This window comes from Garra rufa, chromosome 5 (assembly GCF_049309525.1).
Source record: "Garra rufa chromosome 5, GarRuf1.0, whole genome shotgun sequence".
NCBI lineage: Eukaryota > Metazoa > Chordata > Actinopteri > Cypriniformes > Cyprinidae > Garra > Garra rufa.
The window spans coordinates 25,903,853-25,964,800 of NC_133365.1; the positions used below are offsets into that span (position 1 = coordinate 25,903,853).

The window sequence follows — 60,948 nt, forward strand, 5'->3', positions numbered from 1 at the left end:
TTTTAAGTTCATTTAGATCTATTTTGTCATGTTTTATTGCATCTAGCCAAAATTCAGTCCTTGAACAGTATCAATGTTTTTACGCTGTCTTCCTAATGAGTTACACAGATTCCCAAACAAAGCCCTAACTTAAAAACCAACAGAAGGTGATTGTGACTTTTAGTTGAGTTGCTAATAATTGCTTTTTTGTACCATAATTATAAATTGAAGAAGTGATTAAAACTCATAAAGCCCTGGCTCAGCATGTTTGTTACTGAGTATATCAGTGCTTTGCAGGATGACCTCTTGGCAACAGGACTGACTGTGACAGAGCTGCTAGTGGGCGGTAATTAAGAATCATGTGAGCGAGAGACGGCTGTGAACATGAGTGTGCGACACACACACACACACACACACACATACATACAGATGCAGTCCACTGAAGGCACAGATGCCAAATGGATTCTTAATGATCAGACTACGACGTCATCCCTATTTACCACCAAACTGTTAAGTGACCAGTAATGATCCTAGAGTTCTTTAACGAGCAGACAGTCTATGGTTTCAAAGAGAGAGTAACTCTAAATGCTTTATGATATGGAAATATTGAAAATGTTGTTCTATTGTTTTTTAAACTGATGGTCACAGTTCTACATTAGTAGGAAGCAACCATCAGTTGCATCAACAATTTAATGATAACCAATGGATTTATCATTTATCATATTTTTCACATTTTTACAGGACTGAGGCTAAAAATACACAAATTGTGTGTCTATGGTCTCTTTATTTTTGTAAAAAATATTTTTTAATTTAGAAGTTAGAAGACCTAAAACCACAATTTTATTGTTTTAGTCCTTAACATGTCAGATAGAAGTTAGAAATAAATGCTTTCATTTTTAATTGTCTTCCCTATATTGTTCCAAAAATATTAACGTGACAAGGTGTGATGGAGTTGAAGTCTGGAATACATTTGAGGGGCTACATTACTTTCAATTTTAATATTTGGTTTTGTTTCTCTCTCATATTGTCCCCTTATTTCTGTGTCAACATATCTGCATGCCCAAAACAGTCTTCCTGCTGCAAATCTAGGTGCATTTTCTGATGTATGATGCTTGTCAAAGTTTAAGTGGACATATTACATTAAAAAAATCTATTTATAACAAAAAATATGAGTAGTCATGATTTTGGTAAGTATATTTTTGCTAAAACCAAAACTTTTTTTTTCATTAAAATTTATTATAAATTAAGTAAATAACTCAACCCCTTCACAAGTTTACAACCCCGTAACAATTAGAAATACATTTATTTGTGACGGGGTTGAGGTTTTTTAATATAATGGCCACTGCTCCTCATGTAGTTAGGAGAGTAGACCATATATGGTAGCAATCTAATAAGTACACTGTATATACTCATGGATTAAAATAAAATGTTAAAAAATAATAATTTTTCATCTTAATTTTATGTGACAGGGTTGAGTTGTTAAGCTTGACAGTACCCTCCCTGACCATAATGTCCTTAAAAATATGAATAAAAAGTATGATACTACTAATCATTTTCTGCACTATTAAAGTGACCTGAATGATGTCACTTCTGGTAAATTATGTCACATATGAGCAAAGTTTAAAATATTATAGCCGTAGAATAATTACTGTGATGGGGTTGAGTTCAAACTGAGGGACATAACTTTAAAGTCTGTTTTTTATCAAATATCTTGCAGCTTTAAAGAAAAATATTGTTCACAAGAAAGGAACACAAATAAATGCTTAATGTATTGCCAAAAATCTTAGACACTATGTGCATTTTAGAAACTCTGGAGGACTGAAATATTATAGAATCCTAGCAATGATATATATATTCTTCCAACTTTGGACCATATATATATTATTTATTCTTTGGAGTACTTCTCAATAGTATGTTTAGGTTGTGATCAATAAGAGGACTGTATCCTATTTAAAGTCTGGATAATTTGTAAAGCTGACCTGTATGAGATGAAATACAATGATGATGAAAAAACTATAGTATTTAGCCTGAGAGTTTAGTCAATGGAGCTCTTAAAATAAGTGAGATATTCAAGTGTGCAATTTTCTCTTTTTCTATTGTGCTAATACGCTGCAAAGCCCTTTGGGAAGATGTGTTAAATGGAAAAGAGCCCTTCAGGATGGATTCATTAATATTCACAATTCTTTAGAACTGTCAAGACTGTATTTACAAGAGCTTCTGCTAATAAGAACAACATGAAAACCTGTTTTTAATTCAGTTTATTGAACAAAATATCTTACAATGTCTTGGATATACATATATACAAATATTACATTATGATAAAACTTCACTCTGTCCTCAGTCTTGACAACCATCATTCAATGCACTTGAATGTGTTAAGAAAATGTCAAATACACATCACCAGTTTCCAAAAATCTGAATATAGAAAGCACAAAAAATAAGAATTTCACCTGGAAAGACATACTTAACTGTCAACACAAGAAAACATATCTGTAAAAAAAAAAAAAAAAAAAAAAAAAACCATCAAAAATACAATTTTTGCAGTTTTAAAGCAGGTATGAAATATACCTGAATTGACCTCCCTCAAAAGGTTTTATAATGTATTGTTCCATGCAAGAGCGAGAAACCCTTACAGACACAGAACAAATATATGAAACAGTGGCTCTGATCCTGGTGACTTCCTGTCATCAACAGTGCTCTCAGATAACATAGACATCTGTCTTCTCTCCCAGAAGCCAATACGTTCTCATTTTGCCTTTACCCTAAAAGAGAGGAACGGCACAGATCAATAACATGCATCAATGAGCACTCAAGACAGCTTGCTGAAGGAACTAATCAACAATGACCATATGCTCTTTCCTAATGAAAATACTAAAGAATATAAAGAATCCTGCTAAGACGGACAATGGAAATTGGTGACCTAGGCATTTACTCAGTTTGGTAAGAAAGGCCAATATCAACACAAATATTTTTAGATTTCACTGGACTTAGGTTGTACTGCGTGTAGATTTTTATTTATTTATTTTTAAATCTGAACGTGATAGGAACAGATTATTTTCATTTTGGTGGAAAAATTTTATACAGAATTTTTGTTGAAAGCATATTGTGAAGACAATCCTCAAGGAATCAAGGATTTAAATAGAATCAATCAGAAATCTTCTAAAGAACTGAACAAAATTCTACTGGATGAACTAAAATACTGCATTTTGAAGAGTTGGATATTGTTTAATCTTATGGAAATTCTGTTTTTTAAAAAAGCATTTAATATTGTACTATGAAATATTCTAAAAACACTCTAAATTATGTGTGTTATATTGGAAAAAGAAAATTACCACTGATTTTTTAGGAACTCATACAAAATAGCTGACACAAACAAACAAATATAATTTTAAAATAATTTCATGAAAAATATTTATTCTCTCACGTATATATGTACATGGTTTATTACTTCAGAAAGCAAGCACAACTAAAACTTCATACCTTCATCTCCACGTCTCCTCGCAACTGGAGTTCGAAATAGCCGAACTCATCCAGCACCTCTTTGGTGGCTGAAGACATATGTATCCTCAGAGCTGTGGAGGAAATGATAACCATAAATAGTCAATAGTCAACAGGGAGATGAAAACTGTCTTCATTTACTCAAACGCATGTTTTTTTTTTTTTTGTACAACGTAAAAGCTGCTCATTTCCATACAACAAAATCATACAGTGACTAGGGGCTGTTGAGTTCCAAAAAGGACATTAAAAATTTGGTATTCATTATTTGCTAAACCTTTCCTTCTGTGCTAGTTTAAAAATGTGAAAGTTTAATGAGATTTGAGGGAATATTTTTTAATGAATAATAGCTTAAATTGCAACACAAACTATTGTATGATTTCAAAAGACTGTATGGATTACTTTTACAGTATGATACTGTTATGTCTTGGTCACTGTATGCTGTCGCTGTACAGGAAAATCTCCCTGTTTACTAGTAGAAAGGCTCTGTGTTTGAAATGAAATGAGGGTGAGCAAATGAAGACAGAATTTAATTTCAGAGTGAACTATCCCTTTAAGAACCACAGCCAATCAGTATAAGTGCACAGCTGTGAGTGAGATGACACCTTGATAAAAGATGATTCACCATATTTAAGAATAACGACCGACATACTCAGAGGTCGCATTAACCGAAAATTGTTAGTCATTAACAGAATTTTTTTAGAAATGACGGAAAAATCTGAAGGCCGTCCATCTCTTTGACAGATTACAATGAGGATGATCTATTGTTTGTAGCTGTAATTCCCACTCCTGTCTAGTTGGTGGCGAGTGCGCTCCAGTGTGGCAGCAGAGCACTGGAGCCAGAACATAAACGAAACTGTCACGAATCTTTTGCTATGAGTTTGATTCAGGCCCGTCGCCAAGGGGGGGCATTGGGGGGCAGTGCCCCCCCAAGTGACTCGACGTGCCCCCCTGCCCATGACCGCGATTTAACTTACTTTTGAGAACGAAAAACATTGATCTAGCATTAAATACTGCCAAACAAATCATCTAGCTCTAAAGGAGCACTAATCTCTACAACGGTAAACTAATATGAAGCTAATAACTAATCGTTTCTGTAACCTTTTTTTATGCACATTTTGGGATATTGCATAAAAACGCTGGATGGAAACGCCAAGATGCGCATGAATTCTAAAAATGCGCGTAAAAACCTATTTATTAAGTAGGATAAAATTCTTATCCGGTAAGAAAACGTGCATAAACTCGATGGAAACACTTTTACCTAATACATTACTTGATGCGCATCAAAAATTTGACATGTGACTTTGCGATCTGATAGCATAACTGGACCAACCAACTGACCGATCTCATTGAACAGCACCTTCTAGTTCCGTCATTTTAAAATGAAATGGAAAGTCTCAAAGTGCTTCATCATAATAAACTCCCAGAACTGTTTTCCCAAACAGCAGGCTCTGAAAATAAGATAACACGACTGCATTTTGTCTGCACGCTCTGAAGCTCGTAATTTATTGTATACAAGAATGATCATAGGCTATAGCCTACAGTGCCTTCTCCCATACTACAGAAAATTTATTTTTTATTCGTGATATTTAGCGCAAGTTAATCAGGAAGTGACAATTTTGTTCTCTTCAACTCACTGGATGGTAACAGTGCTTTATTCGCAAATTTTTATGCGATATTCTAATTTTGCGCATAAGTTTAATTAACTTGGAAACACTGGCGTAGCAAGCAGGCGGGCACACACTGCGCATGGGATTCTGTGTAGGAAGAAAAACTAAATAAAAAAGGTAAAAAAGAATAAAATAAATAGTCCTAAACGAAATTTGTTTCACTTAAATAATTAACATATTATCAAACCAAAAAAAAAAAAAACTGTGCGACATGTCTACACTGAGTTCTGGTTCATTTAGTGACCGCGCAGCAAGCTCAAGGAAACAGAGAAGGCTGAAAGCCCACACTTTTCTTTATTTTACGAAAGCTGTTTTTATAGTGAGTGCAAATATAAGTTAACCTTTTACAGTTCGGAATAATGTCTTATTCTTATCAGTGTAACCAAAAATGACATATTTTAAGTTGGTTCCGCTGTAAGGAAAAAAATCTAAGCGATTGCGCCGAAGCCTCTAGATGTGGAAAATATTTGTAGCTATTCTTGCCGAAAGATGCACATGTGCGTTTCAGTTTCTCTTTAAATTCGTATGTTTAGACTTTTGTATGGTGTTTATAACGAATGCCATTATAATTTGCGATTTATTTCATAATGTTTATTTATAAATTTGTACTATAATTTTGTAGCTGCTCATATTTTCAGATTTTTATGTTCGTCTGTCTGAATAGGCTAATTTAAAGGATTTGTCGACAACAACAGTTTTTTTTCTCTCAACACAATTTTGTCTGATATGTGTATAGCAGTTTTTTTTAAATTCATGCAGCAAATGTTTTAAAACTAGTAAGTACGTAAATACGTTTTTTAACATTACATGCTTTGAAGGAACTTTTAACTGTAACTTTTCGGGTAGTTTAAATGTAAAACATTGTCATGAATTCGTTGTAAATTACAAAATTTATTGTTATAGGCCTATATAGATGGAAGAATATTGTTTTAGCATATAGTTGCATGTAACATTATAGTGATGTATCGATAAATATTAGACAGTGCATATGTTAACAGCCTACACGATTCTTTAAAAAATTCTCCTTTTGCTCAGCTGCGCATACAATCTTAGCAGACATGTCTGTGATCGGCTATTGTTCAGCGCTGCAAAAACATGCATTAAAATATGTTTTAATATAGAACTTTATTCAAGTTAATGTTTTATGTATAATTATATATAAATTATTATATATAAAAAGTGTGCCCCCCTATGAAAACGAAATGCCCCCCCAATGAAAATTTTCTGGCGACGGCCCTGGTTTGATTATGGTTTGATTACATACAGGCGACTACACAGAAGCTACAACGATCTATCATGCCACATTAAATAGCGCCAAAACGGTATTTATTGCTTGAATTTCCTAATGAAATCGACATAATTTGAAATTTGAGACTTGAGACAAGGTGTGGTGTTGAACATGAAAAGTTAAGCAGTCTCATCTGTTTATCTGTTCTCTTCAAAATAAATGCCTATATTGTAAAACTACATTGTCCTGAAAATGTGAACAAACATAAATGCAATTAAACGTGGTATTAAAATTAAAATATTAAAATTAAAATGACGGGTAATAATGGATTATGACAGAATTTTTAGGACCCTGTCCGTCAAAATGACAGGCAATGTTAAAGTCTAACGCAACCTCTGGACATACTGCACATATGGAGCAATGAGCAAACTGTCCTGTCTATAGTAGGAATAGCATACTGCTCTTAATCTGAAACATGCTCTATAAGGTATAGGCTCCTTACGGCTAAGTGTGCATTAAGCTCCACCAAGCTGTAAACATATTATTACATGCTATAAATCAAACCGGATATTGGATCCTGGGTCCTTGTCACTAATTATTAAATATTAATAAACTCGACCTCAGGAAGTGGATTGTGAGTCAATACTTGTGGTAAGACCCATGAGCAACAGCTGTTGCTTGTGAATTGGTGAAACACATATTTAAGTACAAGCACACAAGTATACAACACTACTGAGCCAATTTGTTCCAAACCCTAGTGAGCTGCCTCACTGTATAGTGTCCAAAGAGGCAGCTGCCATCTAAGGCATCATCCTAACCATCAAAGAAGTGACTGATTTAAAAAAAAAAAAAAAAACATTATAGGCAGCGACTCTCTCGTAGATCACTTACATGCAGTGTGTGAGAATATCAACACTTCAGGGTGATTACACTGGAGTTTGCTGTTAACAAGTTTCTAAACTAACAATGTGATACTTTAATAAGCACAAAAGTTTAAAACTCACAACAAACTCAGAGCTGGGTATTAATTGATTACATATAATTACATTACACATTACATCGTTATTGTAGAAGATTATCCTGTTTAAATCAATGTGTATGTGTGTGTGTGCAGTTTGGGAAACCTTGATGTAATATAATGTTTAATGCACTTCATGTTGTTAATTACAATGAAAGGTATATATTTTCTCACTCTTTGTATTTTTACATTATTGTACAAGATTATCCTGTTTAAATTAATGTGATAAAGGAGGTCAAAAGTAATCAAAAAGTAATCTGATTATATTACCTAAAATCTATCATGTAATGGATTACATTACTGACTACAATTTTTGTCATGTAATTTGGAATCAGTACCTGATTACAATTTGTAAGTAATCTACCCACCTCTGCTTACAAATAAGTTGCAACTTTTGCTTATACTACTGTTCAAAAGTTTGTTAAAGAATTTATATACTTTTTAACCTCAAATGATCATTTTGTCTCGTTTCTGCAATGCGCATGCGTAATCTGTGTGATCCCATTAAATACAGTTAGGGTATGCCCTTTGAAGCTGCATGTAAACTGCATTTTGGAAGTTTAAACTGAAGAAGTTTAAACTCTTTCTTTACGACTGAAGAAAGAAAGACATGAACATCTTGGATGACAAGGGGGTGAGTACATTATCTGTACATTTTTGTTCTAGAAGTGAACTAATCCTTTAAACTCACCAAATCTTATTGAACAGTAATATTGTGTAACATTATTTAAACTAAAAAAACAACTGTTTTCTATTTCAATATATTTTAAAGTGTACTGCAATTTTTCCTGTAATGGCAGAATTTTTTTGCAGCCATTACTTCAGTCTTCGGTGTCACAAGATACCTCAGAATATGCTGATGCTCAAGAAACATTTCTTATTATAATCAATGATGAAAACAGGTGTGGCGTTTAATATTTTTTTGGAAGCCATGATACATTTTTTCAGGATTCTTTGATGAATAGAAAGTAATTATTTACATTTTTGTGAAAAGGTAAAAGTCTTCCATGTCACTTTTGATCAATTTAATGCATCCTTGCTGAACAGAAGTATGTAGTTAATTTAGGGCCAGATTTACTAACAAAGCATCTTTTGGTGTTAAAACAGTACTGTCAGGATTTATTAAAGATGCGCAATGAAGAATTAGTGCTGAAAAGATTTGGACAGTTATTTTTGCACCTGACCTTATTGAATATTTAAAATTAACTATGCAATGTCATAGGGCTGGACGATAAATCGAACGATATTGTGAGGTGCGTTTAGTCAATGAAGCCGGTACTTTGATTAGTAGTAAATCTCCATCACGTGCGTTCCGCTCAGGTTCCGCTGGAGCGGCAATTAATACACAGAGATGTGAATCTCTGACAAGCTACGCCAAATCGCGCTCAAAATCGAATGCGAATCGAATGCGATTTTGAGCGCGATTTGGCGTAGCTTGTCAGAGATTTACGTCTCTGTGTATTAATTGCCGCTCCAGCGGAACCTGAGCGGAACGCACGTGATGGAGATTTACTACTAATCAAAGTACCGGCTTCATTGACTAAACGCGCCTCACAATATCGTTTGATTTATTGTCCAGCCCTACAATGTCATCTACTAATGTTTGTGCTCATCAAATTACTGGTATTTGTGCCATTAACACCCAAAAAAGCATGTCCGCAGTAGGCGGTTTTCATTTTGGAAATAATCTGGCTGCGTCTGTGTTGAATTGTGCTTTAACACATTTGCCCTGTTTAGTAAATCTGGCCCTTAGTCTAATGCTGCATTTTCATAGTGTGGAAAAATCTGCATTCTGAATAAAGATCAAAAATGAATTTGTGTCACAAACCCTCTCCTGCAGACTCCATGCGGGATGCCGTGTTGACAGTATCTCCAAATAAACAGTACCGGGGCATCTTAAGACCCACTACACCAGCACAGACAGGGCCTGCTCAACACACACACACACATGCAGAAAAGAGGGAGATTAATTCACTGCAGGAATCCAGAAACTGCTTATACACAGCCCTAATGCTTCCTGACAGGTTGAAAAAATCAACTGAAGAAAAGCAACAGGCTGCAATGATCACATATACTGCATATGACATGAGCACCTTACATCTCAACTGCACATCTGCTTATCTAAGAGATGCATACATATACTCCGGTTGAATCAGAAAAAATATCAATGTTAAAAATAACCTTACATAAATAGGCAACCTCTTATGGGTTACTGTACAAATATTCATGTGCATTTGTTATCCACAGTGATTACTTGGCCTGAACTTGCTATGGTTTTCTCAACACTAATAAACACTTCAAAGACTTTCAGCCTAAAATGAATGAATATTATTAATGCAATCTGTGAAACAGTCACAATACCTGTGTGGATTCCTATTCGCAGCCGTAGCTGATCGTTGGGTCTATGTCTGATTTTGAAGGTTTTAACCTGTTCCAGTAAAGCCAGTGACATGCTGGCTATCTCACGTGCATGTAGCTTCCCATTCCTCACAGGCAGACCTGAGACCACCATGTATGCATCACCGATTGTCTCCACCTGCACATCAGGCACACAATTGTAAGCTTTCAAAAAAGCTGATTAAAGTTATGATGAAAGATGAAAGTAATAATAACAAATTACAATACAATATTTTATGGAAAAAATACAATGATTGCACTGCCTAATAAAAGACACTTACCTTATATACATCAAAATTATCAATGATGGCATCAAAGCATGTGTACAGATCATTTAACAGTGTCACCACCTGAACAAAGTAATAGGAAACAAATTGTCAAATTCTAAAGAATTTACAGAACTTATGAAAAGTACAGTGGAATGTTGTGCCCATCTGCCAATTGCTTATGTATATATTTGTATTTAAACCAATAAACCAGAAAAAAAGAATGCTCAGAAAAGTTGCATGCTCCTTTAAATTATAAGACATTTGAGGCAATACACTTGACAATAACCCCACTAACCTCCTATCTATAATTAAAATCCAAAGTACTCTGAAAGTGTTGGAGGATTGGAGGAATAGAGGATTTCTTTGAAATCGGCCAAGATACAAAACATAATTGCTCTTCATTTTCTTCAAAATTCATTACTTTCACTATTCAGACGAGACTTCTTCCGATTCCAGAACCTTTTTCTATTTACTTTTTTTTCCACCTTTTTTTTAGGTATGATGAGAACTTAACAGAAAAAGTTCTACATCTGTCTACATCAGTTCAAACAGAATGTATAATGAAAGTCTATTGTGTCTGCAGCTCTGCCACGTCTCATAGAGGTTAAGCTAGAAATGACTGCTGTGATGTTTTTCTGCTTGAACTCCCAATGGTTCCCTCAAATTAAAATACTTTCTCCCCCCAGCCCCATCCTCTTCCCCATCCCATCCCTGGATGTACGCCCAGAAAGAGTCCTTACAGAGAAACATACTTGCATACATAGAGCAAAAAATATGATAAATTAACCATGTAGGCCAACTTCATTAGTGAAGTTGTCAGGCTATATCCTTAATCACTGAAACATTGATGGATTTTATTTTAAATATATTTGAACAGCTGTTAAACTGCCTTGTGATCCAAACACCATGATGGTTCAGTTTAGTTGTCTGCATTTGGTCTAATTTCTGAGTAACTTTCCAAACTCAGTTGGTCTGAGTTCAGATGAGAAAGCTAAATAAATCTGCAACAATATCCTCAAATGTCTCATAATTTAAAGGAGCAAACAACTTTTTCAACTGTAAAAAGGGAATGTTTTAGGCCTTAATTTAACCTCTCACACTGATTCCAGAAACCATGTTTTAGGCAAAATAGTATACTGCAGTTTAAGATTTATTACATGGAAAATGAAGGTTGTGACTGTTGTTATTTTTGCAAATTAATTTAAAATCTCTTCTTTGCAAAACATTATGGATGTCTGGCACAAAATTTATACTTATATACATTATACATCAAGTAAGAATATATGACCATCTTGGGGCAAAACTTCAAAAAGTGATCGTCATGTCAAAATACATTGGAATGAAAGGAAAGAAATGTCTTTTCTGTGGCTCAGAGAAAACAAGAATGCTGCAGTCTATATCTCTGACATTATGAAGTTTGAAATGATGCATAGTGCTTGAATAATCATAAAATATTGTAGGACAGTTGCATACTAAATATGGTTATGTTCGATCCAACCACAGACAAACAGATCAGGCAAAAAATAAAGTATTTGCATTTATCATTGATTTAGTTGTTTTTGCTGAACCAAACATTCCCAGTGAAATATGCTAGATCATGGTAGTGTACTGCATCATCCACAACCTAATCATAACCAACTTAACTTGCAGTGAATTGCCTCTAATATTTTTTTTAATAATATATATAATATATATTTTAAAAATATACAGTGCCTTGTAAAAAAGTATTAACACCCCTTCATCTTTTTCACATTTTATGTTGCTGCCTTGTGTTAAACTGCTTTAAATTACTTTTTCCACATCTGTCTTCACTCTATACACCATAATGGCAAAGCAAAAAACAGGTTTTTAACATCTTTGCAAATTTATTAAAAATTAAAAACTTGAATGATTCCATTGCATAAGTATTCATACCTTATCTGGGACAGTTGAAATTTAACTCAGGGGCATTCATATTGCTTGTATTGTAGAGTGAAGGTAACCTATGGCAAATTCAACTGAATGGATATGATTTGGAAAGGTACACACATCTTAATAAAACGTCTAACAGCTGAAAACGCATATCAGAGCAAAAACCAAGCCCTGAGGTTAAAAAAAAAAAAAGAAAAAAAATTGCCTGTAGAGCTTTTAGTGTGCTGGTAGCAGCCTCATGCTGTGGGGCTGTTTTTCATTGGCAGGGACTGAGGGACTCGTAAGAGTAGAAGTAAAGCTCAGTGCACCAAAATATTGAGAATGGTCTGGCTGCAGATATGCACTTGCAATTTCAGACTTGCACTCTAAATGTTTTCCTTCCATAGAAAATCATTAGGTCTATAAATAAAACACATAATGGAGCTTAATGGATGAAGACAATGATATAAAAGGGCTGTACAGATATTTTTATATGGGAAAATGCGAATAAGTGTAAATGGTTTTCTACGGGAAGAAAGCACTTTCTCCAACAGATGAGTTGCAGGACCCTGTATTTTATGGTATTAAATTAGTTTTAATCGTTTAACCACCACAGCGTCTTGTCTCCATTGGCAACACGCATGATTTGTGTGATTGCAAGTGACATTGCGGGTAACAGAGAGTGCAATTGGCGATTACGAGTGACACTGTAATTTAGTTACTTTTGTCTTGTCTTCACCACCTGGCTACTGTTGTAAAATGTTAAAGATTCAATTTAAAAAAAAAAGACTGCAAGTGACGCCACTTGCGGAAGTGCAGGTGTCTGAGAGTGTCTAAAAATGCAAGTGCAAGTTTGCAGCCAGACCCTATTGAAAATATTGATATATTCAGACTGGGCAGAAGGTTAACCTTTCAACAGGACAATGATCCTAAGCACACAGCAAGAGTGGCTTATAGTCAGCTTTCTGAATATCCTCGAATGGCCTAGCCAGAGCCGGGCTTGAACCCAATCAAACATTTCTGGAGAAACCTGAAAATGTCTGCCAGACCCCATGCAAGCTGACAGAGCTTGAGAGGTGAAGAGTTGAGGCAAAGAATGGCAGATCATTGCCAAATGTTGATGTGCAAATCTTGCACCAACCCAAGTCTGTAAAGGTGTAAAGGCTTCAACTAAGTACTGAGTTAAGGGTATGACTTATGTACTTTTGAATTTCAGGGTGGTTTTTTTATACACATTTATGAAGTTGTGACAATTCGGTTTTTGCTTTGTTATTATGGTGCATGAAGTGTAGATTGATGTGAATTTTAAACAGTTTAACAAAAGGGCACCAACATGAAATTTGGAAAAAATTAGGGGTATGAATACTTTTGCAAGGCACTGTATGTCAGAATTTTTTCAATTGTTGTAAGCGCTGATTTTAATATATTATTTGTAATTATTAACCAACCAACATATTTCTGCTTTATTTGATGTTTATCAAATTTAAATATGTTCATGTATTTTACATCATTATTAGTATTATTATAATATAACAAAGCAGAAAGTTTATTTGTATAGTGCATTTCCCACACTACAGTATAAGTTTTGCTTTAAATAAATTTGTTTTGGTTTGCCGTTTATAATAAATGTGTTCGTAATGAATGCCACTATAAAATATATTTGTTTTATACTATACATCTTTTTATTCCTGTTTAAGTGAAAGAAAATATAATGATAAAAATGTTTCATAAAAATATAATATATAAACACATATAATATAATGCACTGTAAAATAAAAACTAAAAAAAGGGGGGGCATAGAAAACAGATATTTATTTTATTAGGTGTCATTCGGGGAATGTTAATTTATGTTTTTTCACTGTAAGTTATAAAATAAAAATTGTAAAAAAATTTCAAGTGTGTAATATATAACTTTTTTATTAGTTTCACATTGAAGATACATTGAAAATCAAGGATTCAAAATCTAATTTAAACCTAGAAATAATCACAAAGTTTTAGAACAATTAAAAATGAATATGCAGACCTGTAATGGTGTACTCTCAGCAGACATTGACGTGAAGCCCACTATGTCACTGAAATAGATGGTGACACTGTCAAAGGCTTCTGCCTGTACAGTCTCTCCACGCTTGAGCTGCTCTGCCACTGAACTGTGAGAACAATTAGGTTATGATGTGAACCATGAAATTATTTTCCATACACAAGTCCAAACACAATAGCAGACATGCAGCAGCAAACTATCAGTTATTTTAACAATTCATAGTTGAAAACAGAAAATAATTCCATTTAATAAAACCTTATCTAAAAACTAAACAAAGGTATAAACAAGTCCAAAATGATTTACAGCATGTTAAAATATGGGAGCTGTGTAGAGCAGTTTTTTCTTAATAAGACTCAAGATCACTTCTGAGATCAATTAGTATGATAATTCGTTTAATTAAAGAATGAATGAGCTTGGTTAATTCCTAGCTATTCCCTTAGAATGTTAGTACTCTATAATTAGTCAGCTTGTCTGCTTCATCTTAAGCCGATCCTAAAAGTTCTTACCGCTTACATAATTATCTGAAAAACAGACTATTATCAAAGAACAATAAGCCATTTTTAGAAAAGACAAAAAATATGGTAGAAGTTACGTCATTTGCAATTTATCTAGTACTAAGAGAACTCTTGAAATAATAGATATCCCTTCTTCAATCTCCAATTAAAAGTTTGGAAACTGCATAGGAAATATTACACAACACATTTCTTACTGTGGAAGGATTTGGTAAAGAAGATTTTCAGCTTTCCGTTTCTCCTCGAGGTAGGCCTGTGTTCGCTCCTCTACAAGGTTCTCCAGGTTATTGGCATATTGTTCCATTCTGGACAGCAGATTATTGAGAATACTGGTGCTGCCTTCTCTGTTGAGGAAAAAAACATTAGACACCTGCTTCCACACATGATTTGTAATTACAGCAAATATATATGATTATAATTACAGCAGAAGATTATAATTATGTGGAATCACTGGTAACCCATTAAAAATTCAACACGATAAACTGGGGAGATTGCAGCATCTGACTGGTTATAAAATAAACATGAGAATAGCACTGAAAACAAGAATCAGAGCTATAATGCTTCATGTACTTCACAATGAGTATAACATAGCTGCATCTTATGAGGCGGTAAAATGCAGCGCTTATGATGAAGTGTGGTCGATTCTGGTTGAATCATGCACTGCTGGTGTGTGGTTTGCTGAATCATATTGTTCTATTTAGGGGTCAGAGAGCTCACTCCTACATACATGCAGCACACCCATACAGACCTGCAGGGCTGCATTCATCTAATGAACCACACTTCTCAATGCTTAATTTTTGAAGATTAATCTTTGGCAATCGAAAATAGAATATATTAATAATAACAGTTATATTAATTTAATATATGGATATTTCAAATGATATGAATACATTTAGTAATAATAATAATAATAATAAAACACAGTAATAATAACAGGCAATAATATATTGCTCATACTTAGTTTTTTGCTAATAATATAAGAAAATATTATTTCCATTGTGGTCCGCTATAAACTTAAAAGATAAAACTATAACATACATAAACAATACAAATAACATGTTTTAAACAATGTTTTAAAACTTCAGTCTGTGTGTGTTTATATTTTAGTGACAACGAATTCAAACAATTGTACTAGTTGTGTATAAAAAACTTTTTTTTTTCAGTTGCACTCTTATATCCGTATGGATAATATGATTGTGTTGCTACCCCTTGAAGCATGGTTATGAAACTAACATGATCAACCAATGTACGATACATTTATTACACGATTTATTAATCTTTGTTAACGCGCGTTAATAAAAATACAGTTGTTCATTGTTAATTCATGTTAGTTCACAGTCCATTAACTATTATTAACAAACACAACTTTTGATTCTAATAATGCATTAGTAAATGTTTAAATAATATTAATATTAACTAGGATTAATAAATGCTGTGGAAGTATTGTTCATTCTTAGGTAATGTTAACTAAAGTTGTTAACTAATGGTAACTAATGAAACCTTATTGTAAAGTGTTACCAACATTTCTTACCAAACTAAACTATTTAACCAAACCAAATTTGTATTACCAAAAAACAAATCTCTTCTCCACTGGCAAGATACATGTGTCCAGATGAGTACAAAGATGAGCTTATAATATTACCCTGAGCAATTTATGTTGACCTCTCTGTACCTTTAGTATGCTGAAAGATACTGCCTTTTTTCTTGTGATACTAATATTACTGCTGCACCTGGAAAATACACCCGGGCTATTGATTTAAATAAAGGTAAAATAATATGAATACAAGCCTCCTAATATTACATTCATATTATTGCTACAGTGCATAGAGCAGGGGTGCCCAACCCTGTTCCTGGAGATCTACCATCCAACAAAGTTCAGCAAAGTTCACAGACAACTGTGTTGGAGCAGGGTTTGAACTAAAGTCTGCAGACAGGTAGATCTCCAAGAACAGGGTTGGGCATCCCTGCCATATAGTGTAAGCATCGGTGATGATTATGTTCTGTTATATGGACTTTAATTTCTTTGACCTGGTTTTCCTGTGTTTTTTTCCTGTTTTCTATTGTCCCCTTGATGCCGCTTTCCATTTGATGAATGGACACTGATAATGTTTTGCACCTGCTCTTTGTTATGTTCCTCGTCATCATGTGTACATAAGTCCTCAGTTTGGCTTAATATTTGTTTGGTGTTGACTTTGTTTTATAGATTTATAGATGTCTGTTACAGTTTCCAGACATCTATGGAGTAGCTTCTTTGTTTTAATAAAAGTCTAGCTGCAATTAGATCCTCTCGTTCTCGTTTCCCTGTCCCACCATGACAACATTGGGATGGTATTGAGTTTAAATGTAATTTATAGCAGTTCTCCTGCAGATGACTACACAAGTCTGTCTCCTTACAATGCACTTTAGTAATTTACGATTACTCCAGGGCACTTGATCTACAACGATTTTCAGGTACTCCTTAAATTACTATGCTTTTGTGAAGCCTATCATTTTAAGTTGGCCTATATATCAGTTCTGGGATCTACTTATAGCTTACGATAAGAAATGCTGCCCTGGTTTATACTTAGATATTTGATATATTTAAACTTTGTCCAATCACTAACAAGTCTAAAAACGTCAACGAGATGCATTTATATAATGAAGACTGGGCTTAAGGTCTTCTTTTACATGAAACATACCAGGCATTTTAGTGGAACTTTGTCAATGTCTGTCAAGTGCCCCTTTGGGGAATTAACCATAAAGCTTTCACTTACATCAATAAGGACTGTTTATCAATGAGCTGTCAGCTCTAGGACAGATGCTGCATTCTGTTTAAGATATACAATGCTGCTGCTACTTCATGTAAATATAACAAATCTAAGTGCTGCGCGGCAGTATGCAGGGCTTACTTGTTAAATTTTGCAATAAAGATCTTAATGTGGCTGAAGTCAGGCCTTTCTGCAGGGTCTTCAGCCCAACAGCCTTCCATTAAGATAGTCAGCTCCTCACAGTGCAGGCTGTTATCTGTGGTGGGCCTGAAGTATGGTTTCTGGCCATTCCGCACCTTCTGGATTATTTCTGTAACAAAACCAAACCAAACACTTGTTAGTGGTGTGCAACAAATTAGTTTAAATGTACTTGATCTTCAGGGCTGTTACCTTTGGGACTGAGATCCATGCCCTCAACATAAAATGGGCCGTTCCTTAGAGCTATCTCCTGTAGTATGATCCCAAAACTGTACACATCTCCTTTCTGGGTTCCTTGAGGCGGATGCCTATCATATATCAGCAACTCTGGAGCTGTCCATAGCTTTTCTGAAAAATCCGTTAGGTAAGCAGTCACTAAATCTGGTCACATTAGGGATTTCATCAGCACTGGGCAGATGTCAATTGATGTTTCATGCATCAAAACAGAAAAACTTAGATTCTTACTTGCGTACAGTGAATGTGAGTCTTCATTTTCACAAGACGAACGGAAGCTTGCCAGACCATAATCTGTGATTTTCAAAACGAAGCGGCTATCCACCACACAATTAGATGATTTCAGATTGCCGTGGGAGCCAATGTAACTGTTATGCAGATAATTCATTCCCTGGCAGGACGAGCATTAAACAGAACATTACGTCTTTACCCACAGTTTATGGGGCAAATAAAGCAGAATTTACATTGAATGTTAACCATGTGTATTCCATATTATACTTTTCAATAATACTTTCTTTAACATTTAAAGCTTTAAGAAAAATACTGGGTTAACAGAAGCAGAGAACATATTTCATGATTACCTTTTGAAGACATAATACAGAAATAAAGATTAAAGGTTATTGTCTTTCCAATACATATATTACATACAGTCAAATTAAAATGTATACAGACACCTTTAACATTTCTCACATTATCACAGTTTATTTACTTTAGAAAATGGTAATAAAATATGACAAGAACTCAGAGTTAAACTGTGTCAGAATAAATTCATATTGATAATGTTAGATAACTTTAATAGAAAGGTATGTAATGGATTACAATCAACCAAAAAAATCAACAGTTAGTATGACAATATTTACACAACTATCAATACTTTGTTGACCAATTACCAAGAAATGCTTCATTTTGTTCAGTCTGTGGTGTAAAAGTTGGCATTAGCAATTAAAGAAAAAATAGCAAAACATGGTCAGGTCAAAATGTCTGAAAAATTTTTGATCCAAAATTTGTATAAATTTAACTTACAGTCCACTGTATGAATAATTTTTGGGTATAATATGTCACAGTTTTATTTTACATTATTTTGCTTTCCTCACTTACATAAATGAACTATAGTGCCCTGCACACACTATTAAAAAAACATAATATCTGGTGTCTGAATACTTTTTGGTTTGTATTACTAAATATGTAATGCTCAGGATCAACAACTCTAAGAGTAAGAGTAATTATGTCTGTCAGACAAATTCAGGTGGCCTTGGCCTACTAAACTCAAGTGCTATTTTTAAACAATGCTTTTAAAGTATTTTTCCACCGTAAAAGCAAAAATATATTTTGTACATTTAAGCGACAGTTTACTTTGTTGCAGTTGGGGGCCAATTTTCCAGCGAAAGCCAAATGCTTTTATGTGTCTAGGCTCTCAAGTACCCTTGACACTGAACAGAAGATTGGTTTACTTTAATGGAGGGAGAATTTAGAGATTATTTTCAAACATCTTTTCCAAAAACAATGCCATGCCATCTTTGATGCCAGGCCATTTTCTTTTACTAATGGGGCTCCTCTCAGAAAAGCAAACAATCAAACCAACACTGCTTTATGATTCTGTTTCCCATCCGGGTTTTTCAACAATACATTGCACATTTTAAAAAGCAACCCATATTTACTGGATTTTAAAAGCCATTACAATATGGCTAGTGTTGTTTTTAATGTATGATGTTTTTAATACCAGAACTGAAAAGACATTTGACTAAACTATATATTAAAATAATTGTGAATGAATACTGTATGCACATTTATAAAAGTTTTCAGTTGTCTTACAAACCTTCACAATGTCATTGATCAGTGAGTATCGAAACATCCAGTCCAGATTGATGCTCTCATTTTCAAGGATGTCCTATGAAAGAACAAACTGGAATTCAACACTGAAAAACATCTAAATATACAGACATTATTTTGTACAAGCAAATGATATGTAACCGAATAAATTGTGATAAAACATTCGAACATGTCATGCACAAATACAGTATGATCGTTAACATAAACAAGATCATTAACATGGAAATTAAGGAATTACAATAACATTGTAATAGAGACAAATGTACAGTTGCCAATGTCTTGCCAGAAAATTGAAAGAACAAAATGCATCATAATATTAGCAATAAAATGTCATCCTTTTTATAAACAATTCACATAATAACCAAATAATATTAATAAATAATGAACAATAATGTTATTGGTCATTAATGTTAATGGTTACTTTAAGCAGATTAACTTGAGAGTGTTTACCTGTAGACTTCCCCTCGGGCAATACTCTGTCACTATGCAGATGTTTGGTGGATCAATACAAGCACCAATAAACCTCGTCAAATGGTTGAACTGCACATCTCTCATCTATTAGTAGCAACAAAAATGAGTTTTGAATTATAACCTGCATGATGCTCACAGTTAGTATGATTTCCACTTATTCTGAAAATCACAATGATAAAACAAAACAAAACATTAAAAAATCTAAGAGTTGTTTTTCTGGTTTCCCCAACTGCTTTTTGTCTTCAAAGCATGTCTATGACAGAGTGCCAAAATATTTACATCATGGAGCTACAGAGAGTGGCAAAATCTGTATGAGGTTGTGTAAACTTTACTCAGCATAACCTTTGACCTCTACAACACTAAGGGCAAATGTCAGTGGGAACGAAGCAAGTTTCCACTGCCCCATCCTTATCTTCTACCCAGTTAATCAGTTAATCAGTGACAGTTAATCAGACTGCCAGGGCCACGGTCTGCAAGGATGACACTTCAGGGACGACTGCTGTTTTACCACACATGCATCAAGCTATGCAGCCCCTTACATTTCCAGATTAGAACTGGCCATGAATCAACTAGTCTTGTCAGCTTTCTCTCAGAATAAGGCTATCATAATACATTGAGGCTTCAAATAAGCCTGTTATTGGAAGCCTGGACTCACTGCATGTTTAAGGGTTTTTAGGCTCACACCTAATCACGGTGGCCTCAGACAGACAGAGAGAACAGATTTGGCATTCTACAAAATCATTCTTACTATTTTTGCTTTGTACAAACTGTGCATAGCATGTGAATTTTCTGCACACACAGAATACCCTAGATATACAAAAAGTATACAACAGAGCACTATTACAGAGTATTGAGAACAAAGTACTGCATCCCACAATCCACTGTACTCGACTTTGTATTGACCTTACATATCCAGTGTGAGAAAAGAACTGTAGCCAATTTCAACCGTGATTTGGTTTGTGATGGTTTGTGGTGGGCTGTGTGGTTTTTATCAGAAAATAGTTTTAAATTGGAAAATTGCATATCATTTATACTTCTTTTAATATTAATACATTTTTAAATCTTACCCCGATTTGGATGTTTTTCTTGGAGGGGTGTTCACATAATATGCATTCTTGCATTCAGAAATAGAACACATGATTCCCAAGAGTTTTGTTGTTTAACTTGACATGGCATCTTTAAAAGCGGTGATGATTTAAAGATAAATTTAAAAAACATAAACTTAAAAACATAAAACTGCTAATGCCATTTAAAAATGTGGGGGGAAAATAGCTTAAAGGGGTCATATTATGCTTTTTCACTTTTTGAATTTTAGCCAGTGTGTGGTGTGTATGTTTGGGCATAAAAAACATCTACAAAAGTACAAATCTCAAACTCCACTCCAAAGGGAGATATTTACTTTTTAAAAATCCCTTTAAAGTCCATTAGAATGCCATTCAAATAAATCCCGCCTACAGAAATTCGAATCATTGGCAGGTGGGGAGGGACGAGGTGAGGGATTCGCCTAACTTTAGCGATGTAGCGTGGACACAGGGCGGCTCGTATAAATGCAAGCATTAACTAAAGTGTCCACGAATTGCTCCGGTAGCTGTGCTGGAGCTGCGCCGTTGACTTGTGCAGTAGAGGGTCGAAACACATACTGATGTAAACACAAGCATTGACTAAAGTGACGATCATCAGTGGTCACGTCGGAGACGCGCCGTAGATGTGCAGTGTGTGGTAAGAGATTTATTCATCATGCAGTGTAGATAGCTTCACTAGCCTTATGTTGGAGCTGGTTTAGGGTATGTAAATAATTAAATAAATTAGCACAATAATGATAATATCATGTATCGCGATCTCGCAGGCTGATGATAGGACCAACACTACTGTAGTGTATTATTTTCTCACCCTCCATGCATCCTTCGTGTGTATGACTTCCTTCTTTTAGACGAATGCAATTGGAGTTATATTAAAAATAATCCTTGCACTCCCAAGCTTTAAAACGGCATAGACTGGTGTTTCTCTCCATCAGTCCAAAACAGGTCGATCAACAATAAGAAGTGCCTGAAATGGCTTGGGGGGGGGGGGGGGTTGGTAGACAGTAAAAGCCTCCTTTGGCGATCCGATGTGTTTTTGTAAAAAAAATATCCATATTTAAAACGTAAGAATCACTTTAATCTAGCTTGCACAGTTGTACACGGAACTTGCTGCTTTGGGAAGGACTGTGGCAGTACTGAAATGCCGTCTAAGTTGTTCCCTAATCGCAACGCAGTGGGACTGCTAACCAATCACAACACATTTCGTTTTTCGGAAGGTGGGCCTTCATCAAACCCAGAACTAATTGAGCCATTTGTGCCAACCTGGGGAGAAAGCTATTGTAATAATGTAAACTATGTGAAAAATAATGCATTTTTCGAACCAAGCATGAGTGCATGTTCTAGTGCACCCCAAAACAAAATAAAGACTTCATCTTTAATAGGACCCCTTTAAAATCAATATCACAAAAACAGACTAATTGGCTGTTGGACTAGTTGATGATTGTGAACAATCCCCAAGTAAAAAAAAAAAAAACTATCTCCTAAATTTACTTTATTTCTTTAACATCCATTACATGACAATGTTCCATGTCTAAAATCAGTGTATCCTTTCCAAAACACCTTGTAAAAATCCAAAAATTCCCTTCTGCATGTGTGTAGAAAAGGGGGAGGTTAGGTATGTGTTTTAACCACCTTGGTCAACAAGGCTGTCAAGTGGGGTCATAAACGATAGTCTAAACATTTAACGTGCACACCTTGTCTTCTTTTCCCAAATACAGACATATGGATGCAACACAAATGTAACAAAAAGGCACACATAGAACCTCTCTTGTGATTAAATTATTTCACTTACATGCTTTAGTTCAAACAGCACTTGTCTGGTGAGCTCAATCCTCTTCTTGTTCACATGTTTAATAGCCACTAGGTTTCCCTGTTGTGAAAGGAAAAAAGTGTTAAAGATAATCAGATCTAAAAGGTAACAACCGACTGCCATGATGGAAAATTGATATCATATTTATCTTTATCATCTTATGGCTGGATAACTAACATCTTAAAAACATTATTGTTAAGAGGTGCTTTTTCATAGCTCATGAGACAAAATTAATTTAAGTCATTTAAGTAATTATGTAATCCAATTATTTTTGAACATCTGAGGCAAAGCTACTTGACTGAAACATCAATGAAACTGAGTACTCCATTACAGCTCCTGAGTTATAAAATAACCTTGGAGCAATAAAAGTTCTGTAACACTTTACAATAAGGAGTCATTTGTTAACATTAGATAATGTATTAACTAAAGTGAATTAACAAATAATAAAAATACAGTTGTTCATTGTTTGTTCATGTTAGTTAACAGTGCAAATAACTAATGTTAACAAACAACTTTTAATACACAAATTTTAATAATGTGTTAGTAAATGCTGAAATTAACATTAACTAAGATTATTAAATGCTGTAGTATTGTAGTGTAGTATTGTTCATTCTTAGTTCATGTTAACTAATGTTAACTAATGAACTAGGTGTAAATTTCCACTGTGTATCTGAACAAAGTTAATGGGATGCAAAATAATGAATTTGATCATTTGCTTTGTCCTTGGCCACAGTGACAGCAGAAATATTCAGCTGGCTCAGTGGACATTTGATGCCTCAGTGTCCTTTTTAGCTTACACTGTGGGACAAAAGAGGTGAGAGTGACTTCTTAGCTTATTCAGTGTACATAAATATTTTACAGTTCCCCATAATTAAAACTTTCAGAGAAGTCCTCTAATAGTTCTTGGTGGGTGACCCAACAAATATATTTATTTTGCTTTAGACATGAGCTACGTACCAAAACCTAGTGGGCTGCCTACCTAGACAACAGTTTAAGACATGACACACTCCAAACAAGCAGGTAGCAAAATTATGCTGCCATATTACATTGCTCTCTGGAATACTTTGGAGTATAGGAACACTTATTACACAGCTTTTTACCACATAAATAATTATGGGGATAAGAAACATTTATTGTCAGTCGCAATATTCCGAAGTGTGTTCAACCATCATGATTAGCAATGCCAAATAACACACTGCTCATCTGGACATTTGAGGCATGTTTGTCATATTACATCTCTTGTTTTATTCAAACGCAACTGCTATCATCTTTCGCCTCAGTTATCACCTTACTTACTGTAAAATTAAACCTAAGGACTTCAGTATTAATAGCAGGTCTGCAGAACTATTGTTGAAGTCTTTGTCTTGTTGCCAGAACGGTTGTTTTGTACACTGAATGGATCTAAGATATAAACAGGTAGGATTTTAAAACATTTTCTTCTCAAATAACATTTTATGTCCTCATCATTTTTTATGTAGAGAAAAGCTGTGTATTTAGTGATACCACTGTGCATTATGCCTTCAATGTTCATCTTGTCTGAAATTTCGTCTAAGCCCATAGTCATTTGTCAGAGCTGATTTACAGCAGAATACAGCACTATTGACACACTATTCTTCTGTATTGTAATAAATCTGTAATCTGTATTGTATAAAGCGTTATATAAACAAAGGTGACTTTACTTTGCAAACTCTTTGCATTTAAAGAGCTATTAAAAAGTCATTTTTTAAATATGTAGTCACGTAATAAGAGAGAAAATGCACATCCAGTTGGTTGTTATCACAGAATAAAGCGCTTCATGTTCAGGGTGTATTCTGCGGTAACAACCAGCTGGATGTACATTATCTCTTTTACTTATATTACTATATGATTATATATATTATATTAGTAACACTTTACAAAAAGGTGTCGTTTGTTACAAAATTCTATAAATAATACACCTGCACACTGCAGTCTTACATTATTTGCGTAACTTACGTTATTGCCATTTTAACATTTGTGATCCAATCATTCTGGCAGAGCACACCTAGAATTGTGGATTGACTTCAGGAGCTGCAAAGCTGCATTAAAGTGTGATCTTAAAGCAACACATTGAGTTGGTAGTGCACCCACTCTCCATTTCTCCAGTGAATACACATGTGTGTGGGTGTGCAGCAGAGGGAGGATGTCAGAAGAACTCAGCCGCACCTTAAAATAGCCTGTTTTTGCAAATAGCTGATATTTTCCATGAGCTGTTATCAAGGAGCCATAGCTGGAACCTCTCTGGAAAGAAAATAAAGAGAGAATGCAATATTACCAGCATTTAAGACAAAGTAGTTTCATTATGCATATTACAAAAGAAAACGTATATAGTGGGGTCCAAAAGTCTAAGACAACCTTTTCTGTTATTTAGATTTGATACAATATTGTTTGTTGCAAATTATGTTCTCAGCATAGCATTTGGAGTGAAATGTTTAAGGGGAGACCCTGCAGGCAAAAACACAGTTTTTTCAGGCATCTGTCAAATTTGAGATTTTGGGCTTTTTGGTTTTTCATAAAGTGTTTTTTCAGACTAATGGAAAGAAAACATCCAAAAGTCACTGTTAAGTGTTTCTTTTATAGCACTTTATCTACTTGTGCCAATAGATTTCAATTACAATTAATTCATTTTTAAATCCTGTTTTCTCAACATTAGTTTTTTTCTCCTATATTGAGCCATACATCTTCACTTCAGTAGCACTCACACACACCAAACTTTACATTTTATATCTGTCTATATTCTGAAGGTTTTTACAGAGGGATTTGTTCATATATAATTAGCTGGATTATATACAACATTTTATTCCCCCCAAAATTGTGAAGATATAGTGCTTTCTGTCTTTTCTAAGTATTTTCTGAATTATGGAGAGACAAAAATTCCCTCTGTAAAAACTTTTGATTCTAATGTCAAAAACATTAAACAAGAATTTTGACTTCATCCAGTGATTTTTTAAACTAGAAATGTATGCAAATTAGTGCATATTTCTTTACATAATCTCATTTGCATATTTAAACCCAACATTTCAGAAAACTTTGGGTAAGCAAGGCGATAACTATTAGTCAATTTTTTTTACCCTATTCACAAACGCCGCCAGCGGGAACCCTCACCGGAGTTCTAATCACTACATTTCCCAGCATTCTCGTACCTGGCGCCCGGACTTCCGGTTCTGGGACTTCTGGTTCACTTCCTTCCGTCGGCCATTTTAGGCGTGCCGCGTCAGCGTGTTCCCCGCAAAGTTTTGAATAGTTATGCTGTCAATCCTGAGCGCTCTTTTCTCGGACTGCCCGTTGCCAACCGGACTGTTTATTGTGTGTGTGAACGTTTGCTGCCTGCCTATTGCCGACCCCCGCTTGTTACACGGATTACTCCTATTGATCGCCGCCTGCCCGACCTATTGCCTGGACTCGGATTAACCCTTTAGGTCTGTCTTCACCACACCAGTCTGTTGTTGCCGACCCCAGCCTGTTTACACTGTGTGTTTCAATAAAGCTGTTGCATATGGATCCAACGCCTCCGGATCATTCCATAACTGCGTCACAGAAAACTTCGCCTAACCCGGATCCAGCGACAGTACAGCAAATCACCACGGAGCTGTCAGCTCAAGCTTCGGTGTTGTTGGTTCATCAAACCCAACTGGATCAGCTGACCAAGGTGACACAACAGCTCGTCCAGATATTAAAAGGCCTCCAAGTTTCTACCTCCCCGACTCCGCCTCCTGTGGCCACGCCTCCTCCGACTGCTCAAGCTATGGCTGCCAGTCCACGACTTGCCTTCCCGGAAAAGTTCGACGGAACACAGAGTAAGTGCAAGGGCTTCCTCCTCCAATGTTCGTTGTTCCTTAGTCAGCAGCCACATCTGTATCCAAACGATGAGGGGAAGATCGCTTTTGTTTGTTCACTCCTTTCCGGGAGAGCACTTGACTGGGCCACCGCGGTCTGGAGGTTGGATCAACCTACCTTTCCCTCCTTCGCCGCCTTCATACAGCGTTTTAAGGAGGTCTTCCAACCAAGTTCCGAGAGCAGCGAGGCGGGGGAACAGATCATGATGTTACGTCAGGACAAGAGAACGGCCGCGGACTACGCCCTTTCATTCAGGACCCTCACAGCTCAGAGTGGATGGAATGATGAACCCCTCAAGCTACACTACTGCAAGGGACTCCGCCCAGACTTCCAGGTGGAGCTGGCTTGCAGAGATGAGGGGCTTTCTCCGGACCAGTATATCGACCTCTCCATCCGGGTCGACAACGTCCTGCGAGCTCGTAAGCCAAGTCGACCTTTCACTTCCCTGCCATTTGCCACCCCCAGTGTCGAAGCTACACCAGAGCCCATGCAGCTAGGAGCCACGAAGCTATCTACCGAGAAGAGGGAGAGACGGCTTAAGGGCAACTTGTGCTTATACTGCCGAAAGGCCGGACACATCAGATCTACCTGTCCCACACGGCCACCTCGTCCACCCACATCGGTGAGTAGGAGTCGTTCTCGTCTTAACCGGTGTGAGGTCCCTGTAACATTAATCACTGAGGGCGTTACCATCACTACTACGGCCTTGATTGATTCTGGCGCTGCCGGAAATTTTATCGATTCAGACTTCGTTAGCACTAACCATCTTCCCATTCTCTTTTGTATCCCTCCTGTGGCAGTGGCCGCCCTCGACGGACAACCATTAGGAACCGGACGGATCGAACGCACCACCAATGACTTCACCTTGTGCATAACACCCTCACACCAAGAAACCATCAGGTTTTTCATCATCTCCTCGCCACAGTCGCCACTTATCCTGGGGTACTCATGGCTCAACCAACACGAACCCGTCATCTCCTGGACACAAGGTACCATCACACAATGGTCTCCCCACTGCCGGAAATCCTGTCTCCAACCCATCGCCAGGCCACCCAGCTCTCCTTCACCCCAATCTCCATGGAATCCATACCTGCTGAATACCAGGACTTGCTCGAGGCCTTCAGCCATTCCAAGGCCACCAGACTACCACCCCACCGTCCTGGAGACTGTGCCATTGATCTCATCCCTGGATCTACACCACCCAGAGGACGCATCTTCCCTCTCTCGCAACCAGAATCTGAGGCCATGAACACATACATCCAGGAGGAACTGGCTAAGGGTTTCATCTGCAAGTCCACCTCTCCTGCTTCAGCCGGATTCTTCTTCGTCAAGAAGAAGGATGGAGGGCTCCGCCCCTGCATTGATTATCGCGTCCTCAACGAAATAACAATCAAGTACCGTTATCCTCTCCCACTCGTCCCGTCAGCCCTGGAACAGTTGCGTTCTGCCAAGATTTTTACCAAGCTGGACTTACGCTCTGCATACAACCTCGTCCGAATTCGGGAAGGAGACGAATGGAAAACCGCCTTCTTTACCACTTTATGACATTATGAGTACCGGGTAATGCCCTTCGGTCTGGCCAACAGCCCATCCTTCTTTCAGGCCTTAATCAATGAGATTTTCCGTGATATGCTCAATCACTGGGTGATCATCTACAATCAACGACATCCTCATTTATTCTAACTCCTACGCCAAACATGTCCAACACGTCCGAGCAGTACTCCAGCACCTGATCGAGCATCAACTATACGCCAAGCAGGAGAAGTGTGAGTTCCATCAGACCAAGATCACTTTCCTAGGGTACATTATTAGCCCGGAAGGTGTGGCCATGGATGAGGGGAAGGTCAATGCTGTTCTCAACTGGCCCCGTCCAAAAACACTCAAGGAGCTCCAACGATTTCTGGACTTCTTCAATTTTTACTGCCGCTTCATCTGCCACTTCAACACCCTAGCCGCTCCACTTACTTCTATGATCAAGAAGGGCTGTACTCGTCTCACCTGGTCTCAACCAGCCATTCAGGCATTCAACGATCTCCGCCAGAGATTCACTACGGCACCCATCCTCCACCACCCTGATCCCAAGGAACCCTTCCTCGTAGAGGTAGACGCTTCCAGCACCGGCGTTGGGGCAGTTCTTTCCCAGCGGCACGGAGAACCCCCTAAGACTTACCCTTGCGCGTACTTCTACCGCAAACTGAATTCAGCGGAGAGAAACTACGACGTGGGCAATCGAGAGTTGTTGGCTATCAAACTGGCTCTCGAAGAATGGCGGCATTGGCTTGAGGGTGCCCAACATCCATTTACCGTACTCACGGACCACAGAAACTTGGAATACCTTCGATCAGCTAAGGTTCTCAATTACCGCCAGGCACTCTTCTTCACCCGTTTCCAATTTCAGGGTCACCTACCGTCCCGGATCCCAGAACAGCAAAGCTGATGCTCTCTCACGCATTCACAAACCCGATCTCCCCACCAACTTCTCGGAAACCATAATACCCAACTCCATGATTGTGGCTCCTGTCAAGTGGGACATCATGACCGAGATCGCGGAGGCACATGCTCAAGATCCCACACCCAACAACTGTCCGGAAACACTCACCTACGTCCCAGCCAGTCTACGTTCACGAGTCCTGTCGGAGGTTCACTCCTCACCGAGCTCCGGTCATCCAGGCATAGAAGCTACACTCCACATTCTTCGCAACCGCTTCTGGTGGCCCACTCAACGTTCCGACACTATTACCTTCATCAAGAACTGCTCTGTATGCAACACAACCAAGGTACCTCGCCAGCTTCCCGCCGGCCTCTTACAACCCTTGCCCGTGCCACAACGTCCCTGGTCCCATATTGCCATCGATTTCCTTACCGATCTCCCCTCCTCCAACGGACATACTACCATCCTCACTGTGGTGGATCGCTTCTCTAAGGGCTGCCGTTTCATCCCTCTCCCTAAGTTTCCCTCTGCCATGGAGACGGCTGTGCAACACAGTCTTTAGATTTTATGGTCTACCTGAGGACACTGTATCGGACTGCGGGCCCCAGTTTTCCTCTCGTCTCTGGTCTAGCTTCTTCCACCTCCTCTGAGTCAATGTCAGCCTAACCTCCGGCTACCACCCTGAATCCATCGGCCAGGCTGAGAGATTAAACCAGGAGTTGACCCGCTTCCTACGCTCCTATTGTCAAAATCACCAGGAGGACTGGAGCCGATAACTCTTCTGGGCTGAATACGCTCAGAATTCTTTGCGTAAACCTGCTACTAACCTAACACCCTTCCAATGTACTCTAGGGTTCCAGCCACCACTGTTTCCCTGGTCAGGGGAGCCTTCCAACCTGCCCGTGGTCAACTCCTGGATTCAACACAGTGAGGATGTCTGGAACCAGGCCCATGTCCACCTGCAGAGGGCGGTCCAACGTACCCAGACTCAGGCCGATCGCCAGCGCCGGCCCAACCCTCCATACCAACCGGGCCAATGGGTGTGGCTGTCGACCCGGGACCTTCGTCTGCGCCAACCATGCAGAAAGTTAAGCCCCAGGTATGTGGGTCCTTTTAAAATTATAAAACAAATCACTCCCGTCTCATTTCGTCTGGAACTCCCCGCAGAATACCGTATCTCACCCACTTTCCATGTCTCTCTGTTTAAGCCCGCTGGTGACCCGGAAGGAGTGGAGAACCTAGACGAGACCACCACGCAGGGACCCTCCCCCATCATCATTGATGGCGAGGAGGCCTACCGTGTCAGCTCTCTCCTGGACTCCCGATGCCGGAATGGTCGCATACAATACTTGGTCGACTGGGAGGGTTTCGGTCCCGAAGAAAGGTCTTGGGTGCCTCCTGAAGACATCCTCGACCCCACCCTAACCTCTGACTTCCACTCCACACACCCAGATCGACCAGCCCCCCATGGGAGAGGCCGGCCCCGGCGTCGGGCTCCTCCTCGCGCCAGGAGTCGCTCGCAGGGGGGGGGCTCTGTCACAAACGCGGTCTCTGTGGCTCCCTCCAACCACCGCCAGCGGGAACCCTCACCAGAGTTCTAATCACTACATTTCCCAGCATCCCCGTACCTGGCGCCCGGACTGCCGGTTCTGGGTCTTCCGGTTCACTTCTTTCCGTCTGCCATTTTAGGCACGCCACATCGGTGTGTTCCCCGCAAAGTTTTGAATCGTTATGCTGTCAATCCTGAGCGCTCTTTTCTCGGACTGCCTACCCGTTGCCAACCGGACTGTTTATTGTGTGTGTGAACGTTTGCTGCCTGCCTATTGTCGACCCCCGCTTGTTACACGGATTACTCCTATTGATCGCCGCCTGCCCCGACCTATTGCCTGGACTCGGATTAACCCTTTAAGTCTGTCTTCACCACACCAGTCTGTTGTTGTCGACCCCAGCCTGTTTACACTGTGTGTTTCAATAAAGCTGTTGCATTTGGATCCAACGCCTCCAGATCATTCCATAACTGCGTCACACCTGCAGTGTCTTGCCTTAATTTTGTTAAAATGTAATTGTAAAAATGAACAATGACCTCCTTTTGTAAACAGCTTACATGGTCAAAGTCACAGCTGTCACAAATTTGATTAACCTAAAAATAGTTAATAATTGTAATAACTTTCATATTAATTTATTAACACTAATAAATAATATTTTTCCTTCATTTTACACTAAAACATTAAATTAAAATTTTACTTCCAGGTTTAATGGAAATAAATCCGCTTTTGGACTACTATAGTTTTAATTGAATAAAAGTGCAAAGGTACATTTTAATGCTTCACACCAAATGTTTTTTCCAAAGACTAAAAAATGACATTAGTCAAAGTGGCACTTATAAAGAATAAAGAAACATTGAACATTTTAGAATTAAAAATGATTGCATGAAGAGAAGAAAAGCATTAAAAGCTTCATTTAAATAACATCAGGGGAGTAGAATGAATCATACATTCAGTCCAGTGATGTGGAACAAATTGGAAAGGGACTCCAAAATGTGTAATACTGTATACTGTGGTCTGGAAAATGCATTGGCCTTCAAAACGCATGTTCCAAGTAAGAGGCCAAAAGAACCTAATAAAAACCACTGTATATGTGTTCCTGTGTGCATGTGTGTGGGTTTACTAGGACAACAATAAGTCTGCTAATAATCCACAGCAGATCATGATACATGATGTGTTTTGAATAGGAGACCAGGCAGTCAAACTGAGGCTTATTTAAACAGTTGTTTAATATGAGTCTGTTACTGTAAAACTGAAGAATGTGTAATGTGTCATGAATGTGTAAACTATAAAGATTTTGATCCTTTCTTTTCTGTGTCTAGTTTATTCCATTTATCTTACATGAATTGAAATATTACAGGGCATTAATCCCATTTTGAACTGTTTTGGTATTCGAACAGACTCAGATTTGTAAATAGGAGCAAACCTGTGTGCTTGTTATAAATTTGTTTCTTCTCAATTTTAAAAAGAAAGAAAATTCAGATGAACTAAATCAGGCTACCTTTTGCGACCAGCAAACTGACTAAGCCATTATTGTAATTCCCAAGGAATGCCGTTTTAAATGGACATGGCAAAACAGTGCCAGGAATTACAGCCAAGTCCAAAAAGGCATTTTTATGAGATAAATTAAAACCATATGGACATGGGCTGAAACAGGAGGAAACCTCTTTTATTCGACGTTGTTTATACAAAAACAGAAACTCAAAGACATTTCATCTCTTTTAAATATAGATTTGATCCTTGCACTTTTAAAATGAATTTTAGATCTGGTTTAGAGGTGGCCAACTGGAAAACACATCAGTATTATGCAGCTCTATCCAAAATACGAGAATACCAGAGAGCACTTGTACCTGGGAAAGAGTGAGACGGCTGCCTGCGCGTTTGTGATATTTGTTAGGACTTTCAAACTGCAGTTCCTCCCACCGTATCCTCCAAAGCATCCCAGCTAACTCCTTTTCCAACTTCAGTTTTCTAGAAAAGAGCAGATTGGATTAAAGCAATGGAAGACCTGTGCAAACAGAAAACTGTTTTGGCAACATTAGATGCTGAACTAGATTTTTACATTTTCCAGTGTGTTGTTATGCGGGTGCAACGGTTTTCTGACTGGTTTTTATGTTATTATGTGGTTGCTAAAGTGTTCCGAGCAGTTGCTAAGGCATTGCTAGGGTGTTCGTGATGGTTGCTTAAGTTTGATGGTTTTGCCCCATGCCAAAAGATCCCACTCTCAGGTCTCTATGATATTATGATCTCTAGATGTGTTTCAAATCCTTCCCTTAATATCTATGGGATTTGTGTAATAAAATAATTTAAAAAAGAATAAAATGTGTGTGTTTTATTATAAACTGCTGGATTTAAGATTTTGGATCTTGTCTGTATCTCATAAACGGTGCAGGATGAGTGACAGGCTGAAGTTTAATACTTTGGGTTAGTGGTTTTGAAATAGTATAGTAAGAGTGATATGTGCCTTTGTAAGCACCGTGAAAATGTTTTGGAAATACCATTTCATTTCACACAATTAGTTTAAATAACCCTTACACTAAAAGTCCATGTAAGATAAAACTTAAGGTGGAAACAATTTTTGCAGCAGACTGAGTTGAAGTTTGATGGGGCGATAAAATGTGAGCCAATCTTAGGGTCACTGATGCCGTGCCCTTTCCAACATATTATTTTTAAACGCAAGTAAACCAAGCAGTCCAGCCAGCCATGTGGATAAATACACGGGCAACTTCCAAGTGAATCAACACATCTGGAGGAGCTCTCTGAGGACCTGCTATTTCTCAACAGCTTCTATTCACAGCAAAGATTGCTTTTTTTTTTTATTACAAATCAATCTCTGAATGTTTCACGGATGTGGTCTGAGAGTTGTGAAAGGAGGATATCAATGAAGAGAATCGTAATTAAGTTTCAGAACACTCAAAACAACGTACAAGAAAATAAAGCAACCCCCAAACATTCCACTACAATCTAAAAGGTGTAAAACACTTCCAGATGGCAGAGTGTAAGTACTGCAGCGTCTGCATTTCAACAGGGTTTTACTCGATTTAAGAGCCACCCTGGTAAGCCCCAAAACAAGCACCTTTATTTGTTTTTGTAGACCAGATTTTGGAGGCAGAGAGGTGGAAAAAACCTCTGCAGGATCTTTATATTAAAGAGCCAGGTTCAAAAATTTATGCTCAGCTGTTTGCCAAAGGGAAAATCCTTGTTCTAAAATGCTGAAATTCTATGAAGCATCGACTGAAGGGAACATCGTAGATTGGAAACTGTTTGGATGAGTGGCAAGAAATAGTTGGTTTTGCAGCAGAGCAGTAGAAATAAAATATCCTGAATAAACCATACAATAAAGTATAGGAAAGTGGATGCAAATGGCATATTTGAATTTAGATTTTTGTTGCTGAGAGTGTTTGTAGCTCTTATGAATATTACATTTTCACATTTGCAGAGATGGGCATAAATACATTGAAATGTATTTAAAATAAAAATACAAAATACTGAGTGGAAAAATGTATTTAAATACAAATACAAAATACTGTGTAAAAAATGTATTTAAAATACAAATACAGTATTTTGTATTTTTAAAATACACAAAATACATTCGAAATTGGCCATCATCCCTTTAAGGGATAGTTCACCCCTCAGTAGAACACAAACAAAGATTTTTAACAAAAACCGGCACAGTCTACCAGCCAAAAAACATGCACAGACAAATCCAAATTACACCCTGCGGCTCGTGACAATACATTAATGTCCTAAGACACGAAACGATCGGTTCTTGCGAGAAACTGAACAGTATTTATAGCCTGGAAAAATCCAGAACCTAATCTATTAAGATTAAGGGTCTGGCATCGAGGAATGAAAAGGGCCTAACTCGATGGGCGGCACCAAGCGTGAATTTGAAACTCTCACTGCACGCAATTGGATAACGTCACGACCAATCACAACAATACACGATGTGACATATCCTGAGCTAGTGGATTTCAATGTTATAACATAAACAATGTGACAAGATTAATAACTATTAATTATGACAGCCAAATCAACCTCATAAAACAATTAGGGCCCATCAAACTATTCATTAACTATCAACTAATATGTGGATGGATGCTAGCTTTTCATTCAGCAGCGAGACATATCATCCTGTTCAAGTTAGGCTACTGTTTTACTATTGAATAGTTCCGTTTTTTGTTACAGTAAGTTTACCAAGTGCCTCTTACCATTTGTAAATGAGATGGACCTCATCCACCACAATCCCGATCAGGTTGTCCCGGTAGACCTTGTTCGATCCAATTTATCGCCACTTCTTTTTTAACAGCCAGGACTGGGGACTGCCGAATGCTATCTGGCATTGTCTGCTTCAGATCTGTTCCTCTTTGTGGTCGCACAATACGTTTAACTACCAGCGGAGCTAACTGATAGATTAAACTCTTGCCGTATCCAGTTGGCAAAACAGCAAAAACATCCTTCTTGCAAAGGAACGATTCGAGCGTGGTTTTCTGTTCCTCTGTTATATGAAAAGCCAAGTCTAACTCGTTCACTGTAGCAGCCAAAGCCGTTTCAAACAACTGGTGTTCATCTGTAGCCATCATTCAATGTTTACTAAATTATGTTTTATTAACAACGATTAACGATGATCATGAGGAGCGCAATTAGTAATCAACCTAATTAACAGACTTGTATTTATACCACAACCTCACCTCTGTTCTTTGACAGATTTTTAGCATCCCTCCACCCCTTCTCCACACTAACAACTGTTTTCTGTCCTAACGGAGGTATTCTGTGTTCGAGCCAAAATTCCGAGCTCGGAGCCCTTCCATCGGACAGCTCACCAAATACGCATAACCCATTCCCAGTTTATTATATGTAAGTGTGAACTCGTGAAATGATTTTGGACGTCGCAGCGCTGTCGTCATCAGCTTAGCTCGCCTCTGGCCCGCCTACATCAGATATACCGATTTGATTGGTTCCCAGAACTGCTTACGTATTGCAGTAACATGCATCATTGCTCGATCCCAGAGTGTTTTGCAGAGACAATTCAAATTGTGCTCTCGCAAGACCTCTGGATTTCCAGGGTACAGTTTTTATATCATTTTTTACCTTTGATACACAGCCATGTCCATCTGTCATGAGCACAAGCTTTTCATCTGGCACGTTAGATGTGTATACGCAAACGCCAGAAGGGAAAATCTGTAAAAGTTCCGGATGAGTTTGCGCAATCTTTTAGCTTTCAATCGGTTTGAATCAGGATATAGCAAGTAATTACCGTTTTGATTAACCGCTATACACACTATCTCTGTGCACTGTGTGAACAAATGAGTGTCGTATACACACGCGACAGATCGCTTCTGGCGTTTGCGTAAAATACACCAGAGCGCGTACACATGTAACTTGCCGGATGAAAAGCTTGTTCTCAGGACAGTTGGATGTGGCTGTGTATCAAGGGTAAAAAATTATATAAATACTGTTCAGTTTCGTCTCTTAGGACATCAGTGTATCGTCACAAGCCGCAGGGTGCAATTTGGCTTTGTCTGTGCATGTTTTTTTTTTTTACTTTTAAAGGTCTGGTCCCCATCCATTGCCATTATATGGCTGGCAGACTGCACTGTTTTTTGTTAAAAATTTTCGTTTGTGTTCTGCTGAAGAAATAAAGTCACCTACATCTTGGATGCCCTGGGGATAAGCAGATAAACATCAAATTTTCATTTTTGGATGAACTATCCCTAGGCTGAAATATATCTAGACATATTCTGAATGTAAAAATAAATGTAAACGATTTTGAAAAGTTGAATAGATTCACACTTTATAGCATCGCTGCCAAAAATATATATAGTTCTGTCATATCACCCAGCCCTAACATGCAATAATGTTTTAAACACATTTGACTAGCTAGTTGATAAAACAAACAAAAAAAACAACCATCCAAACGCATTGGCTAACAGGCAGCTAACGCTATTTTTCTCCTAGACGTGTCGGTGCTTGTTTATTATTTCATGTTTACTGAAGGCAAATCTGAATGATGCACCAATTTAACTTTAATCAACGAAGAATTGATTATGATGACACCCTTGCCTTAATGCAGAAAACTGAGAAAAGTGGCTGATCCAATGCTGACTCTGCTGCAGGCAGCTCACGTGCATGAGTGTTAAGGTTGAGGGAGGGGTGTGTCTGAACCATAGGTCTGAACTAAATCAGCACCCTGATAAAGAGGTTGATTGGCAAAAAGTATTTTATGAATTTTGAAAATACAAAATACTCGTCTTAAATGTATTTAAATACAAATTACATTAGATTTTTCCCAAAGGCTTTAAAATACAAAATACAAAATAGTATTTTGTATTTCAAATACGTATTTTAAATACATTTATTTAAAATACTGCCCATCCCTGCACATTTGAGTTGTTTTTCTACCAACATTTCTCACTGCAAGTGTATTTGTGGCAGTATTTTTGGTTTTTAAGTAAATGAGGCCCAAGGGCAGTATTACAGTGAATAATGACCTAAATTCTGCTCTGTTCCTTACGTAAAAGACTCTTCGTAATGTTAAACCACAAGATTTATTTTGACATTGTGAGTTACAAAGGTTTTGCCAAATATATAATAAATATAAACTGAAGCACCCTGTGGTTAATATTTACCTAAAATAATTAATTGTAGTAATTAATAGAACAAATATGTTACATCAAAATGTTTTCAGGTTAAGGCAATATGACATATTAATTACGAGACTCCACACAAGTCCTGTTTGGTCATGATTTCCATGTAAAAAACCATCAATGGTTCCTCTTATTTGCACCAGCATGGCGCCATTCCTGCTAAATGTCACGTTCGTAGTTATATCCATACCCTTGCCAACAGTTACTACTGTAGCACCAATATCACCCAATGTTTTATTAATAATCAACAATACATTCTTGGTAAAACATGGTGGGAGTACCATGACTGTAATTTCCAAAAAAATGCCATTCTATGTATATTACTTCTGATAAAATAATCTGCCAAATGTATTAATAAAAGGTTACCATCTTTGGTGTTGCCTTAAAAGAATTAAGTGCAAAAGCTTACAAAGCTTAATCAAAGCAGAATGATGTCCATCGGCTTATATTCTTACTTGATACATTTCTGCTGTGTGCTGCATGTGTGAGCGGGTGTCTTTAAACATAATTTCCATTTTAGAGACATTTTTTAAACCAAGTTCAGATGAGAGAATGACAAGTCCAAGAATAAGTCTACCTCTGCTGCAACTGCAATATTTATTCTAGTAGCCATGAGGAGCTAACATCAATATTTGTCTCATAGTGTTGACTATACTGGACATGAGCCCATTTATATAACCCATGAGTCAGCTTCTACAATTCCCTTTTCCACAAGATGTCGTTCCAGACTATTCAGTAGTATCCTCTCTGATTTTAGAAAAAAAGGAAATACGCTAAAATTCTAGACTATTTTAACAGACCTTAAAGAGTGAACTAAATAGAAAAAAATGGAAAATTATATATATAGTATATATCTACATGCACAAGACTTTGGAAAAATTTCGTTTTTTTCTTATATCAGTTTTGACAGGTGTAGGTGTCAGTGCACACCTAAAGAGGGTTACTTAAATAAAAAATAACTTTCTGCTTGAAACACGTTTGCGAAATTGACATACTACATGATGAACACAATTACAAAATTACAAAACCAACCCACCCCCTATTTACTTTAAAGATGCTTTAATCCATAGTGACTGCAGATGGAAATCATTCGAAAATTATCATACGTGCTAATGATTCATAATACAATAGTAGACTATAATCAGGGCTTTCTATTAATTATATTCTATTTATTTGCCTCTGTCAGTATATTATAGACCACCCTTAAGACTATATACTAAAGACGTCAAAGCATATAAAGCCTTTATCAATTAAATTCTAAGTGCCAGTTTGTAGAAGATGCAGCAGATTAATTATTATTCATTTTTAATTAATTTTAATTAATAATTGACTATTATTATTATTATTATTATATAGGGATTCATCAATATAACTGCAGATATTTATGATCTACTTCACTAAAAAATTGCATTTTAAATACTACAGTGATCTTGTTTCAGTCATAATCCAATAATTTTTTTAAACTATTACAGAATTGGAGAGCCTATCATTTATAAATAGTACAAATCCTTTGTTGCTAATGTTTTGCCTAAAAAATGCCTATAGTAATTTCATTAGGATTTCAGGTAAGGGCTCAGCCAGAACTCTCAGCACCATTTAACACATTTTCAAAACCCATTCCACACAATACCACAGATTTTCTCTCAAAATCAGTTCCACAGACTTAATGTCCACAGATTTCATCTGGGTCTAGTCATAATTGAGGCAATAGCCGCTTTTCCACTGTCGGGCCAGTGCGAGCCAGTGCTAAGAGCGTGCCGGGCGGGGCCAATGGCCTCGAGTCGCAAGCACTAAGAGAAGCCCATGTCTGCAGCCTGCAGATCGAGGCGGGGCTGAATCTGGGGCAGGGCTGCACGTGTCGCCCCGCCCACATGCCTTCTCATTGGTTGTAGGTAAATTAATAATGCCGAGATAACGTAACTCCCACAACTCATCTCATTGGTGGCAAAGTAATGACGTTGAAAACATTATGGAGTTAAGGGAAATGAAATAGCAGATAAAATAACAAAGGAAGTTACTAAAAATAATCAAATTGATTTTACAGTTAGTATTAGTAGAACAGAAATTAAGAGTATTATTAAAAATAAATTAAAGAAACAATGGCAACAACAATGGGAAGAAAATAGGAAAGGACGATGGTTTCATAAGATTCAAAGGATAGTGGGAGAAATAAGGTGTACAGGGAGGAATAGGCGAGAAGAGACAATAATATCAAGGCTTCGGTTTGGACACACGGGATTAAATGGAACATTACTGAAAATAGGTAAACATGGCACAGGGAAATTGCGGGCATGAAGAAACAGTGGAACATGTCATATTAGAGTGCAGGAAATATGAAACTGAAGACAATTGACCTTATGCGTGGAGCGTAATATGGAATTACCCATATAACCAAAAGATGGCAGCAGAGGATTATTTATTATGCAGCTGCCTTTTAAACTCCCTATATTTTTCAAGACGTCTTGCTTTTCGATTTATTATAAAATTACTAGTATAATAAATTGTAGTACTTTTACCGTCCTTAAGTGCAGAAAATCATTAAACTCACACACAAACAGCCTATAAGGGTGAATTATTTAAATACTAATATATAGTTCACTACAAATGCATTAAATAATTGTGGTATAATAATTAAATAATGCACTCAATACGAATCGATAGGAATATGAAATATTTAATAAAATTTAATAACTACATCTTTTAAGTTTTATCTTGAACTGTAAAATCTATTGAATAGCCTATATTTAACCAATACTTGTCAGATGTTTGTCCGGTTATTACTGCCAATCATAGCAATGAATCTAGCATATTTAGCCGATTTACTCGCCTATTTTTTTAACTGGCATTTGTCATTCTTGAAACGGTATACATGGACGTTTGGTCCTCTTAGACAAACAACATTTTTCTTCGATTGTGAGTGGATTATGTAGAGAAAACGAACAAAGTACGCTCATATTACAGCACAGTACAGTTGACCAGAACTGACTTAGCTGGCTTGACTAAACAAGGAAGTAATCCGTGCATATGGTCAATTAATAGCGAAATCAGAAGAAATGAAAATATGTTTCAATTTAGTAGATATACTTCGGGAAGTGTCAACAGATTGTTATAGGGTGTTATATCAATTTCTTAGAGAAATTATTGTATTTGAGCACAGAGGACCCAGACTGCTGTTTCGCGTGTCACTATTAGATTGGGAGGGAGAATCAGAAATAACCGTGAACATTATTATCTGAAATAAATAACAGTGAAATTCATTCATGTGTCATAAATGTTTGTATTTATAAACAACTCTGATGTTTAACAACCCTTTTCTATTTATTAATTTAATAACATAAGGATAGTGGATACTCTTGCTGAGAATTTTCCACATTTATGTATCTTATTAACAATTAAGACAATAATCAAAAAAACTGTAAATAAACATCACTGGTTAACATTTTGATTTATAGTCACGGATTGCCAGAAATGGGATAACTAAACAGCGGAAAGATGTCTTGCTTGTAAATGTATGTAACCTTGGACCACAATCTTAATTGAGATTTGTACACATCTGAAAGCTGAATAAATCTAAAGCCCGCCCTTTACACACCTCATTGGATCAAACGTCACGAAACCCCTCCCCTTTCAGCGGGGAGATTGAAAGTTAGTCAGGTAGGCCACCATAGTGTGATTATCGAACGAACTAAATGGAGAGAGCCGAAGCGGCTGTTTGTTTGCTCCTTTCGGTGTTTTCTTGGTGGAAGATGAGGCAGCGAAACCCAGATGCGAAGATGGAAGCTTATGTTAGCTGCAAGGCGAAAAAAAGAACAATACAGCGACGTAGAAATCGGATACAGCGAATGCAGAAACGCCTTGTAATGTTGGCGATGTCTGTTCTGATGCAAGAAATGCTCTGCAACAGTTGTTAATACAGCAGCAATATTTGTAATATATTACATTAATAAATCACGTGAAAAGATGCTTTGTTTTTAAGACCTACACACAATTCTTTCGTCTAACTTTGTATCACATAAAACAAAACGTTGCATAGCCTACTATCTACACCCTACTGCAAAAAAATAACGACACCTTTGTACTTCTAGTATAATCTTTTATGCCTTTATTTAGGTACAGATACAGTGTATGTTAACATGTTATCAAGGTGTGTTGGTGAGTTTTTGGGGGGTTTCTTTGGACGATGTAAATCAACTTATACATCAGATCTCATTTTTATAGGATCTTACTTGCATTTATCCAAATTTAAATAAGAGTATACTCATCAGACATGCGTTTAAATGTTTTCATCACATAGTTGTCTGTAACAACAGTTAATGGTGCAACTATTAATATAGGACCTGATTTACACAGGACACAAAAGGTGCCCCATCAGATAACCATTTAAGTAATGTGCCCATCAAAACGGCATAGATTTCCATATCAATATCTGCCTAATGTAAGTGTCTTTTCTGCATGGGCACCGCTTTGTCCATTGTGCGGTTTTTATGGCTTTGTACTGCGCCCGCAATTTGTTCAACTTGTCTCTAACTTAACTGGATAAGCTTTGCGAGTTCAGCAACGATGTATTTTATCACGTCTTCGTATCTGCAGACGCCGTCAAACTGGCATTGTACATTGTCCTCGGCCCAAATACTCAGAAGAGCCCTGGTATCTTCCACAGACTAGTACTGACGATTCTCCATTTTAAGTTTTTGAGTTCTTTGCACGACGTAATACAGCGAAATGCGCATCTTACCGCAGACACACTTTTACCTGACTGCACGCTTATTGAAACATTGCATAAACTCCGCCTTTCACTTTGACCACGCCTCAAGCCCCAGCTGGCCTGCTTTGGCCCAAGGTTTTCGTCGGGCCGAAAAACCCGGGCCATTGGCCCTGAGGAAGCACCGACGAGGCACGATCAGGCCCCGGAAGTGACAGTGGAAACGCGACTGGCCGTGGCACGCACTAGCACGCCCGCTTCTGGCCCGACAGTGGAAACGCGGCTAATGAGGTCAATAGGACAACCTAATATTTGTTGAAAATATTGGCTGACCAAGTGAAACAAGCACTGAAATATTTAGACTATCCGCATTTGCCTCAATGTTTTCACTCAAACCACTGCTGAGCGGTTGCTCTGGCAACAATCATGTAAATTCCACTCTGGCACCTATAGAAACCTTTCCCGTAAATCCTTTGAAAAAAGAAACAGCTGCAGGTTTCAGCAAGTCTTCTTCCTCTGAACTCTTAAAATACACCACCTTCAGGTATTCAATGTATTGTCATTAATATAAAAAACTAAAATAATTACAGTAAAGCTTGTAGTAAAAAAAGGAACGTACCTGTAGATGAGAAAACTAGAGATTCCAAAAATGATGAGGGCCAGTCCAGACCCAACTGCCACTATTCCAAGGACAGGAAGATGATCTGGGGAATTGAAATAACAATTACATAAAACTTTTAATTCAGTAACTGACTTGTTGGGTACACTACGGAGGATTTCACAAAGACTAAATCAGGCTTGCTGATAGCATTTTTTTTGCACTTGATTTACTTTAGAAATTATGCAAATCGTTGAACGATGAAAACATGCCCACAAAATGCAGTTGAATGCAGCTTGCACTGTTCAATTCCCGATTTTGCGGGTCTGATCTAAGTGCCAGTTTGTGGAGGATGCAGCAGATTAAACCCATCAGGCATTACTTTACTAGGACTGCAAAGCATCACTCCACGACTGTGATCCAGGCATTTGAGTCGGCTCTTTAAACTGCTGAATGTGAGCTCATCGACATTGCGCATCTGGATATATGCCAAGTTATACCACTCTTCTCCACCACTTGATGAATCACTGCTGCTGATACTATGAATAGAAAAGGTACCCAAACATAAAAAGCAATACAGTTTTGTGATGTAATCTACAGTGAGTACAGTAGTGCTTGCCCACTGAAATCTGAAAACTGCACCATTTAGAAAGTCCACAGGTGACAAGTTTTGAGTCAGTCAAAAATAAGGGTCATAGCAATTGCCAAAAGTGCCAATAAAAAGGATCCTTACCTTCTTTGCATGGTGCGAAACCACACGGTGGGTTGTCCAGGGGTGGGCAACCCTTTGGCCACTGAATTCTCTCTGTTGGGGACCAAATGATTTCCTTACTGGTCCCATTGTAGTGACCAACAATCTGAGTAACAAATAATACTCATAAGAATATACACAGTAAGTGGTAAAATATTTCAGAGCAACACTTCATTTTCCATGTCTTTGTTACATGTTACATATACAGTCATGTGAAAAAGTTAGGACATCCTACTGAATTCCATGGTTTTCTGTATGGGGACATAATAAAACATTATCTTGTCCTTGGCAGGTCATAAAATTTGAAAAATAAAACCTCAGATGAACAATAACACAAGGCATATTGCACCGTTTTATCAATTTAACAAAAATAAAGAAAAATGTAAAAGCCATGTGTGACAATGTTAGGACACCCTTACTGCTAACGCAGAAGTTAAGAGTGTAAGTAACAGTCAGTCACTGCTAATCAAATGCCTTTTATTAACTGATCATCGGCAAGTGTGAGGACCTCCATAAAAGAAGAAGTTTTGGCAGTTTGGCTGGTCTGGAGCCTTTGCGTGTGTGTTAACACAATGCCAAGGTGGTAAGACATTAGTGATGATCTTAGAGAAGCAATTGTTGTTGTCATCAATCAAGGAAGAGTAATACAGCCATTTCCAAACAATTTGAAGTCCATCATTCCACAGTGAGGACATTTATTCACAAGTGGAAGGAATGGATGTCCCAGCAAATTCTCCCCAAGATCGGACCGTGTAACGCTCAGAGAAATGGTAGACAACCCAAGAACTTCACCCATAATACACAGCGCCATATTTGGTGAAAATCTAAAGAACATAACAGCAAAAACACCTCATACCAAAAGTCACACATGCTGTTGAAGGGCTAATGGTTTTGGGCTTGTCTTTTTAGCCAGGACCTGGGCACCTCACAGTCAATAAGTCGACCGTGAACTCTTCTGTATACCAAAATATTCTAGAGCCAAATATGAAGACGTCCATCCGACAGCTAAAGCTTTGCCAACATTGGGTCATGCGACAGGACAATGATCACAAGCACACCAGCAAATCTACAACAGAACGGCTGGAAAAGAAAAGAATCAAGGTGTTGCAATAGCCCAGTCAAAGTCCAGACCTCATCCTGACTCAAATGCTATGGTGAGAGTGTGCTTAAAAATGCCTACAAACCTCAATAACATTAGAAGAGTGGGGCAAAATTCCTCTAGAACGATGTGAGAGACTAATAAAGTCATATAGAAAATGATTAATTCAAGTTATTGCTGCTAAAAGTGGATCTACAGGCAACTGAAATTAGGGTGTCCTAACTTTCTCACACATGACTTTTCCATCTTGGCTTTATTTTTGTTAAATAAATAATGACACGGTGTGATATGTTATGTGATGTTGTTCATCTGAGGTTTTATTTTCCAAATTTTAAGGCCTAGATATTTTTTATTAGGTCCTGATACAGAAAATCATGGAATTGAGTAGGGTGCCCTAACTTTTTCACATGACTGTACCTACTATAGTAATAACAGTAAATTGTTTGTAATTACAAGCAATTAACCATAAACCAAACCCTATTTCTTAACCCTAAATGCATTGCAGTACTTTTTATTAGTACTTCTATGTAAAATAATTACACTGCAACAAGGACATTATAAAATAAAGTGTAACATGTTTTAAATAAGAATACAACATATTTTATTGCAAAAGAAAAAGAAAAGATACCAAAAAGAAAATAAAAAGAAAGATACCAAAAACTGCCAATCAGGCAGGTCTATGGTTTGTGATGGAAAATATTGAAACTACATAATTATGGTATATGATGTTTTTCTGCACATGATTCACAATGTGTATTTAACATTGTCTAGTGAATAGATGAAAAGAAAGTCTGAATATGTTGGTGACATAAGGAGTAACTATAGCAACAATGAACGGATAACTCTTTGTTACCAGCTAGATCACCATTAGTTTCTTTCGTATTTTTGTTGCAACAGACCTCTCTAACTCAAACAAGCCTCCCGGTACATTTATAAATGAACAAGTCAAACTGAAAAATGAACAAAACACTTACAAGCTCATGAACACATGCTTTTGATTAGGATAGAACAGCAAGTAAAGGATTTCATTTTTAAGCAACACATTATTTGCTATGCCGAGCCGTCCAACCACAGCCACATTTACAGTAATTATGGAAAATGTGACAAGTGGGTTAAATTAGACTGTTGTTCTACATATGCTCCACCATTCTTATTTTTTGTCACCATGTCTATCAAAAAGCATCATTCATAATGTTACTTCTGATGCTTGGAAAAGCAGACATCACAATTACTATTGCTAAAACTCACGGGTTTTGAAAATCTTATTTGGCGGCAGCAGGGACTTTTTGATTCCAAAGGTAAACTACAGTATTTTGCATGCGGTTGGAAAAAATATTGTTAACAAACATTTTGTACACAGCCAATTTCTTATAACAACAGCATTAAATTTATTTCCCAAAAGAGAGTAGTTTGTCCTTATGTATGTTTAAAAAAGAATCCATCTGTTGTGTATTCATGAGTTGACTGAATTTGTGGACATTCTACTTACTGCATATTGTCCAGTTTTCAGGTTAGTCATTCCCCAAAGGCTAAAATCTGTGTATCTGGCATTGTTCCGATCTGTGCTAACAAGGCCAGTCACCCCTGTGATAAACAAACACAAACCCAGGGATCAAATAAACATTTCTATTTGAATGTTGCCTTCAAAGTTATACAGTAAAAAGGTCACACATTGTTTCCTCTTTGTTAGCCAACAAAAATGAGTAAGACATAGAGAAAATATTATTGTTGAGAGGAAACACTTCCATAGGACATTTACTAGAGTTCTGATTTGTTTTATGTATGGACTGTTTCTTTTTAAATTAAATTTAATTCTGCATATACAAAAAGAGTATAAGATACATTTAATACATTTTGGGTAGCATGGCTCAGACCTTTTGTTGTTGGAAGAATCTGATAAAAAAAAATAGAGTTCATTGTGAAATCTCAGATGTTTGATTTTGTGGACACTGGAATCTCTCGTTTGAGTAGATGTGTGAAAACTTTAATATCTGTAACACTGCTCTTTAGGAGAAGCACATACATTATGATTTGTCTTTTCTATGTCAATCTCTTCTAATTCTTTTATCAGTATTTAAAAAAAAAACATTAGGAAGCAAAATTGTGTCAAATGTTTAAAGGGGACATATCATGAAAATCTGACTTTTTTAAGTGTTGTAATTGGGTCCCCAGTGCATCTACCAACCCAGAAAATGTGAAAAAGGACAACTCAGTAATTTTGTTTTGGTAAGCTCTTCTCTGCACGCGTATGAAAAAAACGTAGCATAGGAAGAGGATCTTATTATAATATTACTGCCCCTTAATCTGCACGTTTTCACCCACGACGCCGTCATTTTGTTTTCACAAGCGACAATGGTGTACCAGTTTTAATACCATGGCAAAAGTTTGAGCAAAGCATGCTAACTGCTCTGTTGTTGCCTGCATTACTGACTTTTTGTTGTAACTTGTGTGTTTTTGACAGTTTACGTGCAATAAGACATGAAAGAGAACTTAGCTTAGTACTCAGATGCCATGTGTCAGTAATAGGTCTCCATTAAGACTTAAGATTTTTCTATGAAAACTATGAAAACAAGATTAAAAAAACTGTGTAACACATTAATACTTGTTAAATATTAGGAGAATTTATCATTAATTAGGTTTTTTCTTCAAAAAAAGAAAAAATATGGAGACCCACACATGACATGTGGAGGGAAAAAACAATGTATTGTGACTGTGAAGAAAAATATTTTAATGTACTGAAATCAAGATCAATTTAGTTGAAAAGCAAAATCTTTATATCTTAAATTGATCTCAGTTTTTTTCAACTGAGCCCCGCACATGACATGCAAAAAAAAAAAAAAAAAAATTGTGGCTACGTTTTATTAATATGGTCTCTTGTATTGGTTATATTATGTGCAGGGCTCCATAGGAAATACGCAATTCAAGATATATTCTGTTCTCTCTAAATTTATCTTATTTTAAGTATGTTTAAATATTTTACTGCAATACTGATTAAGAAAAATACTTTTTGCAGTGCATTCAGTGTTCTGCCTGGTTCTTGTATGCATTTGGCACAGTGTGTGTAGTTTCCTCCAGGGAGAGGGCTCAGCAGATGGGTTGTGTATTAGAAACAGATTTTCCATCCACAAGCTAGTTGGAACATGCTTTAAATCAAGGACTCTGACCTCTACACTCCCTGCAAGAGAGGCTGCGAGTTTACCGACATCAACCTCAGAAGAGCTCTTACAAGTCCTCTGCTCACTTTAAAAAGAATCTGTGCGGATTTGCCAAAACACTCCAGCTTGACACTGCTGTTAAAAACTAAGTTACTTGTCATCACATCCTTAACTGTGAAGGGCTTAAATGTTGTAATCTGCGATCATATTAAAATAAACATCAAATCATCATAGGGTCATATTCTGAATGCTTTTATCAAACATATATCTTTGCATTTGTAAATCAAAAACACTCAACACACCCCAGATCCTGCGGTTTTGCATTCTCACAGTTATGTTGATTCCATCATTCTGAGACACGCCGTCTGCTAACGCTTCACTGAGGGCTTTTGCATATAGCACAAAACCATCATGGAAACAGCCGGCAATAAAATCCATCTGAGGAATAGCAAAACAGAGATTTATTACAGGGAAACATCAAGAAATCTAAAACTGCATGTCATCCTGTACAGACATGGGAAGGGTAGCGTAAGATATTCCAGTTTTCTTAGGTAAAACTATGGCTGCAAATTGCTGAAAAATGCAATGGAATTATACATTTGGCAGACCTAATTTATCAAATGATATTATATGAAAACATCTAAACCATAGTAATATGACTTGTCCAAAGCATGTTGTCCAATGACACAACTTGCCTCGCTTTAGGGGTAAATTGAGGCATTCACGGTAAGATGGATTTACCTTTTCCAAGTAAAAACATAACCATAATTCCAAATAAATGCTAAGAAATATATATTCAGAGCTGCACATGAGTTTTTTAGCCTGGTTCTCATAAGAGTACCTGGATATTTGGTTTGGTCCTCGCGCAGCACATAGAGCGACCGATTAAATAAAACTAAAAAAATAAGTTAATAATAGTGAAAATAATATCGTTGGACTTTATTTATTTATTAATAAAATAAAAATAAAATTAAATAATAAACAAAATAATAAAGTGTGGTAATACTATTATGTTTTAAAATAAAAATATTAATAATACAATTATTTAATAGTAAACTTTAATAGATAATCTTTACTTTATACAATTTTTCATCGATTTCAAACCTAAATTAACAAGCTTTTATTTTGGAGGGTTGCCGGCAAGTAGGTATATGCGTCAGTATAGCGCGTCATAAAATGCATTTTTGCATTGTACTTTAAAAACAGCAGCAGTAGCCTAGAATTATGCTTTCAACTAGAATAAAAATCTTATACAGTATTATAGTTTGTTGATCTAAAATAGTATTTGTGTATTAACAGCTATCAACCATGTCGGTACACAAATGCATGATCTGAACTTATTTACACAGCGCATTTTTTTATTTTGCGGACCACTTATGTGCACCCCTGTATATATTCATTTTTATCATTAAAAATACTGTCACATTAGCACAAATGTTCACTCCGACATACAGTGACCCCAAACAGTATAAGCTGTATTTAAAAGTTGTAATGCTATTGCATTAGACAACGAAGAGAAAGTAAATTAAATTCATATGAAGTTAGTGACATTTCTAGTTATAGAGCAACCGATTCAAAATTCTTCTGTGAGGACACCTCTGTGTGATCTAACTTTGTTGATCTACTAAAAATTAAGCTAGTTAAAAGTCATTGCAAAAATAGCTCAGTAGTCACATTGAGATATTTTAAGAGCTTATGTGTCTAAAATATATTTTGGAGAAGCTGCGAACATCCATTATAGACTGGATAGGTATTATAAAATTAGTATAATTATTGTTAGCAGAAATTTGATTTATAACTTTCTCATAATTGCAGTCCATTTTAGTATGTACTCAAAGACTTCAAGGATTCATTTCCTGAATGTTTTCACTTGGCAGCTACGTGTGGATCTAGGGTTTCGGGGAGTTGTTTCCGACTTTTGTCAAAGGGTACAGCTGATTCAGGAAAATGGGACTGACATGAGGAAGCCAAACTTATGATTCAAGCGCTTTTAAGTGTCATATCTGATCTTGCGGTAAAATGAAACACAGCTTAGCTCCCGAAAGCCTATAGAGCTGAACAGAATGTTCAATATTTTCAAGAAAGTGATAGAAGGCCAAAAGAGAACTACGCTAGTCTGTACAAATGTACTGATTAAATCTGATGTGACAGATGGCTGTGCATAAATGCCAAAACCTGATCTTGTTTATGAGCAACTCACCATTGAGGGTTCCAATTTTACATTAAAATCCTGCATTGCTCTCTTGTGGAGTTCTTTGCGAAAAGCGGTATACTCAGGGCTGTCTGGCTCCCGGTACGTTACAATGAACACGGACTAGAGAGATGGAGAAAAAACAGATTGCTAAGAGTCATGAAAAGAACACATCATGATTACTCCTACACTTTTAAAAATAAAGGTGCTTTAAAAGGTTCTTCAAGAAATACCATAGAAGAACCATTTTTGGTTCCACAAAGAACCATTCAGTCAAAGGTTCTTTCAAGAACCATCTCTTCTTTTGCCACAAAGAACCTTTTGTGAAACAGATGTTTACGGTTCTTTATGGAACCATTTAGACAAAAAAGGTTCTTATATGGCATCGTGAAGAACATTTATTTTTAAAAGTGTAGGCAAATATTCACTGAGACATTAGCCAATTGTGTTTTCAAACTTAGTCATACAACTGACAAAAAACTTCTTATAAGGATGTTTCACCCAAAAATGTAAATTATGTCATAATTTAATCACTTTCCTTTTCAGTTTTTAACCTAATCAACTGATTAAAAAAATAATTACACATTTAACAACTTCAGTCTGTTTTTCACAAGCTATTGTATGTCTTCAGAGCACTTAAAGTATAGCACACAAGACCATTTTATGAAACCTGTATGGTTTTTTTTATCTTTTCTCTGTTCATTGTAATTGTATTGAAAATACACCATTCAAAGTGTATCCCTCTGTCTTCTGTCTGCATATTTCATCTGGTCACACTTTCTGCGTATACTGAGACTTACGTGTTACATAATGTGAAGCTGTTCCTTCTACCAGAGATATCTTGTATTAACATTTTTCATTTTCAGTTTGCATGCATTCAGTTCATAAACAAACAAACAGATGAAGGATATAAAATGACTAATGCTGTGATGTAAGATTTTGGTCATACCATCCAACACTAGCATGAAGTATAGACATTTATTCTTCACCGCATTATGATATTGACATCTTGACACTACATACACATGGTCAGTGTCTTTTCATACTCGACTTTGTTAAAGTTTTCAGTTTCAAAACACTAGTGAGTCATTCTGGAACATAAGGTTCAGACATTGAATGCTCCATTAATGACAAACTGATGTACTCAAAGACATGTGGTAGCAAAATACGGGAAAGTGCACCCTTTTGTTCATGTTCGAAATAAAAAACTATTTTTAATATACCCTTATTAATTTTTTTTTAAAAAGATCAAATATTTTACTGTACTAATGTTAATTGACTAAAACTGTGGAATGCTAGTTGGTCCTTACTATTTAAAACAATGAAAGTCTGTTCAATAAATGTCTAGCAACAGCATTCAACCTAAAAAATTATAACTTGCTAATGCTGTGTAATGCACATTAAACTGGCAAAGGAACAGCTCCAAATCAAGTTTAAAAGTACTCAAATGGTCCCTAAGCTGTTTGACTCAATTATCTGTCAATAAAAAATGTGTAAAGACTAAATTTAAAAAGCATGACATAACAGGGGGACATTTAATGGCACTCAATTATTTTGATGGCAACTTTGAAGATGGTTTGATTTAAAAAAAAAAAGGCAAATTACAACAATTAAAAAACAATCAATAAATGTGGTGCTGATGTTTACGTTTACACCCAACAATATGTATTCTCTGTTGATTTAAGTGCACGTATAAAAGAAAATATAATGTTACACATTTCTTTCATTGCCAATTTCAGTGACATAAGGAAGAGTTGGTGAGGGATGAGTGGCCCCAAAGACATTTATGGGCCTCATTGGACCACCCAAGCCACCAAAAGTAACTTGGTTTTATCATGCACATTCAATATTATTGTTACTTCCAAAAGTAATATTTTATATACCACACATTTCATGTTTCTTCAATCTAGCTGCATTAATCAACCTCAAGAGAAACGACTGTAAAAACACTAATTTAAGTAAATGGAAGCCTAATGGATTATTCACAATCAAAGCAACCATGAAGGCTTTTCAACTGAGTATTAGTCAAATTAATAAAACCTGTCAAAACAACTTTGCAAAAACCTTCCAAGTTAATTCTGCATTAAAGAAGTACATTAACGGGAAAAAAAACCTTGAATCATAATGTAAGGTAGAAGACAATTTAAAGTGTTAAGCACTTGTTTAATGCCACTGGTGCTGTTATGCCAAAGCTTGGTAGTTATTTTAATATTATTTATTATTATATATTAATTATTAAATAATTAATTATACCTGAAATAGTTTGACGGGGTCATTCCATTGTATCGCTGAACCCTGCCAGGGCACTGGAACATCGCCGCTTAAACTCTCTGCAAACACATCAAGATAGAAGATGGCATAGTCCTCTGGATTCTTCACCTCATCCTCAAAGAGCTTCATTATTTGGAAAAACGTCTGTAGAGGCCCACAGATATACACAACTATGGTAGAAAAAAAGAAAATCAAAAAAGATTGCTGTTACAATATTGATAAATTTTTTAAACATAAATATAACTGGTACTCTTATGATATGCTAAATCATTTACATTTCTGGGCTCTCTCCTTCAGTGTAAGTATATGTGAGTTGCCAGTTTCATTGCAGTTCAGGGAGAAAATTTTAATTTTGATAATGTCATTTAATAGCAATGCCACAGTTTGATATCCCATCATTGTCTGCAACACAAATGGTGCGGGACAAGTTTCGCCAAAGTTTAATACTTTTGGGGTTTCTTGCAATTATTACCAAAAGTATGAGCAACAGTACACTGTTGAAAAAAACAACAAACGGTAAGCTCTAATTTAAGCTCTTTAACCTCAAATGCTCGTTTTGTCTCGTCTCTGTGATGCACATGCGTAGTCTGTGCGGGGGTCAATACAGTTAGGGTACCTGTATGTCGAAAAACTCCCATCTTGTTTACTTCCTCAACTTCAAAATCATCCTACATTACTGCAGAAGTACTGACCTAGTGTTTACAAAGTGAACATACAAAGATCAAATGCCCTTTACAAAAAAAGGTAAAACACCGTTTTGAGGTTAAAAAGTATATAAATTGTCAATTTGTTTCGAAAATAATGATCGTTTCGCTAGATAAGACCATTCTTCCTCATCATTTAAATGATGCTGCGTTTAAACTGCATTTTGGAAGTTCTAACTCGGGGGCACCATACATAACAATTATATGGAGAGAAATCATGAAATGTTTTCCTCAAAAAACATAATTTCTTTACAACTGAAGAAAGAAAGACATGAACATCTTGGATGACAACGGGGTGAGTACATTATCTGTAAATTTTTGTTCTGGAAATGAACTAATCCTTTCAGAGCATGGATTGAAGCACAGAGGTGGACTCTTCCTCGCTGCATGGCACCATATTGATGCACACGTGAAATCTTCTACATATGTGTGTGTATGTTTTCCTTGGCGTCTACGCTATGGGCATTATTTCCATTAGCAGTGTCTTTCAGTACTGCTTCTGCCAGCTCAGGGGCCAGACTCCCAGTTAGCAGACATTTCCTTAAGTGCTAGACCAAAGCCGGCCCCAGTCTGCCTCTCAGCCCCCAAATCCTCAGCTCTTCCAGCATAGTGTAGACAAATGCATGCCAAGTAGTCCTGCTGTCTCCTGGATGTGCTCCAAGACAAATGTACAAAAAGGGCAAGGAAAATGTTCAGCGGTGTTATAGAATTTATAAGGATCTGCTTGAGCCTGGCTGATACAAAGCCCATGAAAACTGTTTGAGAACATTTTGTTTCAAAAGAGTCTATCATGAGGTTCTGAAATGTGATGTGCGGTTTTTGCGATTTGTTGCATGTTTTCACTCGGTCATTTTGTTAGTCATGCCAAAGTCATTTGTTTATTTTTTGCACTGCACAAAAGATACTCGGTGCTTTGTTTATTCAAAATTGTCACAACTGGTGGCAAACAAGACTGACGTCACTGTTTTGAACTCTTTGAAAATATGCTAGGAATATAATATGTGTTATTGATTCACCCTATCATCTCAGACATGTCTGAATTTGATATGCCGTGAGTTGGATTTTTGAAAAAGACTGTATAATTCCCTTAATTGCAGTCTTTTCAAGTGTGAAACATGCACACTCTGGTCTATTGTTTGTGCGTTAGGTGTGTGTTTGGAGCTTGTGTAGCACCCCGCATCTGTTATAGATCGTACAAACGTTTGAGCGACCTAATGCTTCGTATTTCATATGCACACAAACACACACACAAACACAGTTTGGCATTGTCTCCTATTCAGCTATTGGACATTTGGTTTTCATTTGAGAGGCAAAAATATGTAGGTTTGAGAAATGTAACCTTTAGAAAATCAGAAATGTTGAAATCCAAAATGTTCTTGTCAAGGCCTCAATGATTTTTGACATATAATTGTCGGAATTAACCTTTTACCATGATAAAAATAGATTTTAAATTATGATTCAAAAACAGATTAATCAGGAAGGCATCATTACTATTACTGCTCATACTGAAGGGTAGACATTTGAACAATTAAAAACTGAATGATTGTAACAGCATTGGAACATGCTAAAAAAGCACTTTCGGAAACCATTGTTCCTCAACACAATAACATGGATTCCAAAAGTGTTTTTTTAGGGCCAAAATTTGAGTCTTTATTCAGGAATCTTTGTCTAAATAGCAACCTAAACCACAAAATTAAACCACCTGCACTTACTAAAAATGAAACATTTTGGCCCCATATGAAGATGATATGCACGATATGCACATCTTCATAAAGTGGTTTGGATTTTTAGTGATTAGCAACTAAAAGACATGTCGCCAGTACTTCCATATTGTACATTTCATTATCTACCCAAGCTTTAAAAAAATATGTTTTTGTACCTGTAAATGTTATGTACAAATATATTTGTATAAATAACAATGAGACCAAGCTAGACAAAAGCCTCTGTATGTTTCCCACATCTAAACCACAAGAAAGAAAAAAAATGCTTGTGCTCTGACAAAACGAATTGTGGTGCTTATGTGGGCAATTCGAGTTTGAATCCAGCTCGCAACATTTTCTGATTCCATTTCCCCATCACTTCCCATCTAATTACTGTGTCTAACCAATGAAGAGGCAAAAAGGCAGGCCACAAAAACAAAAAAAAGGAAGACGAAAGGGTTTGTGATGACACTTCACAGCCTAGAGCGGATCATTATCTCATCAATGCATGGAATGTGAGTTCACAAACGGAGCAAGCCCAAACAACAACAACCAAAAACATGAATTAACCTGACCTCGGGGTCATAGCAACTAAACTCATTGAGGAATAATGGGAGAGATACATTCTGACATCTTTGGACGTAAGCCACTGTTATTTTGAAATTGATTTGCAATCATTTAACAGGGCTTTTTACAGTACTCTTTAAGATCGTCAGCACATCAAACAGGATTAGACTGTGAAATGCTGTATTATTGAAAGAATAAATGATCATCCACTTATTGAAGGTTATCTAAAATGATTTATGCTTCTATACAATACATATAAGTCTATATAAGACCAATATATAAAAACCACACACTTGAGACTGTTACAGTGATTTTACCTCAGGTTCTTACACACTAAACCATGCTTTTATAAAACACTGCAATGACAATAATAAAAAAAGATACTTTCCATTCCGTTGAATAAACAGGCAAGTATATTAATAGTAATCAGAATAAACAATTCCAAGTTATAAAGCTACAATTTCCCTTTAACAAAGTTCATCAACATGTGCAAGTGGAAGGGTGCATTCGTTAGTACAGCTTTCAATCTCCAATTTTGTAAAAGTCTGCTGTTTTTATTGATGGTGTGTGTAGTAATTAGTTTTATGGCTATTATCAATCAATGATATTTTAGTACACAAACAAAATAAATATCGTGAAAAATCACTTCATTTCAGCATCTAGTTTTTGTGTAGTGATGAAAAAAGTAGAAGGCCTCTCTACTGTACTCAGTCTACCCTACAAGACATGGCTAATCAGGATCTGCGAGCAGCCAATCAAGCTAACAGTAAAACAGCAACTGCAAGCAATTAGCCATAAAAGTGTTCGAAATGTTCCCACACCATAACAGGGTAGTTAAATGTCAGAACTATCTAGGTATGTTGAACTGCTCACCAAGACTACTAAACGATATGGTAAATGTTATCAGATAAAAGTCATGTGCTGATGATATCGCTTATATTTGTGACGTACCTACTTTAGTAAACAGGCTACAGCACTAATAAAACTAAACATGAGAGAGTGAGGTTATGATAACAGCAGAAATCTGGGGGCAGTCTAGTCAGAGTATAAAATTAAAGTGACTGTACATCACTGTAATACAACCTTCTTTCATTTTAATCTATTGATGCTGAGGAAGCATATTCGAAGTATTCTTTATCAAACACTGCCAAAGACATGGCTGTAAATGACGATTAACATCTTTGTGAAAAGCTGTAAGCAGCGTGGGGCTTTCCTTTGCCTTGCATGTTCAAATGAGACACTAGGAAACATGGATTTGTGTTGCCATGGCAGTGTGGAGTTAGCAACGAAAGTCATTGATCTGACTTATTTAGACTAAGCGATGAATACTCCCAAACTCACATAAATACTACACTTTTGATGAAGACATCACTTGGCAAAGAACATTAAAACATTCTTCTTGTGACTGGATTTGCAACATTATAAAGACTTAAACTTAAGGCAGCCATTTATGTTGCGCAAACCTAGTCCGTAAACTATGAGGAATTCCAAATCATGAATCATTCAGACAATCATTTTAAAACAAGTTCATGAGTAGTCTGAGGTTGTGTTTAGGTCAGTGCATATCAGTCAGGCTGCTTTTCCTACATCTGATATTTCATGGAAAATGACTTTACTGTGGCAAATACAATGTAATGTATTATAATGTTCAGTCAATTATTCACAAAACTCATATTTAAGGCACCTGAAATACAAAATGAAACAGTGAGACCATCTAACCAGTAAATGCGGTCTGACCGTACTGAATGGGCTGCATCTTGCCTGCCAGCTGCAGCTGTTTTCAACCTCTAACCAGACAAAATCTTCTATTGATTTTATGTGTCACAGAAATCAAAAGAGCTGCACTGCAGAGATAATAAACTTATCAATATGAAGTAACACTGGTGACCCTGGACCACAAAACCAGTCTTAAGCAAGGGTATATTTGTAGCAATAGCCGAAAATACATTGCATGGGTCAAAATGATAGATTTTTCTTTTATGCCAAAAATCACTAGGATATTAAGTAAAAATCATGTTCCATGAAGATATTTTGTAAATGTCCTATCGTTAATATATCAAAACTTAATTTTTATTAATAATATGCATTACTAAGAATGTCATTTGGACAACTTTAACGGCAATTTTCTCAATATTTTGATTTTTTGCACCCTCAGATTCCAGATTTTCAAATAGTTATATCTCAGCCAAATATTGTCCTATCCTAATAAACCATACATCAATCGAAAGCTTATTTATATATATAATAAACCCTCCAGGTTTGTGGCCCAGGGTCACAAATCCAATGCATGATGACCCATTTAGGTTATCAGTAATAATGGCCTCAGTTCACAATTGTTCTGATACTGGGAACAAAAACTTTAATTACATCTGATAACCAGGAGGGGTAAAAATCATTTCCATGCCAAAATTAGGTTTAGAAGACCAAGGCAACTTTTTATGTATGCATATATTTAGCAAGAGATATGAGAAAACAATAGTGAAAGAGATACATAAAAGTCTAAATGTGAAAATCTGTTTATTTGTTGCAACACTCCTTTATTACCGAACGCTGCTTCTTCTGTTCGAGAGCACTCTCATCTAAAATATTTTTTGTCTAAACGAAAAAAATAAAAGGACTTAAGTAACCGTGATATCATCATTTTAGACTAATAGCATTTGGCCTTTCTCAACATCCGCATATAAACAAAATCTAAGAAATCTGGAGTTAATGCATCATATCCTTCAGTATCGTTACACAATCATTGTTTTTACGAACTACAACTCAGTGACCAGCTGTGTGCTCTCTTATTTACTATCAAATATTTTTTTATAAATTAGATTAACGTGCATTAATATATTGTATTGTTTAACATAGTGTGCTGTGTGAATCTTCAGGGAATTAAATAAAAATACGACACAAATATCCAGAGTGTAGGCACAAAGACCTCAGTGACATACACATTATGTGTTCTCCTCATTCCATGCATTATTGCAGCCCTGCCACAATAATTGTGTTTGACAGCTCAAGGGGTTATGAGAATGTCAAGCACTGTAACAAAGCAAGGAATCAAGCCACACTCTTGAAAATAACGAATTTCAAGGGTTCTCTGCAGGCCCTTAAGTTCAACAAAGAACCCTCTTCTTAAAAAAAATCATTTGTTTGAATTAACGCAAAAGAACATTGGAATATTGATTTCTGGTGTCTTTGAAACACCATTTCATGAAACACCATTTTGAAAAAAAAATCGTAAGTTATTCTATTGTCTAAGGAGTTTTTTGCTAAACTGTATCTTCTGAATTCTGTCTACACATTTTTAATCGGTTTAAGTTAAAGAAATTTTAAAGAACTGTAAAAAGAAGTGTTTGGTAGGTACACAAGGTGACTGTCCATAGACATTGACTACATTGCTTAACAGTGAATAGGGTGCGTGCCCTCCTGTTTTGGTGGTGCTGTAAATAACTCGCACCACAGGGCCAAAAATACTGCCCGGGGGAACACAGGTGGTGTCAGTCCTAAACCAAAGCTATCAATGCCTCATTGTATTCTTTAGATTTTAGATGCATTGGATCAAGAATATCAATGTGGTTGATGTGGAGGGATGCTTCACGCAAATACACAAACATGTTTTATTGATAAAAGAAGGTAAACCGTGTGTGGGCGGGAGGGGTAACAATGACTGAACCACATAGTAATATTGTGGTGTTTTGATATACGCTATTTTCCAAGGTAGTACCCATATGGTAGTACTATTTCTTTTAAGTATCAAGTGATGTACTAATGTACAATAGCAGTATGAATATGCAAATAAGTTTAATCTAAATGTATATTTTTATCTTTATAACAGAAAGTTGAGATAATTTCTGTATGAATAAAGCCTTATTGTAGAATTCTGAATTTTACACTATAAAATACATTGTAAGGTAACTTAAAAAAAAGGCATGTAACTTTATGTGGTAACCTTTATGTGAAAGCGATTTCCTAACTGTCAGTTTGGGTAGAAATAAAGTTAAAGTTAGAAATAAAAAGCACATTTTGTATATGTGACCCTGGACCACAAAACCAGTCCTAAGTAGCACAGGTTTATTTGTAGTAATAGCCAAAAATATTTAACATAGGTCAAAATAATCATTTTTATTTTTATGCCAAAAAATCTTGTTCCATGATGATATTTTGTAAATTTCCTACCTTAAGTATACTAAAACCTAATTTTTGGTCAGTAATATGCATGGCTAAGAACTTCATTTGGACAACTTTAAAGGCGATTTGCTCAACATTTAGATTTTAGACACCTCAGATTTTAGATTTTCAAATAGTTTTATCTCGGACAAATATCATCCTATCCTAACAAACTATACATGAATGGAAAGCTTTATTCAGCTTTCAGATGATAATATATTGTGTTTATGACTGAACATTTCAGTGGGGTACCATGGGACAGTCTACATCAGATGTATTTATTCATGTACCATGGTATTTTAAATAACATCACCACCGATTTGTTTTTTGTTTTGTTTGTTTGTTTGTTTGTTTGACTTGGCCATTGTGTATTTTAAAATAGCTACATTGATTGGAGTCGAAAAAAGAAAAGTAAAAAACATTGTATTGCAATGATTTGGATATGCATTGTGGTAGTACCATGATAGTCTTTTAAGCACTTTATAGTGAAAAGTAAAGACCATGGTATATGAATTCAGTACCTTTACATCAAAGAACAATGGTACTTTTCTATTTTAGTGGCTCGAATCAATTGTTGAACTGAATCTAAACTTACTTCTCCCGTTGTCCTTTATAAATGTGATGATGTCTTTATAACTGAAAGTCTGTGGATCTTCGTAAGGGAAAGCTTCCACGGTGATATTTTCCTCTCGCAGAATCATGTAAATGCCCTCGGAAAGGAAGTAATGAGGCCGGTCGTCTTGTTTGAGGTCGTGATAGATCATCAGCGCGCGAGTGCTCCAGTTAAAATGCGCGTGCAGATAACTGACAAAGTCTCCGAGTTTCGTGGTGGTCGGGCCCGTCCTGACAATAGTTTTAAACTCCTCCGAGCTATCAAAACCATAAGCTGGTCCTCCCGCGGTTATCAGTGGGAGTTTCCAGTGGGACGCGAACCGTCCGACGGACGCGACTGAGTACGTGCAACCGGGTCCCATAAACGCATCTGGCGTGTTGTAAAGTTTTGTGTCCACGGCGATAATCTGTGCCTCGATTTCCGAGCAGGAACCGGAGGAATCCTCTGTGCTGAAGTTAAGGAGGTTGATCGTGTGTCCCCTTAAAAGTCCGCTCTTCTGAATTTTCTCTTGCGCCATACGGATCGCGGGGAGGACGCGCGGCGATGCCCACGAATACTTAAGATTGTCCGGCAGCATCACCGCTACAGTTATATTTCCCCTTTCTGTTCTGCAACCCGCTATGAGTACGTATATAAGCAGCACAGTGAAAAAACTATATCCCATCCTAAGTCCCGATCCCATCTTAAGTTGACAAACAAATCCTAATGTGTGCGCGGCAGGTAATAGGATTTATTTTTCTCAAATCAAACATCAATGAGAAAAATCTCCTTTTAAATAAAGAGTACAATCCATTCGTGACGCCTTTCCTCCTTGTAGCCCAACTAAATTGCTTGACAGAGTCTCCTGGTGGGTTATTTGATGGACTTCTCCAGTCCGACTCCTCATGAGACTCGGTGCGCGTGTGTACGTGTGTGAACATCCAGATGAGCGCAACTTCACCGCTCGCGGCCCTCGCACTGCCCCTACACGTCATGACAGATACTAACTGATACTCTAGTTAACGGCTCCCTCTGTCTGCGGGTCAGATATTGCATTGCAGTCTATGGAGTTAGTGTGAATTTTAGGGGTTTTATGACTGTAAGAAATTTTAATTGGT

The 60,948-nt window shown here is 36.8% G+C and overlaps 1 protein-coding gene across 1 annotated transcript; it reads right to left on the reverse strand.

Moving 5' to 3' along the window:
- Window positions 1–2,222: 2,222 nt before the first annotated feature.
- Window positions 2,223–60,745, reverse strand: npr2 (natriuretic peptide receptor 2). Its single transcript, XM_073840639.1, has 22 exons — window positions 59,834–60,745; window positions 52,092–52,279; window positions 49,848–49,961; window positions 47,950–48,085; window positions 45,982–46,076; window positions 43,376–43,499; window positions 42,664–42,748; window positions 32,546–32,666; window positions 25,050–25,124; window positions 22,848–22,925; window positions 19,956–20,060; window positions 19,492–19,563; window positions 17,907–18,066; window positions 17,634–17,789; window positions 17,385–17,553; window positions 14,694–14,840; window positions 13,970–14,093; window positions 10,069–10,137; window positions 9,752–9,926; window positions 9,219–9,317; window positions 3,460–3,551; window positions 2,223–2,741 (listed from the first exon to the last, which is right to left on the reverse strand). The coding sequence occupies exons 1-22, from the start codon at window positions 60,531–60,533 to the stop codon at window positions 2,679–2,681; spliced, it is 3,147 nt and encodes a 1,048-aa protein (XP_073696740.1). The 5' UTR covers window positions 60,534–60,745; the 3' UTR covers window positions 2,223–2,678.
- Between the last annotated feature and the right edge of the window lie 203 nt (window positions 60,746–60,948).

Coding starts and splice junctions, on each gene's coding strand:
- npr2 (XM_073840639.1), bottom strand. CDS start 60,533: ATGGGATCGGGACTTAGGATGGGATATAGTTTTTTCACTGTGCTGCTT. Junction 49,962..52,091: donor ACCCCGTCAAACTATTTCAG/GTATAATTAATT, acceptor CCATCTCTCTAG/TCCGTGTTCATTGTAACGTA. Junction 20,061..22,847: donor TGCTGTTTGAACTAAAGCAT/GTAAGTGAAATA, acceptor TGCTACTAATAG/ATGAGAGATGTGCAGTTCAA.